A 72,089-nucleotide genomic window follows, 5' to 3' on the forward strand; every position below is an offset into this window, starting at 1 on the left:
CTCCTAGGCTTGGTTATATAAGTCTGAAACAATGTTGCATTTGATCTCTGCAATGTAACACATAAATATGAGCAAATAAGTTATGCAATGTGAAACTGCCAGCATCAGCTTTCAAACTGAGTCACATGTACAAACAAGGGCTTGGACTTTAATTTCTGTTTACACTTGTAATATAATAGAAAAAGACCTCAACCTTTAAATCATGTCACACTATCTACTACACCTTATTGCGAAGCAGATGGGAGCAGATAGATAAGAACAGACAGCTTGGCTTAATGGCAAATTTACTAAGATATGATGACTGTCAGATTGAACAATGAAGGACAAAGCTACATCCTAAGTAATTAACTTAAAGAGCATTGTTCGTCTCACTGGCATTTCATTGATAAAGGTTGTCGTACGGTGGACGTGCGACCTCTCTCAGTTACCGTCGGTTTCCAAAGTTTAGGTATTTGCTTGGATTGAGTTTAATTACGTTCTGAACTTTGTCAGTCCTCAGATACAAGGAATCCTCTCTCATATTACAGAGAGTGTGAGAAAGGGGATACTGGACCATAGTCATCAATAAATCATTAAAGTGTACTGTGAGTTAATTCTGAGACTGAGCCCTTGTTGTTAAAAAATAAAGAGACTGGAGTTTTGGTTTTATTGTTCACTGTGTATCCAAGTAATATTAGGTTTCAGCTAAAGAAACTTTTTGAATTCCATTTCAACTTTTCTGTTTGGAAACTTCAACTTCAGAATGATCAGAATGTTTGTCTAAGTAACAGTGTTTTAATTAAGGACAAGACATGAACGTCTGCCGTTAGCTTTCAGAGAAGATTGATTTATGGTTTTACAGTGGTTGTGGTCAACATCTTATGATGGTGTTGAGAAACTTTCAGGGGACTCGAGGTTTGTAAATTGCATAGACAGTTTATACCTTCAAGGAAGATTCTCTAAAAGGCATGTGAGCACATACTGTATAAATAGAAAATGCCCTTACCAGGATGTGAATGTAAGATAATGTTGACATTTGTGTACATAAATTACCTACCTCAGGCATTAAACCAATTTTCAAGAGCAACAGCAAATATGTAAAGGAACAGACAGGATATTCAGCTTAATTATATTACTGATTCGTTATGACACAGCCATGAGTGAGTCTTGTTGTGTTTCTGAGGCATGCTGCTCCAGGTCTTTGTGTGACTGTGAGTCCTCTGTCTTCACTAAGCATTTGAGAAGTGAATATAAAACGTGAAATGCCATGTTCTGTGCTGAGCAAAGAACATATGAGCCACCAAAAGGGCGGTTTGAGGTTTATATGAAATAAAAAGAGGTTTGTGGTAAAGCCTGACGTATTGTTAGGTCAAGATAAACGGTAGGGAAGAAAGAAGGAGGATGGAAAAGACAAAAGGATCGTGACGGTCATATCGGTTACCGAACAGACGACTGAAGAAGGAAAGAGGAGGTCATAGAGGTAACAAAGAAGAGATAATGAGAGTGAAGAGAGTCACCTGGGAAGATGGATGAGGTCGGTCTCGACAGGAGACACATCAGGCAAAGCAGATTGTGAAAAAGTTAACAATTATTTTCTTACCTGGTTGTCTCTGTAAGGTAAAGATGTAGCTATGAAATAATCCTTTACAGTGTCTTTCAAATCAAATGTAATTTATTAAAGTGACCATTAATAGACCACTTTGGAGCAGACGTCACAATTACGTCACTTGCAGCTGCGCGCGCATACTGGTTGCAAAAAAATAGCGGTAGCAATTGAAGGAAAATGTGCAAAATCCACAGAATAAGAGAAAAATGTTTTGTTGTGCCTCTGGATGTTGGAATCGGAATGCAAAAAATATAGTCTTCATTTTTAAAGAAAACCATCGTTGAAAACGTCCTTTGAAGATAAACGGAGACGTTTCACAGACTGGACTGATGACACCTGCAAGGATTAGTCTACTTTTAAAGCAGGAATTTGATGTAAACAGTAAGTCTACATAATTCACACATGCAGTTCAGAGGACATACATACATAGCAGTTACACGGCATGAAATAATTATAATTAAAATAATTTAAACCTATAATATTTTACATAGATAACTTTTAAACATAATAATTTTTATTTCACAATTCTACTTTTTTTTTTTTCTTGCATTTGCGTGTTTATTACTCCCAGTTCGGACTTTATAACTCACAATTTTGAGTTTATTTCACAATTCTGAGGGGGGAAAAGTCAGAATTGCGGGATAAATTGCAATTCAGAAAAGACAGAATAACGAGTATATCTCACAATTCTGTTTTTCTTTGTAAGAAATGTCAGATGTAAACTCAGATTTGCGAGAAATAAAAGTCAGAATTGTGAGATAACTCGAAATTAACTTTTTTTTATTCTTTTATTTCGTGGCTTCCATAGACTTCTACTGCTCAACTGTCATTTTCTGCAACCAGCTAGGCTCCGCCCACAAAAAACGTCATCGATGTTTGCAAACACCAAATTGGTCTATAGTATTATTCATGACAATATTATCATGCATACTGCCATATGCTGAATAGAAAAATCAATGCATATGTCACTTGAACTTATACCAGATGAAAATTTGCCTAAATACCATTACAATGTACAAAAGAAAATGAAAATTATATGCGAACCGACTATTTGTGAAATGCTCAAACTTTTGCAGAAGTCAGTGTCTACCACCACAGCAATATTAAAGTAGACGCTGTCAAAAAATGACATTGTGTTATCAGCAAAATTTTGGCAATGAAGGGAAAATTGATAAGGAGTGATCATTTCAAGTGACATTTAGGTAGAAGAGTGTGTGTGTGTGTGTCTTGTTGGGCTATTTTGAGTTTCATTTTATGGACAATTGGTATTTTGTAGCAAGAAGAGATTTCGCTCTCTATTTTCTCTGGATGGTAAATACCATCGAGCATGACTGAATAGAAAGAGCACAATAGGTATTCAAGGCTGAAATGCAGGTTGTTGTTTATTTATCCATTTATTTATTTATTTATTTTATTTCTTGGTTTTCCTGGAAATGCCCAGGAGCAATAATAGCTGCCATGAAGAGGTTATTCTTTGTAGATTTTTTTTTTTCTCCCCAAAATGCTTTGAAAGCACTTAAGAGAGTTCTGGATGCTATAAGTGCCCGTGCAGAGTTGAAACGAGGACATTCAATATTTCACCGCTTTATCACCTTCTGTAGAGGCCAGGTGTGAAGAGACTGCTCATGACAATTAGTCCCACTAAACAGGCTATTACCACCTGGTCGGCTCATTAACATGTTTAATTGAACTTTGTAGTGTGTGTGTGTGTGTGTGTGTGTGTGTGTGTGTGCGTGTACATGTGTGTGTGTGATCCTGAGGATTACACAGTGCAATACTCTTCAGGTCATATAGGTCAAGGTCAAGTCCACAAGACAGTGGAATCTGTAAATCGGCTTTCTTAGATGAATGGTTACAACTTAAAATTTTTAATTGTTTTTTTTAATTATTCTAATTTACTTCTAAAGTTTTAAAATGTTTAATTTAACATTTAATTGAACTACTTTGCTCAGACCTTTACTCTTCTATAATAAAGTTTTAAACCTACTTATCACTTGTCTACTTTTGAAACAGTTTGAAGTTTTATTTTTTCCAAACTGAAGAGTTACCCATAAATCTAAAAGCACTATTAAAGGCCTTTTTGGAGGACGCTGATTGTATGTAAGTGCTACTCAGAGTATAGATATATATAGACAGCCTGAACTCAAGCTGAAAATCCCCTTCACACACTACTTGCTTGGGAGAGAGTTTCCATCCATCATTGACATTTGAAATTCAATCATCTGTTATAGGCAAGCATGTCTCTTCCTCTATGTGCATTGGGTTATACGAGTGTAAAATGATTCAGACACTTAAGTTGGCTAGATTTATTTAGATTATTTTGACTTTTTTATTAATAAATCAAAATCTCTTATTTGGCAGTTCACTCAAAGAGATATTGAAAATCCTGACTGGCATTTACATGTATTTCCAGTTCATTTGTAACAGTAAATTGAAAGTCAAGTTGAGCACATTTGCATTGTGGCATACAGTAGTGCATGTGGTGTGAATTTTGGCAAATGTCATCTATATTCCATATTAAACTATATTCTATATTCCATGTTATTTTAAATATATACATTCCCATTTATGGAGACCATTATAGCTAATATTTGTGGTTTATCAAGGAGCAGGGTGGGCCACACGATGACAGCGTCACATGACTGCATCAGACAAGGTCAACCTGTCACACTGTATTACGCACATACATCCTCTTCTTCGCCTCAGGCCTCTGTCGCTACTTGTCAAAGCATTTAAGTGCTGTCACTGGCATACAGTGATTTGTAAGACGCGCATTAGGGTAGACCAGGGGCGTTTCCTCCGAGGAGGCAAGGGAGGCAGTGCCTTCTCAAAAAAAAAAAAAAAAACTGGACGAGAAAAAAAAAATAATAATATTACAAAAATAAAACAATGCATATATTAGAAAATGTGATATTAAAAAGTGTAAAATTCTCGTTTTTCTTAAGTAACACTGTCCAACAGTGACACCAGCAGGTAAAGTTACAGCGGGAGTCTGCGTCTCTCGTGCCTCCCCTGATCCCATTGACTTATAACAGACCCCCTAAAGAGTGTGATGGGTTTGGTGGGGGATAACTGTGAATGAATGGGGGAAGTCACGGAAGAGGAGACAATGCCTCCATCGTGCTATGATTGGACATGATCGGTTATGATTGGATATGACTGGTTAGTGCGATAAATTCTTGTGCTTGTTCACAAATCGGTCTGAATTAACAACATTATGGTGTTATTGGGAAGAGTAATTAAAGTAAACAACTCAGCCACTTAGATTAAAATCAAACTTCTTCGTGTCTGTGACCAGTGTTTAATTAGCATGATGACTGATGATCTGAAAATAAGTTAATAAAAAAGAGCAGGTGAACATCAGTTCACAAATAAAATATATTATTTTAATTATTTCTGCTTTTAGTTATTATTTTGGAATAGATGGAAAACTAAATTTATGAGATTTATACCTGATTTTCAATAAATGGAACAACAATTGTTAATGTAAAACAAAATAGAATTTGAATAGAATGGGTCTCTTCATATATATATATATATATATATATATATATATATATATATATATATATATGTGTGTGTGTGTGTGTGCACACCACTAGACCTGCTTTCCCTCCAGTATAAGCACTGATGTCACCATTATACTATGCCCCCCACAATCACTAGAAAATCATTTGACAATATTCCAAAATGAAAGGAATATTCTCAAAATTAGGTGTTCAAATGTATTATCATTATCAAAATAAACTGTATTAAGGTCTGAAAATCCTGTAATGAAATGTCTTTTTACAGTTATCAGGCATGCAGTCAACTTGCGTGTTTGACTTTATTAGAGTGCGCTGCCCTCTAGTGTTCAATTGTATGTACAATATGGAAATGATTTACCTTGCGATTCTGCTTTCAATGCAAAGACTTTAAATGAGGTCCATTTTGTTATTGCTTTAAATGAGGTCCATTTTGTTATTGCTGACACGCACCAATGCTGATAGGATTGTTTATGATGTTTATATCATCAAAAATACCATGATGTGGAATTTGATTTAGGAGATAGGATACTGTTTGAGAAGACTCCAAATGATGCCAGTTTTGTATTGACATAGTCTACAAAACTTTCCTTTTTTAAAAATGATCCTTTTTTTTGTATTTTATTGCAATCATTATGAGCACAAGTTGTAATTGCTACCTAACATGTTCATTGTGTCTGCTTAACTTAAATAAGCACATAATATATTATTGCTGTATATTGCTGCCACAAGGACATTACTTTGACTCACTCATCTCTGAATGATAACAGAATACTTACTAAATTGTAACACTGAAACAAGCATTCTCTGTAAAGCTGCTTTGAAATAAAGCGCCTATTGTGAAAAGCGCTATACAAATCAACTTGAATAATATTAAAAATAATGTAGATGTTTCATTAATTAGCCATTCTTATTTAATTGTTAATTTTGCAAACATTTTAAACCATTAAAATATTAATGTGGTTATGCCCCAAGTTGAGCAAAATGAGCAAAACGCTCCTAATTTTTCTATGAAATAGATGGGCAACCTTGACAGCAGATGACCTTTTAGTCATTATTGCCGTAACGACCCTACCGAGGACATTTGCTATTAGCTCTGGATCATCAACCTTTGGAAATGCATAATTTCACAGCTTCAGAAAAGTTTAAAGTCCCCTAATGACACTGTTAGATTGCAATATAGAGGCTGAAGCAGCAGGAGGACAGTAAGTATAAATGACATCCTGTCATCCTCAGATGTGATTTTTAGTATTTTTTTTTTTTTTACTCACCATACTGTATGAACGCAGAGCTACTGATTGATGTGTATACTACTTGTTACAGAGACCTTCAGGTCCTTTACAGTCTTGAAACAACCAACAAAACAAAAACACTATGAAAGAAAAAATGAGACAGAATGTATTATGTCTTAAAAAATATTTTTTATACATTTTTGTATACAGAACATTTCAAAGAGTCAGCAAGGGGAACATAATATACATTTGACAGACCATACATGTCTATTGTTTAAAAAAAAAAGTTTCTGAGAAGACAAATTTTCTTTTTCATCTTTTTTTTTTTTTTAACTTTTAATATGATACCTCTTGCTGGGCACCGGTTATTGACAAACCTCAGCAATTAAATACCTTAGGGATTAAAACTTAAAACCTGAAATTTATTTTCAAATTTGAGCAAACTTCACAACTGTACAAATATCACGCTAACCATATAACTTCAATAACAACATTTCTTTTCATGTCAATTCATGTCAGCAATGGAACAAGAAAGTGTGTATTTAATTAAAGCTGAAGTGTGACATTTTTGAAGTTAAATACTTCAATATGGCTAAACCCATGGCATGAATTTGGGATTGGAATACTCTATATGTCTGTCCAAAACAATGGCAGAAGGGGGCAGTGTGATTCTGCAATTCTGTTTGGTGATGCTAGTGGCACAGAAATTACACACTTATTCACAATTATTTCAAGGTGCACTCTTTTCCTTTCTTCAAAATATACACAAAATGAATGCATAGCACTATAAAAATATATGTTTAAAATCATATACACTCACATGAAGTTAAGATAAATCATATCAGAGGCCTAAAACTGTTTTATTCTACATGAAGAGAGTCCTTTCTTGGGGGCCACCATGCTGAGATCACATGACCTGCAAAATACTACTCAGTTTATCTTATTAACTCCCTGATTTGGACATTTTCACTTGCAGAATAAATCATGGCTGGCTATGAAAAGCACATTTGACTATGATGGCATTGATAACTAAAAAACTAATACACTAGGTGAGAGTATAAAGTCCGAGACCACTGTCATGTTCCCAGCGGAATTTCTTTTTTTCCTCAAAAAAATACTGAGTGCACCTTTAAAGTAAATCTAGGATTGCACGTAACAGTGACATATCCTACCATTCAAGATTTGACTTGAGGAATAAAGACAGATGATTCTGCATGAGAGACTAATGGTGGTTTCAAATCAGAGCACATAAACCCATCACAGTCACACCTCAGTCTCTGGTGGTGTTACCAACCACAGCTTCCACAAGTTTTTCACGGTCACTAACCGTACATTCGAATTTCTGACCACTTGCTGGCAAGTCTGAATAAGGTATTTTCCAAGTTTGTTGCTCACAAAGAACTTTCCAAGGAATCAGAAATCTCAGCAGGTCCTATATGTTGGCCCTGAGGCATCCCAAAGGTTGTTTCAATGAACTGTGGGTAGCCATGGCTGTGATTTTGACTAGGAAACATGGAGTTAGACCTTGCTGTTGGGCAAATAACTTGATGGAGCTCTGGTCTGTCATGCTGGCCGTACTCTGGAACTGCAGGCATGTCTGTATTAAGAGGGAGAGCTGGAATTGGCAGGAAGTTCTCAATGTCATCGTCAGCAGTAAGATAGTCCATGTCAAGAACATCTGGAGCGGTGTGCATGGACATCTGCACAAATTCATACTGGAGAAAACCTTGGATCCCAGGAGAGTAGATATTCTGCAGCCAATCTGAGGTATCCCAGTAATAGCCTGTTAGAAAACCAAGATAGTTTAACACATTTATCGGAGATGAAAAATTTCTTCAAATCATAATAATGTAGGTATTGGTAAACAGATTAAAACAGATCACTATACTGTAAATATTCATGCACGACTACTACCATTAAAAAGTTTGGGGTCGGTTGGATTTTTTAATGATTTTGAAAGAAGTCTCTTCTGCTCACCAAGGCTGCATTTATTTGATCAAATATAAACAGTAATATTGTGTATTATTATTACAATTTAAAATCACTGTTTTCTGTTTCAGTGTATTTTAAAATGTGATGGCAAAGCTGAATTTTCAGCAGCCATTGTGTCAAACGATCCTTCACGAGTCTAATTTGGTGCTTAAGAAACATTTCTTGTTATCATCATTGTTGAAAAAAGTTATATTTCTTAATATTTTTTCAGGATTCTGTGATGAATAGAAAGTTTATTTGAAATAGAAATCTTTTGTAACATTATGACACGTTTGATTAATTTAAGGCATCCTTGATGAATAAACCTTTCTGACCCCAATCTTTTGAATGGTAGTGTATATCATCAAATCATGCACAGTCTCACAGCTGCATGCAGCTCCACAACAGACACATTTCAGTAAAATGCATGTATCTTCAGAATATGGCATGCTTTGATAGTTCTGATGCTCATTAATCTTAGACAGTGAGAAAGATCTGAGCACACTGGTTTAAAAGAGCTTGTTATAACTTCTCCGAGTTAAAGAAGATTAAACATCAAAGTACCCCTGAGATCGATGTCAGTCTGTTAGAGCAGAACTTGTTATAGGCAAGTCACAAGAACCTATCAAATTCACACAGTTGTTCAGTGTAACCAAGCTTGCTAAAGCAATGGAGCATGCACGAAGGGTTTGATAAACAACAACAAAACACTTCATTCTCAAAGTACCAAAGCTCACGAGAATGTTTTCTTGACATGTCAAAGAAAAAGAAAAGGACATTTTTACATTTTAAGAGTTTGAATTATACAAACAGCAAAACTGATCTCTTAAAATGTCCATGCAATGAAGTTGGTCAGTGCTTAACAGTGAGTAAATCAATAATCTGAAGTGAGTTAGACAAACAGAAAGAATGATGATAAATATGAAACCACCAACATGATGTGAGATATAACATATACTATATATCTACCTTTTTCTCACCATGTCAATCTATGTTTTGACAGGGTGTATCACTTTGGAGGCTTGTAAAAGTAAAGAATAAAACATCAGTCATTAAATCTTATTTTACAATTCTTTACTTACATAAAACTACAAAAGACCATGTGCACTAAACATAGAAGGCATGTTGATATAGCCAAAATCTGATTCTGATGATGGTGTTCGGTAACTACGTGTTCTGTAAAGTCACTAAAAATGATGACAAAAACAGTTAGAATATTATATCACCAAATTAATATTACACTGCTGTTCAAAACTTTGTGGGTCGGTAATATTTGTAAAGAAGTCTTTTATAATCACAAGACTGCATTTATGTGATCAAAAAACAGTAATATTGTGAAATATTATTACAATTTAATCTAACTGTTTTCTATTGTAATATATATTAAAATATAATTTATTCCTTTGATGCAAAGCTGAATTTTCAGCAGCCATGACTCCAGATATCTGTGTTTTTTCAGGATTATTTGATGAATAGAAAGATCAAAAGAACAGCATTTATTTTAAATAGAAATATTTTGTAAATTATAAATGTTTTTACTGTCACTTTTGATCAATTTAATAAAACAATTAATTTATTTTCTAAAAAAAAAAAAAATTTGACCCCAAAACTTTGAACGATAGTATAAACTAAACACATTCTACTCCAAAGGGAAATAGGAATTGATGACTAATACTCTAATTCTAATAAATCAATGACTGTGTTGCATGCACAACACTTACACTGCAGTCTGTTCAGAATCTGTGCTCAGATTTAATCCATATGGGGGCTGAATTCATTAGACACAGCAAAGATGCAAAGATGTTGCAAGTTAATACACCGGTGCACAATATAAAAAATAGACTGTCTATGCAAAAATACCTATTTTTGTCAGATTTGAAAAAAGTCTAAAGTATACAGTTTCAAACTTGAAATTTTTGGATTGTGCAACTTACTGTTGTCATCCATGGCATCTGATTGGAGGGAACACGTGGACCGCTGCCCTCTATTGTCATGACAAAAGGAAACACTGTCGTCCTCAACTGCTAAACAGGAAGTCAAGTCTAGGACTTTTTCTGGAAGAATGAATACAAAGAAAAAAAAAGTAAAGAGCAATTCTGCAAAGGCCGTAAGAAACTGCTAAACTATTCATGAATTAATCTAAAGAAAAATACAGCTACAGTGTGTTTAAAGGTGCACTCGGTAATGAGTTTTACACCTAAAACAAATCTTAAATAATAAATAAAAATAAATGCTGATAATCTACATGGAGGCCACATGTGATCACATGACCAGCTAAATAAATAGTACTTGCTTTTTACTAAGGGCATCCTTTAAGTCGGCATAAATGGTAGTTGCTATAGACTTTTCTTCCCTACGACGCATATCTGAATGAAACGGCTTCTTGGACAAGAAAAAAAGAAGGGCGGGACTTGATTTTGTCCATCAGGAATTTATTGGATCAATGGATCATGTGGTTAGCTCTTGCTGTGAATGACAGGTTGTCCAGCCCTCGCACCAGTAAATATGTCAACATAGGGGAGATGTTTTGATCAAAGATTACAAGGGCACATTCATTTTAAAAAATACCCCAATATTACTAAAACATTTTTTTAGATTTAATGACTTTAAAGGCCTCCAACTGAGGCTTCAGATTGCACTAACCATCATACTCCTCATCCCAATCCGATTGCTGTATGGAATCCTTTTCCGAGTGTGAATGGGATGCTTTGTGATGTGGTAGGTTAGGGGCAACACTGCACACAGCCACAGTCTTCCTCAGACCAAAGAGCGAATCTGGCATAAAGCTACTGAGCTCAGGCACGGAGCCTCGGTTGTTTCGACATTCTCCGGGAATGCTGGGTGTGTAGGAGATAGGTCGCACTGGGACCTGCGGCGGGGTGTCCGGGCAGGATTCTTTTCGAGCTTGGCTGTATACATTGGACCTCTGAATGTAAGAATCAACATCTTTGTACATATCAAAGTCTTTATTTCTCTTGCCAGCTTTGCGGGTTCCTTTCCACACTATTAAGACAAGCAACATCAAAACAAAGATGGCCGTTAGGAAGGCCAGGATTGCGACCAGTGCTCCAATCCAAGAGTTCCAGGATGAAGATATCAGTTGGTTCCTCACTTCTGTGTCTATCTCACACAGTCTCCCGCTGAATCCCACCAAGCAAGAACAGTTAAAAGATCCATGTGTGTTGACACAACGGCCATCATTGAAGCAAGGCCTGTCCACACACTCGTCAACATCGATCATGCACCTAAAAAACAAAATGCTCTGTCAAACATTCTTAAGGAAAGTCCTACAATATGTTCAAGAGGTTGATAATAACAACAGACCTTTCTCCTTTGAATCCCGACTCACACTCACAAATGGGTCCATCAAGACTGTCTATACACTGTCCACCATTTTGGCATGGATTCTCCTTGCAGTAAGGACCTATCTGACACCTGTGGTCATACAGAGAGTTTTGGGCATACAGTAGTTTTGTCCCACTGACAGATTTTTATAGTCAACATTTCACTTGTACAGTACATTGAAAGTGCAGTACCTTTGTCCTGAGTACTGGCCCCTGCATTTACAGTAGTAGTCCAGGTTATTCTGGATACAGGTTCCTCCATACAAGCAGGGGTTGGAGTCACAAGGACTGATCTTGACCTCACAGTGAGTCCCAGAGAATGACGTACTGCATTTACAGACATAACCTGGGAGAAAATCAATGACTCAGCAATGCCATAAACTAGTTATACATATAATATGGAGGTCAGTTACGGATTTATCATCTACAGTGGGGTTAGAAACCATATATCATCAGATTAAAAAATAAAATGTAAGAAATATCTAAAAAAATAAAAAACATAGTTACATTGTAAAATATAAAGTCACAATTGCGACTACACTACCATTCAAAAGTTTGGAGTCAGTAAGATTTTTGAATGTTTTTTGCTCACCAAGTCAAAATTTGGTCCAAAAAAAAAAAGTTAAAACATTAATATTGTGAAATATTATTACAATTGAAATAAATGGTTTACTATTTTAATATATTTTAAAATGTTATTTATTCCTGTGATGACGGATAAAAATCTTTTGTAACATTGTAAATGTCTTTAGTGTATTTTTGCTCAATTTAAGCATCCTTCCTGAATAAAAGTAAATCTTACTGACCCCAAACACTCACAATGTGACTTAATATCTCACAATGAGACTTAAAAAAGAGTCACATTGTGAAAAGGAATATAAAGTCACATTGATCTTTTCATTAATCTACAGTATGTGGGGTTCAGTCTACCTCCACTCTGCCTCATTACGCAGCTCCCTCCGTTGAGGCAGGGATTACTGGAGCAGTCTGGAAATGGGAAGAAGACACAGCCAGGAGACACTCCCACCATGTCCTCAATGGCAACCCCTAATGGATCATTTGAGTCCAAGGACAGCCTCTGTCCATTAAACAGCACAGAGTCCATGCAGCCCTGTAGGCTGTTTGATACAGGCAGATTGCGCCTGAGTCTGGAAATGAGACGTTGAGCGTGTCCACCCAGGACCACCTGTTCGCCCAGGTTGAGGCAGTGGAGGGGACCAGGCGCGATGCCTGAAGCAGAATGGAGCTGATCCAGAACCAACCTGGCATGGTTACCCTTCACTTCAAGCTCTGCCATGTGCCACTGTCCATCATTTACCAAGACACTGTGCACAGAAACTGTAGCGAGACCCCAGCCGCAGTCAAACAGGAACTGCAGTCTGCCTCCAACTATCTGGGGAACACATACAGTCAGTATTAAGAAAATTATGTTGGTTAAGTTGGTAAGTTGGTTTGCTAGTCTTCACTGGTTTAAAATTGTTTAGCTAGTCTTTCAGCCTGGCCAGTGTGCAAAATCGCTCTAAAACCATCATTAACCCTGTAAAGCCTGACATGAAATAATAGTCATAATTTCTACTTTAAACTAATCTAGATTTAGTTCCTATTGGCTTCCACTGAACCTTTTTACATACATGGAAGTCAATGGGAACCAAAACGTTTTAGTGACCAACATTCTTTAATATATATACTTTTGTGTTTATCAGAAGTAATAAATGTGTATATAACAACATGGAACAACATAAGGGTGAGAAAATAATAATAGAATTTAAATTTTTGGGTGAACTAGACTTAGGTTGGTTTAAGTTGTTTTATTAACATTTTACAGTAAGGTTTCATTAGTTAACAACATTAGACAAAGTTCAAAAGTTGTATCTGTTAACATTAATTAATGCACTAAATATTTTTAATTAATAAATGCTTTTAAAAGTATATTGCTCATTGTTGGCTAATGCATTAACTAATGTTAACAAATAAGAACTTATTGTTAAGTGTTACCCTTTTTTTAAACTTCTCTAGGGACAACTGGTTCGATTAGGGTTTATGTATACATTTATGTAATTGTTTTCAAATTAAGCATATGAAAACAAGCAGTGATTTAATACTCTTTTATACCTCTAGAATGATGTGGCCTGTTCCTCCGGCAAGCATTACTGTTCCTTCTCTTGAGAGAGTTTTTAACTTGAGCGTGAACTTCACTTCTCTTGTGCTTTCACGCAAGTGATATTTAATATAGCTGCTCTCACTAAATGTCATTGAAGATCCTCCTTACAACATAGAGAAAAAGAGAAAATAAAGTTAGTAGCACATTAATTAAAATAAATACAAATGACATTTAAGTTTGGATCATGGTTGCTTGTGTCCATTTTACAAACCTCTGGAATAATAAATGTCTTACTAAATCATTTTAAGCTATGGAAAATTATAGAAAATGTCATGCACAGAATACCCATACTAAAATGTTTCAACTACAATATAATTCTGCCCTACAAAGGCAAAACTACAGCAAAAGTTTTCACACTTGGCTTTCTTTGAATCTGAGCATAGTTGTGAGGTTAATGTACAGTTACTGAGTTTTGCATTTGGTTGCATTATTACCTAGTTCTGGCATAAAACTCTTGAATGCACAGGCTGATAGGTCTTGAATTCATTTGGTAGCGATCACGTCATTATCTACATAGCACAGCTGATTGGTTGCTGTTGCATCAGCAGCCAATGAACTGCAGCTCTACCTGTATAGATCTGCTACGGGGGTTACTGTAATTCACGTGTTACATGTGCAGCAGCAGCATGTCTTACATGCTCACAACAATGTCTGTGAATGTATTGGCAGTAGCAAGACTCTGTACTTGCTCTGCAGCAGCGTAGCAGATCTATTCCGCCAAGACCAGATACATTAACACTGCCATATCCATTACCATGCCAATCTCTATTACCATACCAATCTCCCAAGAGTTGTCATGACAGAACTACAGTTATTGATTCTATCATAAAAATAACAATATTACACAAATATTTTGAAGATTTTAAGAATATCCCATTTTAATATAGTATAGTTTTACAAGATAAATGGTATTTTGGCAGACATTTAAAGGATTAGTCCACTTTTAAATACACTTTTCCTGATAAATTTACTCACCCCCATGTCATCCAAGATGTTCATGTCTTTCTTTCGTCAGTCGAAAAGAAATGAAGGTTTTTGAGGAAAACATTCCAGGATTTTTCTCCTTACAGTGGATTTCAACGGCTACCAACAGATTGAAGGTCAAAATTACAGTTTCAGTGCAGCTTCAAGGGCTTTAAACAATACCAGATGAGTAATAAGGGTCTTATCTAGCGAATCGATCGGTCATTTTCGAAAAAAAAACAAAAGTTTATGCTTTATAAACAAAATATCGCCTTGAGCGTACTTTTTGCTTCCGCATTCTTCATAACGCTTACGCTGAATGTTCTACGCCTTTCCTATTCTACTTACGGAACGAACGCGGCGCCAGTTTCGTTTTTTTCCGTAAGTAGAATAGGAAAGGCGTAGAACATTCAGCGTAAGCGTTTTGAAGAATGGGAAGTACGTTCAAGGCGATATTTTGTGTTTATAAAGCATAAACGGTTGTATTTGTTTCAAAAATGACCGATCGATTCGCTAGATAAGACCCTTATAACTCATCTGGTAACGTTTAAAGCCCTTGAAGCTGCACTGAAACTGTAATTTTGACCTTCAACCTGTTGGTAGCCATTGAAATCCACTGTAAGGAGAAAAATCCTGGAATGTTTTCCTCAAAAACCTTCATTTCTTTTCGACTGACGAAATAAAGACATGAACATCTTGGATGACATGGGGGTGAGTAAATTTATCAGGAAAAGTGTATTTAAAAGTTGACTAATCCTTTAAGTTATCATTGTAATTTTTTTAATTACAAAATTCTCTCTTGACTCTAACAAAAGAAGTATAACACAAGAGGTTGTGGGAGTCAAGAGATAATTAAATCTGTTAAGACATTCTCATTAAGGATATAATGGAGGATACCCATTTCTCTGAAGAAATTCACTTCTGTTATCTTGTAGTTAATTTACTGTTAAACACCTCATAGATCACACTCAAGAGAAGCTGCCATTCTCCACATTATGAAAACATACCCTTGTGTTAAATTGCGCGTGTAAACACTGCTCCACCTAATGATTAAATCTGCAAATAGCTGAACATTAACCCTGTGTTATTGTATTTAATGAATGTGTGTTTACACTACACACTAAACGCTTGCAAATGATTATTAATTAAGTGAGCAGGAAACAATTTAATCTGCACCTGCGATCGGTCCTTAAGATGACACAGTCTTATTTGATGAGGAAATGAATTCACTGTTACCTAAGCATTTGACTTTGGCACCACCTGTGCATATGCAGCTATGTTTGTCTTTTCCAAAGCCTGGCACACACTCATAGCCCTCTGGACATGGGTTGTTTACACAGGTGGTTTCATGCTTCAGGCACTTACTGTCTGAAAAAGTTAAGAGATTAAAATTCAAATTACTTTACTGTATTGACATTATTGTTTTACATATTGTCAAATCCTCAATTTACATAATAATAATATTAATAACAAATAATAATAATAATATTGATATTGATAGAACAATAGTGAAAATAAAATAAAATAAGAAATTAAAATAACAGTTTATACCAGTCACATTGCATACCTGTGCACAGGCATTTGGCTGTTATGTTGTGTTTGGGCGTGACATAGCTGACTCGGGCAGTGCTGTATGTGGCCATGCTGGTCTGGTTAAGCAAGACTACTTGTCTACACATACTACCGGGACACTCAGAGATTGAGCACTGGCTATTCAAAACCCTCACTACTTGTAGTCCTGTCATCTCTTTGATGGCTGCTTTGGAAGAGTTGAGCTTCTGAGAGAGGGCTTCCAGCGCGCTGGCGCCTCGTCCTAGTTTCTCAAAGAACAGAAGAACATCCAAGCCGTCGTCAGTTTCCGCAGGCTGCAGACTGATCAACCGCATGGCGCCCCTGCGGACTCCGGCTACACTCCGGACAGCTTTTTGGAAGCTTTTCCAGTGGTCCTGGATAAAATCCTCTGCAGCGATGCCAGCAAAGCCCACAGAAAGAGAACTGTCCAGCATCTGCTCTGTGACTCGCAGCACATTCACTGTGACATTGGCTAAGGCTGAGAAACGGCCGTCACTGACTGAGACATTAAGCTGGTAATAACCCACGTCCAAGCCTCCACGGGCCAACAATCTGCCATCCGTGCCGATGACAAAGAACAAGTTTTGTGACTGTGGCTCCAGACTGAATGTGAGCGTGTCATATTCATCTTGATCTGTGACGTGGACCTTGCCTAGCATGCCTCCTAAATACTCATCTTCCAAGATCATGATGAAAACATCCAGAGAAAACACAGATGGAGGAAACACACTCGCCTGTACTACAAGAACACTGACAGATGTGACTGATTTCAGTGGGGGACTTCCATTGTCAGACACCTGAAATCAGATACAGACCATTTTCATTTTAAATTTGAAACTATGGTAACAGTTTACAATAACTTTTATACATAACCTATACATACATATAGTTCAATATTCCATGAAACTTTTAATATGGTCATTTTATTCAAATTTGAACATACATCAACTAATCTTTTAAGAACTGAATAATATTAAATGAAAACATGTAAAATATATACACTACCATTCAAACTACTGCTTGGGGTCAGTAAGGTTTTATAATGTTATTGAAAGAAGTCTCTTCTCACCAAGGCTGCATTTATTTGATCAAAAACACAGTAAAAATATTGTGAAATATTATTACAATCTAAAATATCTAATTTTGGTCTTACTGACCCACACTTTTCGAACGGTAGTGTAAATATAATGTAAAATGTGACATAATAATATAAATTAAATATAAATGTGTCTATAATTTATTATAAAATGACATGTTTAATGTAAGCAAATTCTGTCCCAGGCTATTTTGATCGGAAGGCAGTAAAAGTGTTTTCACTTGCCTGCTATGGCTCTTGTTCAACACAAGAGGGAACATTCAACACATGAATCTTTAAGAATGTCTGCATCATACAACACAATGAAATCTTCCACTAACAGGTGGTAGCAATAAAGGAATTATGCAGGTTTTTGATTCAATACCAAATGTATTTTTAGGTTTACATACATAATGCTCAGCCTACAAATCAGGCTATCACCTTCTGATCATGCATGGTTTGTCCAACTCTGAGCCAGTAGTATTTCAAAAACACTGTTTGGAAGTTATTCGGCCAATACCAACAACAAACGTCTAACCAATCAGCATTGGGGGGCGTATGACGGTCGAGGAGAGAGAACGAGCAAGAGGGAGATTTGAAAATAATAATAATAAAAAAAAAAAAAACAGCAGAACGAGAAATGGGACAAAATACAAAAGAGCTCAAAAGAATATCACTGGAATGAAGGTTTATGCCTGGGCAAGCGCTTTAGGACCCGCGTTTATATTAGAAAAGCTTTCCAGTGCTGGAGAGAGCTAAGGCCTGAAAACAGATGCGGAGGCTGCTTTTGTTGCGTGTCAGCTGTAATAAACACATCCACTTGCATTGCGTGTTTAACAGTGGCCAGATAGTGAGAGTTTTGCTGTTAAAGGTGCTACAGAGGATGTTTTGTTTTATACATTTTTGCAATATTACTTGAAACTGTCTTTACTAACTGATAAAAGACTATTTATTAGGTGCACTGAAAGGAATAATGTTAATATACATCATCTGTGCACGAGGTAGGGCCTTAAAAACATCAGCCAATCGTTTACGCGATTGGCCCTCTGGCTTGTCAATCACTGCCATGATGTTCCTTGTGAAAGACGTGCGCGGCTGCACGCTCCAGTAACTTTCCACACTCCACAGGCACCGCATGCAATGTTTTTGTCAGGAGACAGGAGTAACAACTGCAGATTATGAGTTACCTGCGGTGAGTCCGACATAATGAATCCACTAACACGACACAGCGAATGCCGGTGGTAAACACTCGTGTTCCAATACTCGTGCACGAGTTTTGGGAGGCATTCCCTCGAAATGAGCTGTGAAGGAGGGGGGTTGTTCTTACACATGTGCTCATTTAAAAAACTCACTAACAGTCTTTGGTTTCTCAGTCAACGAAAAGATCCTCTGTAGCACCTTTAAACTACTGCACACTGACAATCACTAGAGAATGTGGTGTTTAGCGTCATTGATAGTGCATTCGCCAGCGTCAATCAGGCGGGGGTTCGAGACTGACTCAGAGCAGGGTGGTTAGGATTGGAGTATGAGTTTTGGAGGCAGATCAATGAAGAGAGGGGTGGGTTTGTTTGGGTTGATTTCAAATATCAAAACTGTCCAACAGCATTGTTCAAATAATACTTACAGCGCCTTTAAGTACCTTTTACCTTATATTTTTTCTGATTTAGACACTTTTTTTTTGCTTTAAATTATTGGGTTGCCAAACCTGTTATGTTCCACATCTTTGTTGATCCTGGAACAATAATCCAATCAACCAATCAGATTTGAGGGACAAGTTTACAGTTTATGTCAAGTTTGGGTTTACAACAACGGTTAAGTGCTTCAACATCAGTGTTATTTAGGGCTGGGCGATTAATCGAAAAGTAATCGAAACCGAAATTCAGAACCTCTAACCGACGTAATTTTCCCGTGTCGGTTATTTCGGTTTTTTAATCCTGTTAATACTTCCCCCTTAAAAACATAACTGCGTGTGTAGCCACGTGACTCCGCCCAGTCCAGTCAGTGGCATAAAAGCAAAACACGGAGGTGAACGCCGGTTCAACACATAGTGATGGCGCGTGAGCGGTGAGCCTTGCGTCTTGACTAAACTTTGTCAGTTGTATTTGTTTTATGGTTTGGACATTCAAGCGATTAGACGATCGGATGTGTATTATTATATCGAGCTACCGCGCTCGCATAGATATATCTATGCCGCGCTCGCGCAGCTGCATGTGGCACGAACACTCATACAAACAGCTGCGCAAAACGTGAAGATCGCGCGCACACAGAGGAACGCAGAAACTTGTCGTCAGCGCTGTCCTGTGATTTATCACTAAAATAGCTTAGAAACTCAAAAGTTATAGCATCTATTTTTTTCTACTTTTGAAGGAACTATTTACAACCCACAGCTTCACAATTAATAGAGAGACGGTATGACTAATTCACACACGCAATCACTACTGGTACTGTGCTAATTTATCTTTATCTGATTTACAACGAGCAGAAACCTGTAAGAAATGTTACAAACCATAGATAAAATAACTGCTGATAGTGAGCTATGATGTCAGATCACTCTTTCAACAGGAAAAAAAATATCCCACCTTAATAGTCAATCATAGGCTATTTACTGTACAAACCTTGTCAGTGAACTATGAGGGCAAAAAAAAAAAAAAAAAATCAGAAATAAAATAATCGTTCATTAATCGTAATCGAGGTAAAATGTTCAATTAATCGAGGTTTTGATTTTAGGCCATAATCGTCCAGCCCTAGTGTTATTCACCTATCATTTCCCTCTGATTTTAGTGATAATGTATGGATAGAGTTATGTTTAGAAGTAGGGATATGGTTATGATTAAAGGTGCCCTAGATTCAAAAATTGAATTTACCTCGGCATAGTTAAATAACAAGAGTTCAGTACATGGAAAAGACATACAGTGAGTCTCAAACTCCATTGTTTCCTCCTTCTTATATAAATCTCATTTGTTTAAAAGACCTCCGAAGAACAGGCGAATCTCAACATAACAACGACTGTTACGTAACAGTCGGGGTGTACGCCCCCAATATTTGCATATGCCAGCCCATGATCCCAACATTATGAAAGGCATTAGACAAGGGCAGAACGTCTGGATGTGCACAGCTGAATCAACAGACTAGGTAAGCAAGCAAGGACAATAGCAAAAAATGGCAGATGGAGCAATAATAACTGACATGATCCATGATATCATGATATTTTTAGTGATATTTGTGAATTGTCTTTCTAAATGTTTCGTTAGCATGTTGCTAATGTACTGTTAAATGTGGTTAAATCGTTTCTTACTGTATTCACAGAGACAAGAGCCGTCACTATTTTCATTTTTTAAACACTTGCAGTCTGTATAATGCATAAACACAACTTCATTCTTTATAAATCTCTCCAACAGTGTAGCATTAGCCGTTAGCCACACAGCATAGCCTCAAACTCATTCAGAATCAATGTAAACATCAAAATAAACACTGTACTTACGCGATTAGACATGCTGCATGACGAACACTTTGTAAAGATCCATTTTGAGGGTTATATTAGCTGTTTGAACTTTTTTTATGTTGTTTAAGGCAAGCACGAGCTCTTGGGGCACGGAGCACGAGATTTAAAGGGCCACACACCATGAATCGGCTCATTTCTAATTATGCCCCAAAACAGGCAGTTAAAAAAATTAATAAAAAAAAAAATCTATGGGGTATTTTGAGCTGAAACTTCAGACACATTCAGGGGACACCTTAGACTTATATTACATCTTTTTAAAAAAAGTTCTAGTGCACCTTTAAATTTTTAGACAGGAATGTTGTTCCATGATCAACAAAATATGTTGACCCAAGAACATGCCTAACTCAGAACCGTTGCACTCTATCAGTGAGGTTTCCAGTCCTTTGGCTATTTGTGAAGGACCCACAGCAGGCATGTGTGAAGTCCATTTGGAGAAACACTGCTTTAAAAGTCCCCTGAAGGACTGCTACACAACAAACAAATGAACAAAGCAAAGCTCAGTTCTCACCTGCACTTGGAGTATGTGTTGGCCTTTTCTCAGCGGTCCAGCTGTCTTTACCACACCCTGCTGGTCTATGCTGAAGGGGATTGTCTCATCACCCTTCAGAATACTAAAGGAGTAAGGGGGCCCATTTTGGGGGAAATCATTGTCTGTCACATTGAGCTGTAACACACTGGCCCCTGAAGGCAGATTCTCCTACCGAAGAGAGAAAAATACCAGAATCATTCCAACAGGCCTGAGAGATTACACCATCACCTCTCACTGAGAGCTCAGGCATGGAGTAAGAAAAGATGTGTAGGATTTAATTTGCCCTACTCTACAGGAGAGCGTGGTCTTGCCTGGATGACGAGACTGTAGTTAGCCTGAGAGAAGACAGGGGGATTATCATTCACATCAGACACCGCAATGTTGATTACAGCGCTGTCGGACTTGGGGGGATTTCCACTGTCGGAGGCCAGCACGGTCAGCATGTAACTCGCTACCTAATTTAAACAAGAAGAAAAAGGTGGAGTCATCCTTGGCTTTTGCAAAGGAATTAGAAACACTGTTATCAAGACTTGTGAATATCATTTCAAAGCCCACCTTTCTGTAGTGAAGGGGAAGATTATTCAAAAAGCATTACCTTTTCCCTGTCCAACTGATGGGCAAGTCGAAGTTCACCACTGACTGCATCCATGAGGAAGGGACACGATTGGCTGTTGTTCTCAATGGAATAATGAATTTGGTTGTTTAAATGCCCATCAATATCATTTGCTAGTACCTAAGGAAAAGGATCATTACACTTGATGAAAATCTGTTTATCTCACATAAACTATATATGCCACATATTTCTAAATTGGTTTAGCAACACAATCAAAATACCATTTCATCATTTTAATTAGATTGATGCATACTGCTCACACAAAACATGCCGGCACTATGCCAGGGTGTCTGGAGTGGTTGTCATGCAGTTATGCGTTTGGTATTCTGAGTGATTTTTAGCATGTTACTACGTATGTGGTTACCAGGGCACTTCTAGATGGTTGCTAGTGTGTTTGGGGTGGTTAATAGGTAAATAGGCTTTGTGATTGGTAAAACAGATCATATTGTGATGTGAAAGTGAACCTGAAACTTAAAACATAACTACCTATGTACCTTAAAGGGTTAGGTCGCCCAAAGTGAAAATTCTGTCATTAATTACTCACCCTCATGTCATTCGAAACCAGTAAGACTTTCGTTCATCTTCAGAAACCAAATTAAGATCTTTTTGATGAAATCTGAGAGCTTTATGTTCCTCCATAGACAGCTGCGCAACTACCACTTTGATGCTTCAAAAAGTTCATAAAGAGATTGTAAAACTAATCCATATGAATTGAGTGGTTTAGTCCAAATTTTCTGAAGAGACTTGATCACTTTATTTGATGAACAGATTTAATTTAGGCTTTTATTCACATATAAACATTGATCAATGAACATAAACAGAAGCTCAACCGAACCTGAATGAAGAGCAAGAACAAACCTCTTGCAGAAGCTCAAACGTGCTGCGTAACACACGAGAATGAACCTCATTGGTTCTCACACATCAAGCAAACATGCTTGAGCTTCCGTTTACCACAACAGATGTGCGAGATGATGAATGTTTATATGTGAATAAAAGCCTAAATTAAATCAGTTCATCATATAAAGCGATCGAGTCTCTTCAGAAAATTTGGACTAAACCGCTCAACTCATAAGGATTTAGTTTTATTTTAGTTTTATCGCTTTATGAAATTTTTAAAGTGTCAAAGTTTCAATTGCGTAGGCTGTCTATGGAGGGACAGAAAGCTCTCAGATTTCATCAAAAAGATCTTAATTTGTGTTCCGAAGATGAACAAAAGTCCTACGTGTCTGGAATGACATGAGGGTGAGTAATTAATGAGAGAATTTTCATTTTTGGGTGAACTAACCCTTTAATGCAAACATTTGCAAAACACTTACCGTCAGCACTGTGCTCCCGAGTCTGGTGTCCTCGCTGACTACAGCCGAGTAGATCTTCTGGCTGAACACAGGGCTGTTGTCATTGATGTCAATGAGGTGAATGGTAACAGTAGCTGTGTCACTGAGCGACTGTTTCCCTCTGGCGGTGGCCTTCACTGTCAGGTAGTGCTGCGGAGACACCTCATAGTCCAGCGGCTCCATCACAAAGATGTCACCTGCAAACATAAACATTCACTAGATCCCCAAATCCACAGTGGAGTCCTCTTTGAGTCAGAGGGGAAACTGTGTGTATGTGCGTGTCACCTGTCTGTGAATCAATTCGGAAAGCTCCTTGCTCGTTGCCACTGGTGATAGAGTACGTTGTCTGGGAAGTCATTTCCCTGTCCCTGCTTGCAGCAAAGACATTCAGAAGCTTAGTCCCTACCATAACATCCTCAGGAACTGTGGAAACATAGTCCCTGCGCTCAAAAACTGGTGGATGGTCATTAGCGTCCAGCACTGTCACCACTACAGAGCTGAGAGAGGAGAGTCTATGAGGAGAGCCTTGGTCTGTAGCACGTATCCTCAGCACATGCATGGCCTTCGTCTGTTTGTCCAGGGACCTTTCTAAACTGATAATTCCTGAGGTCTCCTCAATTGAAAACATACCTCCGGCAGAGTCCTCAAACGAGTAACGTATTTTTCCATTTATCCCTGGAGATGAAGAAACAAGAAAGACTATTAAGAGTTCTGGAGGTCTCCATTAGATTTCTAACAGCTGTATTTGATTTGTGGCAGCATGGGACTCTCTGATGTGTAGGCTGGGAACAGGTTATTATTGGTGGATGAAGGCTGTCTGAGAGTAGTTTTATTTTATGCTTAGTTCTCAGTTCCCTGTAATGTTTTTTTAGTTTTCACATTTCTGTGAATCAATTTGTTTAAAGTGTTCATTTCAGCAAAAATCTTTGAATCCATTGAGTCCTTTAAGTGTTCACAGAAGTCCCCTTTCCTTCCTTTCATTTGAAGCCAGAGTTTTAGCAGAAATTGTTGAATTCTTTGTCAGTGAACAATATACTGTTAACTCTGAACAAAATACAATATACTATACTTGTGTTTAAATTTTAATATGCCAGAGCTGTGGCACAGTGGGCTGTTTAAAGGGTTAGTTCACCAAAAATGAAATTCTGTCATTAATTACCCATCTTCATAATGTTCCAAACCCGTAAGATTTTCGTTTCATCTTCGGAACACAAATTAAGATCTTTTTGATGAAATCTGAGAGCTTTCTGTCCCTCCATAGACTACGCAAATGAAATTTTGACGCTTCAAAAATCTCATAAAGAGATCGTAAAAGTAATATGAATTGAGTGGTTTAGTCCAAATCTTCTGAAGAGACACAATCGCTTTATATGATGAACAGTTTGAATTTAGGCTTTTTTTACATCAAAATGATGCTTTAAAGAGCTCAAGCATGCAGACGACAAAACAAACAGAACGTTATCGTCCACTGGTGTGAATGCTAATATACTTATTCTTATAGTTTTCTTTTTCATTATTTAGTTTGAACGGGCCTTAAAGGGTTAGTTCACCCAAAAATGAAAATTCTGTCATTTATTACTCACCCTCATGCCGTTCCACACCCGTAAGACCTTCGTTAATCTTCGGAACACAAATTAAGATATTTTAGTTGAAATCCGATGGCTCCGTGAGGCCTCCATAGGGAGCAATGACATTTCCTCTCTCAAGATCCATAAAGGTACTAAAAACATATTTAAATCAGTTCATGTGAGTACAGTGGTTCAATATTAATATTATAAAGCGACAAGAATATTTTTGGTGTGCCAAAAAAACCAAAATAACGACTTATTTAGTGATGGCCGATTTCAAAACACTGCTTCAGGAAGATTCGGAGCAAAAATGAATCAGTGCATCGAATCATGATTCAGATCGCGTGTCAAACTGCCAATGGCTGAAATCATGTGACTTTGGCGCTCCGAACAGCAGATTCGATACACTGATTAATTTGTGCTCCGAATCTTTCTGAAGCAGTGTTTTGAAATCGGCCATCACTAAATAAGTCGTTATTTTGTTTTTTTTGGCGCATCAAAAATATTCTCGTCGCTTTATAATATTAATATTGAACCACTGTACTCGCATGAACTGATTTAAATAAGTTTTTAGTACCTTTATGGATCTTGAGAGAGAAAGTGTCATTGCTCCCTACGGAGGCCTCACAAAGTCATCGGATTTCAACTAAAATATCTTAATTTGTGTTCTGAAGATTAACGAAGGTCTTACGGGTGTAGAACGGCATGAGGGTAAGTAATAAATGACAGAATTTTCATTTTTGGGTGAACTAACCCTTTATGACACTCTTCCTTGCTCCTCAAATACATAAAACATTAGCCTATTCATATAGTGTTTCTTAAGTAAAGAAAATGCTCAACTTATTCAAACAACCAGTTCAATTACCCCTGTACTGCAAACAAGCAGAGACTGTAAAAATGTGTACGACACTTCACTTCATGGAGTTATAAGGTTTTATCGACAGTTTGAGGATCCAGTTGGGTTACGATGTTTAGGACAGGGTTTTGCAAAATTTAAGGGTGACAAATATCAATGATTTATGAAAACAAATAATGAAATATGGGGATGCAAGGTTTCTGCCCAACAGCGATTACATTTTTAATTTTATTTATATAGTAATTGTCTTACAGTATTTAAGCATTAGAGTGAAATAATAACAATCATTAAAAAAAAAATTTTCTCCTCACTGCATTATTAAATTTTGCATTTACTGTAAACAAGAGAAGCAGCTTCCTGTGCTGTGATTTGTGGTCTTGTAATTAAAATTCCCCCCTACTTAATGACAAAAATGAAGTCTAAAATAAAAAGACACATTGCTGAGAAGAGTAAACATTTAAAATTTAGACCTAAATTGGGTAGGAGTGGGCAGAAGAATGCCATTATATCATTAAGTCATGAGTGGGTTGAAATGATAACAATCTGAGGAGAGTGGCAGGGTTTGCGATGAATCCCAAGTGATGCAAAAATTAGTCTGTTCCTCTAGTCTAATCTGTTTCATGACATAGTGAGGCAGGGTGCCAGAAATATGATCTAATTGCTTCTTGTTGGGTTAATTTGCAGTTTATATACAAAACATACTTGTTCATATGCTCATTAGTGCAATGAGAGCAGACCTTGTTGTTTGTGTCGCCCGGTCGTCCAGCCTAATTGCCTCTGACTAATTAACGCCTATGAAAATCCTAGGATGACAGCTGAGTGAATTGGAATTAATCACTTCACAATCTCCTCTCCAATCAGCACATACTCATAAACACATCCTGTTGATGATAATTCATGAAAGAAACACTAATTACAAGACATCCACCTGGCAGTTGTTTACTTTAGTTGTTAGTGGCCACAATAATGTTAATAATAAAGACAGACGGGCCTCCAAGTGATCAGAAGCTTCGAAGAGTAATGATGCGGCAGAGATCATTACAAAGGAGACTGGGATCTCGCCATCTTCCAGATGGACAAAAATAATGGAAATGTTACAAATTTGAAGTCAAACAAGCAACAGGCAATGTGCTTGAGATGTCAAAGAAGAAAAAGTGATCTGAACTGTACTTACAAGGCAGAAAATGTCAGATTATCTGTGCAAAATTAGAGTGTGGACTACTGCGAGAAAGTAATTGTTACCTTTGCAGGGAGCTAAGACAATTATGCACAAGGAGCGAGGATCATACAGTATTCATATGTTCCATTGCACGCTACATGCTGAGTGAAGACAAGAGTGATGAAACGCCACACAGAGCACAGACTAATAACTACTAATGCAACAACTGCTTCAATCAGGTTACACTGCTGGAAACAACTACTGTACATCTAACTACAATCTAACATTGTTTTTCATGATTGTATAAGGGAATTTGCACAAACAAGGTTACCAAATAATAGAAATGGTTGCTTATGTTGAAAAGTTGTTCATACCAATATCTGCATCGAAGGCTTCTAGTCGTGCCACGTACGTTCCAGGTTGTGTATTCTGAAAAATGCTCACATGATGTGGGTCAGATGTGAATCTGGGGGCATTGTCATTAACGTCATCAACCGTGATGACCACAGAAGCTTGGCAGAAGCGATTGCCTCCATCCACAGCATGCACAGTTAGGTTGTACACATCTGTCGTCTCTCTGTCCAGGGTTACCAGCGTTTTTATCACACCTAGAAGAAAAATACAAAATTGTAAAGTTTAATTTAAAAGTTTGGGGTCAGTACTTTTTTTTTTTTTTTTTTTTTTTAGAAATGAATACCTTAATTCAGCAAGGATAAAGGATACAGCAAGGAAAATAAAGACATTTATAATATTACAAAAGGTATACTTCAATTAAATGCTTTCTTTCTTATTCATCAAGAAATCCTGAAAATCACAGTTTACACAAAAATATTAAAGGATTAGTTCACTTTCAAATGAAAATTTCCTGATAATTTACTCACCCCCATGTCATCCAAGATGTTTGTCTTTCTTTCTTCAGTTGAAAAGAAATTATGGTTTTTGAGGAAAACATTCCAGGATTTTTCTCCATATAGTGGATTTCAACGGCTACCAACGGGTCCAAATGACAGTTTCAGTGCAGCTTCAAAGGGCTCTACATGATCCCAGCTGAGGAATAAGGGTATTATGTAGCGAAACAATTGGTCAAATTTATATAATTTTTAACCACAAATGCTTGTCTTGCACTATCTCTGAGATGCGCCACGCATTACGTAATCACGTTGGAAAGGTCATGTGTGACGTAGGTGGAAGTACCATGGTAGGGCGAAAAACTCCATCTCATATTCTCCTCCAACTTCAAAATCGTCCAACATCATTGTTTTACCTTTCTTTTCTCGATACTTCCATCTACGTCACGCTGCCAAAGTGATTACGTAATGCGTGGTGTATATAATTTTTTATTTTTCTTCAGAAAATGACCAATCGCTTCACTAGATAAGACCCTTATTCCTCAGCTAGGATCGTGTAGAGCCCTTTGAAGCTGCACTGAAACTGGAATGTTTTCCTCAAAAACCATAATTTCTTTTCGACTGAAGAAAGAAAAACAAACATCTTGGATGACATGGGGGTGAGTAAATTATCAGGAACTTTTAATTCTGAAGTGAACTAATCCTTTAAGCAGCACAGCATTGATGATAATAAGAAATGCAGAAAATATAAATATGCATATTTGAATGACTTTGAAGACTGGAGTAATGATGAAAATTCAGCTTTGCCATCCCAGAAAAAATTACATTTTAAAATCTATTAAAATAATTAAAAAATATATTTTAAATTGTAATAATATTTCACAATATCACTTATTCAAATAAATTCAGCCTTAGTAAGTATAATGAGACTTCTTTCAAAAACAAAAACAAAAACTTTTGAACAGTAGTGTTTATTTTAATACACCAATATGTACTACATGCCAGCAAGATAAAGATGGGCTCCCCCTGTTGAGTCTTGGTTCCTGCCAATGTTTCCTTTTAATCCTGCTTACATCTTAGGGAGATTTTTTTTACCGTTACTGTCATGCTTTGACTTGTTTACTTAGAGTTGGATTATTGGATTATTCCATGTAAAGCGGCTTTGGAACAATATTGCGAAAATCACTATTCACATTGAACACTGAATGCTTTAAAAAGTCAATAACGACCAGGACTGATAATCACAAGATTGTGGACTTGAACCTGGCAAAGAGTGATCAATGGGCTACTGCCATTATGTCCTTGAATAAGATACTTAACCTCTTGCTTTAGATAAAATGCAGACTAAATGACTATATATTTCCAGTTTGCTCATTTTACCTGTTTTGGTGTCAACTGTGAATGATTCAGCTCCGCTGCCACTCAGCTCGTACGTGATTTCCGCATTTGTCTGGATATCTGCATCAGTGGCTGAGACTTGAAGAATTTGTCTTCCTTCAAGTGCATCTTCAGGAACACTTTGCACATACACATCCTAAGAACAAAAGTGGATTTCAATTTAAAGTGACACTGCAGAAGTGGGTGTTATCTAAACTCTGTGAAAAATGTGCGTATTCATTAAAAGTTCTCTGCACAGTCTGAGCTCAGGGACTATTGAATATACACATACCTTTTCACAAACTGGACTGTTGTCATTTGCATCAAGGACAGTGATCTCTACGGTAGCCTTTGTCACAAAGGTTCCATCGGTGGCTGTGATGTTTAAAAGATAGAAATCTCTCTCCTCCCTGTCCAGGGTTTTGCTGACAGCGACCACCCAAACACCATCTGTGTGCTTCACATCAAACAGACCCTGCGGGTCTCCACCTGAATATATTAAACAAAGAAAAACTTTGGTCTAATCAGAAATATTTAATAAGAAGATCAGCAGTCAAATCATCATGCGTTAAGCATCATTCTAAACAGCTTGGGGAATAATTGTATTTCTAGCTGCATACAAGATACTAATCAGGCGATGTAATGAAACTGAGGACAATAACAAGATGCTCTGAATATCTCTAATCAGCGTTGGTATAATACAGAACACTCATATACATATCATAGATTATTCATAACATCCAGCAATTGAGCTTGTGACATTAGATCTGTAATTTCTTTGCGACTATCCAAAGGTTAATAAACACCTCAGAAAATTAGCATGTTGAAATGCCAATACCAGTTTCTTTAGAGGGATAGTTCACCTAAAAATGAAAATTTGGTCCATTTCCCACATAAATCTATCGTATGGATTTAGACAAAGGGTTTTCAAACTGGTCCAAGGAGCCGCAAGGGAATTGTAGCGGACCAAGAAGGAAAACATAAAAGAAAATATTTTACACTATGTATTTTTAGGGTTGTAAAAGTTTAAGGTATTTAAAAAATCTTAACATTACTTTGGAATAATAGGTATTGTGAAAAGCACTTTACAAATAAATCTGAATAAAATGAACAGAACTAAAAATGTTTCACTATTTTATTTAGTTTGCTTTTAGTATAGTCAAAATAAAAGACATTTGCTTTTATAATATGATGCATATATAGCTGCCTTTATATTTAAGCAAAGCACGTATTATCTGAAATGTAATGTACAAACTCTATAGAACTGTATTATAAGTTTTTGAGCTTGACATTCTCTGGTCACCATTTGATTTCATTGAATAGAAAAGAGCAGTCTGGACATTCTTCTTCTTAAAGGATTAGTCCACTTTTAAATACACTTTTCCTGATAAATTTACTCACCCCCATTTCATCCAAGATGTTCATGTCTTTCTTTCGTCAGTCGAACAGAAATGAAGGTTTTTGAGGAAAACGTTCCAGGATTATTCTCCTTACAGTGGATTTCAATGGCTACCAACAGATTGAAGGTCAAAATTACAGTTTCAGTGCAGCTTCAAGGGTTTTAAATGAATCGGTCATTTTCGAAAAAAATACAACCGTTTATGCTTTATAAAAAAATATCGCCTTGAACGTACTTTCCGCTTCCGCATTCTTCATAACGCTTACGCTGAATGTCCTACACCTTCCCTATTCAAGTTACGAAAAAATCCAAACTGGCGCCGCGTTCGTTCCGTAAGTAGAATAGGGAAGGCGTAGAACATTCAGCGTAAGCGTTATGAAGAATGCGGAAACGGAAAGTACGTTCAAGGCGATATATTTTTTATAAAGCATAAACGGTTGTATTTTTTTTCCGAAAATGACCGATCGATTCGCTAGATAAGACCCTTATTCCTCATCTGGTATCATTTAAAGCCCTTGAAGCTGCACTGAAACTGTAATTTTGACCTTCAATCTGTTGGTAGCCGTTGAAATCCACTGTAAGGAGAAAAATCCTGGAATGTTTTCCTCAAAAACCTTCTTTTCGACTGACGAAAGAAAGACATGAACATCTTGGATGACATGGGGGTGAGTAAATTTATCAGGAAAAGTGTATTTAAAAGTGGACTAATCCTTTAAGTACCTCTTTTTGTGTTGCAGGAACAAAAATAGCACAGGGCATGAGAGTAAAAAACAATGACAATCAAGGAGATCTCCATAATTCTATTACTCTCACTAGTTTAATTTGTTAGCATGAACAGTGTACCTGTGATAAAACAGCTGAACCTCCTGTTGACCTCCTCGCTGTCAGAATCAGCACAGTTGAGAATGGTGACAACTGTGCCTGGTGTAGACTCGTCTTCTCTCACAGTACCTTTAAAAACTGCTTCAGCAAATAATGGAGGATTGTCATTTGTGTCCAGAACTGTCACTTCTACAACAGTAGTGCCTGTCATATGTAGCCCTTGGGCTCTGTCTGTGGCCACCACTGTGATTCGATATTGGTCTGTCTTTTCTCGGTCTATCTCTGTGAGGGTGGTTATCCAGCCCGTCTCACTGTCCACTGCAAACATCTCCAGAACATCAGGGTGCTCCTGGATTTCATGCAGAGTATAAGTGACCTGACCATTCAGCCAAGAATCCAGATCAGTGGCCTTGACCTGCACTACAGAAGTCCCTTCTGGTAGGTTTTCAACAATATATGACTGATAAGGGAAGGACTCAAATTGTGGGCTGTTATCATTGACATCCTTGAGATGGATACTCACATCTATAGTTGAGACCATTTCCATGTCATCTTCAACATCTCGAACCTGCACTGCAAGCTGATACCATTTGATAGTTTCATAGTCTAGTCTTTTTGTAAGTGTTAGCTTTCCAGTACTGCTGTCAATAGCAAAGTCCTCATCTTTGTTACTCTCTGGGGTGTTCCCACCAACAAGGCTGTAGATCACAGACCGCTCACTCTGGGCTGGGAAGATATCCATCTCAGTTCCGACAGCCAGGTCTTCTGAAAGCTCCAACCACAGTGACGGCTCTGCAAACTTTGGGATTGATGTTTCAGGGGGAACTATTCTAATTGAAACAGGAATAATAGATTGCTTTGGTGGGTTTCCAGAATCTTTAGCCTTCACAAAGAAGGAATACAGGCCAGTTTCCAGTCCAATTAGACTTTCCTTTGTGATAATCGCACCACTAAGTGGATGAATTTCAAAGTGCCCTAAATTAGAGTCCGTGGTATAAATGATATCAGCATTACTTCCCTCATCTTCATCTACTGCAGATGTTTTGATCACTGTTGTACCGATGGGAGCATCTCCTGGCACAGTAACTTTATATTCTGAGAGCCTGAATTTGGGTGAATTGTCATTCACGTCAGAGAGAATTACAATAACGGTACAAAAGCCTAAGCGCCCACCGCCATCTTTAGCCATTAAACTGATGCTAATCACTTCCTCTTCTGGGTTTTCTCTGTCAAAACCATCTACTGTGTGAATCCGGCCATCATCATTGATGGTAAATTTATCCCTGGCGATATCATTTACAATGAAGAATGTCAATTGTCCATATATCCCTGGGTCGTTGTCAATGGCTTCAACTTGTCCAACCAACGTACCAACTGGAGAGTTCTCAGGGAGCTCAATAAGATACTCATTCTGGGTAAATGATGGGCTGTGGCCATTCTCACCCATCACATAGATTTTTGCCTCAGCAGTACTTCTGAAAACACCATCGGTTACTGACAAAATTAAGCTGTAGAAGTGCTCAAGAGACTGTCGACTGATGTTGGCAATCACAATTTCTCCACTTGACGCATCAATTGCAAAGATATTGTTGTCATTTCCAGACAAAATAGCATACTCCAGCTGACTGGTTCCACTGCTGTCAGCATCATATGCTTTAACACAGGTCACAAGCTGCCCTGGAGAAGAAATCCCACTTATTGTTGCATTATAAAGCTGCTGTAGAAAAACAGGTGGGTTGTCATTAAGATCAGTTACATATATGATCACCTGGACCTCAGCAGACAGCTGAAACGCTCCACCATCAATAGCTTTTACAATCAGTTCATACTGCGATTGGGTTTCATGGTCCAATAGTCCTGCAGTCCAAATGACTCCACTCTCAACATCTATTCTGAAATGATCTGAAGTGGCTCCATCCTTTTCATATAACTGATAAAACAATACTGCATTGCTTTCTGTGTCAGAGTCCATGGCTGCCACTTGTAACACAGAGATTCCAGTTACAACCGATTCAGAGATGCTGATGTTATACACTGCCACTTCGAATTTGGGTGTGTTGTCATTGACATCTTCCAATATGATATCTACAAAAACATCAGAGTTGGCCCCGGTTAGACAGTCTGTCGCCTGGACACTCAACCGATATGCGGGATGAGCCTCATAATCCAATGGCTGGATGACTTCAATGAGTCCCGAATTGAAATTAATGTAGAACTGATCGAATGGGTTCCCTTCACTGATGCTGTAGAACGTACAAGGTCCTGCAGATTGATTGGCCACGACTTGGAGTATAGAAGTACGAACTTGCACATTCTCAGGGATAACAATCTTGTAAAAAGGTCTTTCGAACACTGGTGTGGCTTTGTTCACCACTGAAATAACTACCTCAGCTTTTGAGAACAGCGGTGGGTTGCCTCCGTCTTGCGCGGTGATGTTAATGACGAACTTGCCAATGTTTTCAAGCTCTAAAGGTCTCTTAAGGGATATTTCTCCAGATGGGCTTACTTGAAAATATTTATCATGCCCTTTCAAATAGTACGTAACCTCTGCATTTCTGCCAATATCTTTGTCCACGGCGGTCACCTTCCTGAAAACTGAACCCACAGTTTTGTCGATCTGAACAACGGCGCTATAGGGCTGATCGACAAAGACAGGGGCATTATCATTCACATCCTCAACATGCACTCTCACAAGCATGTGGGCGGTGCCATTCAACCTTGACTTTTTTGTAACCTCAACAAAGATTTCAAATAAATTCTGGTCTTCGCGGTCAAATGGGATGCCTGTGGAGAAAAGCACTCCTGATGTGCGTCCTATTTCAAATTTGTTGTTAGGGTTGAGAATAGAATAAAACAAAGGCTCATTAACTCTATTTCCAACTACAGAGAGGATTGCCAGGGTCTTCTTCTCTGTTGAGTTTTCTTGTACATAGGTGGTGATAACTTCCTGAGTGAATTTCAGATTGTGACCTTTATTATCTTTAACATTGACTTTCACAGTTGCAGTGCCAGTAAAACTTCCATCAAAAACCCAGACTGTCAGTCTGTACCTGCTTCGCAACTGTGTAGCATTTTGGACAAAAATATCACCTGAAGTTGGATCAAGCAGGAATTTGTTCCCTATGTTGCCATCTACAAGTTCAAAGCGTAGTTTGGTGTTTGGCAGCATGTCCTCATCTGTAGCCTTTACTGTTGTCACTTTAACCCCTTTGTAGGTTGGAAGGAGGAGTGTTGTCTCATATGAATCCTGAGTGAATTTAGGAGCACAATCATTGACGTTAATGACCTGTATAGTCACATTGGCTGTGTTTTGAGCAAACAAACGTGGCATCCCAGTGTCATGGACCTGAACTGTGAAGTTAAACACCTTTCTCTGCTCATAATCCAGGTTACTGAGAGTCTGAATAGCTCCAGTCCCAGAATCGATAGAAAAATAGTTATGAGCGAATGGCTCCATAATCTCATAGACAAGCCTGGCGTTTGAGTGCTGATCAGCATCTGTTGCACGGACAACAAGCGGAACGTTCTGAGAGGTCAGAACCACACTTCTGACAGTGGCCGACTCACTGATGAAGCCAGTAAATTCAGGTTGAGTGAAAACAGGAGCATTGTCATTTTCATCCTTTAGATGAATGCTTACTGTGACACTGCTTGACATTTCAGCCATGTCTGAACCTTGCACAATCAGTTTATATGAAGAAAGGGTTTCAAAGTCCAGTTTTTTCCTTGTGATGATAGCACCAGAGTTTGAATTGATGTCAAACGCATTGTTCACATTTCCCTCTTTGATCTGATAGAAGATGGTTGATTGACTGTAAGCAGAGATTGAAGTTACAAAACTTCCAACAGGAACAGATTCACTGATTTCAGCCAATACTGAATTGAAGGGGAACTTCGGCTTGGTATTATCCGAGATAGTGACTGTGACCTGGACGGTTGTAACCACACTGAGAGGAGGTTCTCCTTTATCAGACGCTTTTATTAACAATTCATACTGGTCTCTGAATGCACGATCAAGTTCCCTTGCAATTGTTACAATGCCTGAAGACTCATCAATGTTGAAGGAATTTCCATGATTTCCTACACCATCAGAGAGAAAATATAAAGCTTAAAAATAGAGCAATTGTTAATGTATTTGATACAAAATGTATTATTTGTGGTACACTCTAAAAAATGCTGGGTTAAAAACAACCCAAGTTGGGTTGAAAATGGACAAACCCAGCAATTGGGTTGTTTTAACCCTGCGGTAGGGTTAAATGTTTGCCCAACCTGCTGGGTAGTTTTATTTAACTCAACTATTGTTTAAAAATTACTGTATTGCTTAATTAAAATTAACCCAAAGTATGTTGGAAATGAACATTTATTAATGTTCAATGAATAATTATTAAACAATAAATATTTATTAAATTGCTTATTAATAAATTTATATTAATAAACTATTAAACTATTAAATTTATATTAATAAAATATTAAAGCTTATTAATAAACATTCACCTTTTGTCTATTATTGTTGCCTCTAATTGCATCTGGTTTTTAATTTCCCAACTATTTTGGGTTCATTTTAAGCTAGCCATATAGCAATTTTTAAACAATAGTTGGTTTAAATAAAACTACCCAGCAGGTTGGGCAAACATTTAATCCAACCGCTGGGTTAAAACAACCCAATCGCTGGGTTTGTCCATTTTCAACCCAACTTGGGTTGTTTTTAACCCAGCATTTTTTAGAGTGTATTATTAGTGTATATTATATATAGGATGTCCATAAATAAATAAAAAATTAATAATATTTGGGTCTTTTTACATTGCCAATAAAACTTCCAATGACTTGACAGAGTTAGTAAAGATAAGCTGTACCTGAATCTATGCTGTAGAGGATTTCAGAATTTAGGCCTTTGTCTTTGTCCAGAGCGGTGACCTGTAATACCGATGAACCAATCGCAGCTGTTTCAAACACATGGGTGGTGTACTGAGAGCTGGTGAACCATGGTGCATTGTCATTACTGTCCTCCACGTTGATGATCACTCTCACAACATTACTCTTCACAGGCACACCTTGATCCCTAACCTGGAATAATGTATTAACAGCTGTTAAATGCAGTCCTAATACCTAGTGTAGTGGACACAAAAAAAAAAAAGTTTATACATGACCTTACCATTATTGTGAGGATATGTCTGCACATGGTTTCATGGTCCAGTTTTTCAGCAGTGTACAGAAAGCCTGTCCCAGGATCGAGACGAAACTTCTTCAGGCTAAGTAAGTCTGTGCTGCTCAACAGTGTGTAGGATAATTTGTTCTTCTCATCTTTATCTGTTGCATTTATTTCCAGTATCTTCATACCAGGCAGAGTTTTCTCTGGAATACTTATCTCATATTGGTTTTGGCCAAATTGGGGGCGATGTTCATTTGAGTCAAGAACTTGAATTATGACCTGTTTAACAAAGCACAATCCACACAGTAAATATGGTTCATATGTATCTGTTAAACATTATATTATATATTTAAAGTATATGATTATTTATATTAACCATAATGGGTGGAGAGATCAGTTGAGAATCAAATGGGATACAAAGGATACAAAAAAATACTTAAAAAAGTCAAAATCATATTTAGATTTACTTTTTTTTTTTCTTTTGGAAGAAGTATGTTTACTCAAGCAACAAGAACATATGGACACTCAGTATATATTATTTGACCTGAAACACAAATTTATGAAAATCTTTAATTCACACAGACCCTGAAACTACCCACAAGTAAGAAGCCCATTATAGGATGACAAACTGCACAGAGTGCAATCTCCTGGAGGGCAATGCTCTCTGCAACAGGAGAGATGGGCTGAAGGCTGAAACGGAGCTCTCTTTTAAAACATTACTCCCTCTCACATCATTCTTTGCCTCTGGGTCTGCTCACACTGATGGATGAGTCTCACACTGTGACCTGATAAGGCTGGCTGGCTTGGCTGATACATGCAGGTATCGCCCAAGGAGAGGTATGTTCACACCATGACAAAAGGACAATGGTAACTTGTACATTAGAAAGACAGCAGTGAGTTTGACTCCAGCCAAGTGTGTCCAATAATATCTCAGTATGCAGGTGCCAGGGCACATTCCAGCTACTTTTTTTTACATGAAATTTAATATTTTCTATTAAGAATAAATCTGATCTTTCTGGAATATGGAATGTCATGTGTATCAAGAGAAATGAGAGAAATTTTTACAACTATATTTCTTTCTTTTTGCTACTTTTTCAACACGTGATCAAAAAGATATCAAGCATTCAGAAATAAGCTAAATGATATGTTCACTTTGTGATGAGTTTAAACCTGGCATTCATTGTGTGTCATATAATCTTGTTCATCCTTTGCAATTTGAGCAGTGGTGAAATGAATAGGTAATACTAAGCAACGAAATAATTATCCTGTGACAATACAGAACCACGCGTACACAATCTTTGTCAAAGCAAAGATGTGCATCATTTTTCTTTTCTCTCCATCCATTATTCAACCAATCCAATTTTACAAATGCATGGGCAATTTCTTGGTAAGTGCCATTAAAGACAAAACACCTGAGTGCTGATAGATCTTGTTCCATCTGTTGCTTCAACAGTGAGGTTGTAATTTGACTGCCATTCAGCATCTAAAGCTCCAGCGATGATGATTGTGCCACTCGCTTTATCCACATCAAAGCGGCTGTCAATGTTTCCACCTGTTAGTACCAAAACAAACAGAGGCCACATATAAATGCTGTTCACTAAGGTGGAATTTTTGCATAATATAGAATTTGCATTAGCTATTAAAGTGGCAAACGTTCAAAGAAAGTAAATATTGTGCAATATATCTCCAACAGAATATAAATTCAGAACTCTTTCTGGTAGATGTGACAGGAAATAATGCTAGAGCTGTAAGAAAAATAAAAAGCAATATTTCTATTTATCAGCAGATACCTGCTGTACAGTTCAGGTCACAAGCCATCTGTAGGATGTGAAAAACTTCTTTAACATGTGTGACTCCTTGTGAAGCAAGAGTAGAGAAACAGGAAAAGAAAGGCAGATAAGGCAGACAAAAGGCACCAGGGGGAAAAACAGGGTTTTTTTTTTTAATAAGATTTGAAAGCTGATTAGAGGAAAATCAAGGTTGGGTTATTGAAGAGCATCTGAACATCTGAACTTTAAAAGCTGACGTATCAAGAATGACTAAGGATTACAATACATTGTATTTATTGGCTATTTCTTTTTCAAAAGAGCACTTCACCCAAAAAAAATACAATTTTGTCACCATTTATTCACCCTCATCTAGTTCCAACCCTTATGATGTTCTTTCTACCGAGCATAAATGGAGAAATGTACTGACAATTTTTTTCCACCATGCAATTACAATAAATGTGAACTGAGGCTTTCAAACTTCAAAAAGAACCATAAAAGTATCATAAAAGTGATACATGATGACTTGTGTGATATGTCTTCTGAAGCCATTCAAAGACATTTTGTGAGGATTAGACTGAAGTTTAAATGAAATTAAAACCCCAAAATGAATTTTGTCATCATTTGCTCACCCTCAAGTCGTTCTAAGCCAGTATACGATTTTTTAAGAATGTTGGAACCCATTGACTATCATATTATGGAGAGAGAGAAAAAAAAAAAGACATTTTTCAAAATATGTTCTTTTGTGTTAAACAGACAAAAGAAAGTCATAAAGCTTTGAAACACATTAGGGTGAGTAAATGATGACAGAAATTGCAATTTTATGTGAACTAACACTCGATTCATGATAGAAGTTCAAGTAACAATGCCCATGCATAAATCATTTGTCATCGATTCTGGAGTTTATCTCATTTTTATAGAGAAATGATTAGTTCACCCAAGCAGTGTTTTGAAATCACCCATCACTAGATATTGTTGAATAAAGTTATTTAGTTTTTTTTTTGGCACACAAAAAGTATTCTCATCGCTTCATAACATTAAGGTTGAACCACTGTAGTCACATGAACTGTTTTAAATATAACTTTAGAACCTTTCTGGGCATTTGAAAGTGTAAATTAACTTGCTTTCAATGCAGGCCTCACTGAGCCATCGGATTTCATCAAAAATATCTTAATTTGTCTTACGGGTGTGGAACAACATGAGGGTGAGTAATTAATGACAGAATTTTCATTTTTGGGTGAACTAACCCCATTAACAGACCACTGGAGTGGAAGATTATCAGTGAATAACAGCGTACATTTTAGGATGTTCTTCACTTAAAGCTACCGTATGACTTCAGTGGGCTTGAAATGTATCACATGAGTCATATGGACACTTTCATGGAAACATTATCTATGAATTTGTGTCCTTTTTGAAGCTTGGAAGCTCCCTATTCAAATTAATTGCATGAAATCCAGCATACTCTCAAAAATGTCTCCTGTTGTGATTTACTGAAGAAAGAGAGTCGTGTGGGTTTGGAATCACATGAGCGTGACTAAATGTCAGAATTTTAATTTTGTAGAAATATTCTTTTAAGGCTGATTGTAGAGCTTTATATCTTTACCTTTGATTGTAAACCATACAGGAGATTCAAGTGGCTGAGCGCTGATGACTCCCACCATATGGGCCACTGGATCATTCTCCATCACAGAGAATGAGAGCGGAATCTCCTCAAACGCCAGCGGTTGTTTAGCCAGCTTAGGCATTGGAATCCACTCAATGTGCAACCGACAGATGGATGACTTTGAAGGCTTGCCATTGTCTGATGCTTTAATCTGCAAGACAGCAGTGTGAGTGTTTTACCTTGTTTTTGACATAGACATGTCAAGACACTATTTCTATACTGTATGGGGCATACTGTATTATTTTGTTAACCGTATGTTAAAGGTGCTACAGAGCTATCTTTTCGTCAACTGAGAAACCAAAGACTGTTAGTGAGTTTTTTAAATGAGCGCATGCGTAAGAACAACCCCCTCCTTCACCGCTCATTTCGAGGAAACGCCGCCCAAAACTCGTGCATGAGTATTGGAACACGAGTGTTTACCACCGGCATTCGCTGTGTCGTGTTAGTGGATTCATTATGTCAGACTCACCGCAGGTAACTCATAATCTGCAGTTGTTACACCTGTCTCCTGACAAAAACATTGCATGCAGCGCCTGTGGAGTGTGGAAAGTTACTGGAGCGCGCAGCCGCGCATGTCTCGCACAAGGAACGTCATGGCAGTGATTGACAAGCCAGAGGGCCAATCGTTGATTGGCTGATGTTTTTAAAGGTCCCGTTTTTCGTGGTTTTCGTGGTTGAAGCTTTGATTGTGTTTATAGTGTGCAATATAACATGTGTTCATGTTTCGCGTGTAAAAAAACACAGTATTTTTCACATAATTTACTTATCTGTATACCGCTGTTTCCACTGTCATAAAAACGGGCTGATGACTTCCTTGTTCTATGAAGTCCCTCCTTCAGAAATACGTAACGAGTTCTGATTGTGCCAGCGGTTCCTGTGTTGTGATTCGACAGCTCTGAGCGCACCGTGCCCAGAAAAGTCACGCCTCTTACCATAACGTGGAGATGCACGCGCTCAGTGTTATTGTAAACATGTCTTTAATTTTACCCTATCAATTTGATCCGGAATCAGACCCGGTGATTGGACTGCGGGATGAAAATAACAGCGTTTCGACAACATGGCGACAAACACACTCTACAAACGCAACTCTTGTGTATTCCTGTGGGCGGAGGTTAGTCAAAAAACTGTTTTAGTGACGTCATTAAAGAAGGAAGTAGAGGGATGCAGTCCAAACTGGCCGTTCGATGTAGGCGACTTCTGTTAAATAAAATATCTCGCTTGGCATTGAACTTTGAGCTTTAAAATTTTACAGATTTTATTTATACTCTAACAACAACATTACACACTAACTAAAGTTTGAAACATTGGATCACGAAGAACGGGACCTTTAAGGCCCTACCTCGTGCACAGATGATGTATATTAATATTATTCCTTTCAGTGCACCTAATAAATAGTCTTATATCAGTTAGTAAAGACAGTTTCAAGTAATATTGCAAAAATGTATAAAACAAAACATCCTCTGTAGCACCTTTAATGGGTGATTTATGCCACAATATTTATTAAATTTAATTGTCCAAGTTAACAAAATATTCTATCATTTAGAAGTTGCATTCAAAATCCACTTGGATCCAAAATATATGCAGGGGGGATGTGTCTATTCATTCTGAAGCCGCAAATACAACTCTATTAAGCCAGACACCATTTGGAGTCTAGGAATTGAAATAAACGTACCGTGAGAATATGATACTCCCCTGCTGAAAAAGCTTCTTTGGAGAACACAAACCCAGTTGTGTGCTCAATGAAGAATTTTCTGTGCTCTTCACCCTCCTCGATTGTGTATGAGATATCAGAGGAGGGACTCTCATCTCTGTCATAAGCAATCACTCGATAAATTGGCTCCCATTCGACTGCCTCTGGTCGTTCCACCAGCTTGATTTTAAAGATCTTTTCCAGAAACTGGGGACTGTTGTCATTTTCATCCAGTACGTTGACTATCACACGAACCAATGTAGACTTGGATGGACTGCCATCATCCGAAACAGTGATCTGTTTAAGAAAAAAATAGATCTCATGCATGAGTGCTTGAGAAGCTACTGCCAAAGCAAACATGAGGGAGGCATAAAATGTATTAAATTAAATGTAAACTTCAATATATCTTCAACATAAACAGTTCACCCAAAAAATCATGTTCATCATGTTGTTTTAAACCCATATGGTGTCATTTTTTCAGTGAAAAACACAAAATTAGAATGTCTCAAAAGAGCATTTAATTCATGAATCAGACAAAACATAGTGTATGGACTACTTTTATGGTGCTTTTTGTGTCCTTTTTGGAGCTGGACATATGTGGTCACTATGTTCTATTGATGTGTGAAGAAAATTGTAGATTGAAGAACCTTTGTCTTCTGTGGAAGTAAATACAATGCAATGGCATGAAGCTTACTTCAAGAAGATGTTCTGCTTGCTTTTCTCTGTCCAGTTTCCGTGATGTTGTTGTCACCAACCCTGTGCATGAAATGACAAATGGTACATTTCAGTGTGTTTCTTCCTCTGAATAAGAAAACTTTCTATCAGTAATAAAAGATTCAAGCTGTTCTCCTCATACTGGGTTAGTCCTAACTAAAAAAAGAAACATTCAGGCTTGACAGATAAAACTACAATACATTTTGTATTCTCCTCAGAGAGTGTTTCCTTCATGTATTTTTTGCAAAAGAGAGAGAGAAAAGAGAGAAAGAGTCACAGTTTAGAGTGTACTATGCTCACTGTTCTTGGAAACGCTCTCTGAACGGTCACAATTCTTCTTCAGGAAAACATTCAGTTCTCAATGTACCAACTAAGATCAGTCTGTTCAATTGACTTTGGCAGCAAAATCCTTTGAAAAACTTTTTTTACTTGTACTGTTGAGACTTTAAGCTAAGCTGACTGAGTGTGGCAAGTAATTTGGTGGAGGAGAAATCAATTGGCGCGTCAAATTAATTAGCTGCATTCATTACTTGTGCTGCTCAGAGAATGTAATTAACCAGATGGTGTGAATATCAATTATGTCTATATACTGTATAAAAACTTCAGAAAATATATTTCATGTCAAAACTTATTTTATGTTCAACATATGTATTATTTACATTCATACATTTTTGAAATCCCTCACAGGTGTGGACATCACTCAAATTTTGTGTATATATTCAAATAAATGGTAAAATGTTTTAAATTGTGTTTACCATTAGTTACCATTGCTTCTTACTGTATTCACGGAGACAAGAGAGCCGTCGCTATTTTCATTTTTAAACACTTGCAGTCTGTATAATTCATAAACACAACTTCATTCTTTATAAATCTCTCCAACAGTGTGAAATGTTAGCTTTATCCACGGAGCACAGCCTCAAATTCATTCAGAATCAAATGTAAACATCCAAATAAATACTATACTCACATGATCCGACGCATGCATGCAGTATACATGACGAACATCTTGTAAAGATCCATTTGAGGGTTATATTAGCTGTGTGAACTTTGTAAATGCACTGTATTATAGTCGAGAGCTCGGGGGGCAGGGAGCGCGTGATTTAAAGGGGCCGCAGCCTGAATCGGTGCATAGTTAATGATGCCCCAAAATAGGCAGTTAATTAAATTAATTTAAAAAAATCTATGGGGTATTTTGAGCTGAAACTTCACAGACGCATTCAGGGGACACCTTAGACTTATATTACATCTTGTAAAAACTGGTTCTAGGGCACCTTTAAAATTTTGAGTTAATACCACGAAGTCAGTTGGTTTAATCAACAGAAATTCAAAATATCATGCTATCTAATCCACATTAATTACCAACATTAAGTTGATTTGACAAAAAAAAAAAAAAATGTTCTAATAACAAATCATGGAAATATTTTTTTACAGTGTATAAATATAACTTGAAAATTCTTTTTTTTTTTTTTTATACATATTTTAAATACAAATACACATGCTGGGATTTAGAAATTTTGATGAGAGACATCAATTTACCTGTCTGGGAGTTGATGGCAAAAAATCCCTGTGGATTTCCACTGGTTATTTTATATGAGAGATTATCACTTGATTCAGAGTCCAGGTCAAATGCTTGGATCTGGATGACAGAGACGTCTTTGGGAGAGTTCTCAGATACAGAAGGGTAGTACACAGGCTCTGTTGTCAGAGGAGCATTATCATTGACATCTTGAACCTTGATGTAGACCTCCACAAATGAAGAAAGTGGCACAATTCCCTGGTCTGTAGCATAGACTGTGAGCCAGTAATGATTAGTAGTCTCACGATCAAGTGTCTCTTGTGTCCTTATAATGCCTGTGACAAAGAAAAGAAGAAGGAACATGTTGCACTACATGAAGCACTTTAAATATTTAGACTGAGACAGCACCAACGGTGCTGCCATAAAATCTTGTCACATGGCACTGGGAGTTTTGCATTGCAAACTCTGAAGTCTAGATAAGGATGAGGCAGAAATTAACCATACAAAGTAGAAACGACTTACACAGTGCTAATAATGTTCTTTTAAAATGGAAAATGTAATCAACATACAGCAGAAGTGAAAAAATGGATCTATTATCTAGCAGGGAACTGAAAATTCATAACACGGACATTTGCATAAAAGATTAAATGTGTAAAGGGCAGACACTGTAAATAAAATATTGAGTGAATAAGAGGGTAAGGGGAGATGAGGTATAGCTCTTTTTGTTTGACTGTCTCTCGGCAGTGTCTGCTTTCACGCTGTGGGCTTTGTTCTAAAGGTAGCAGTGTGGATTCTACAACTCTAGTAAAATGTGATAAGCTCTTTCCTGAGGGTGAAAGTGCCCACATCGCTCTTTGTTTCGCACTCTTATTCTCTCTCTTTTTCATTTCGTCTCTCTCATGTGTCTTTAGATAGCACTATGGTACAAATAACAAAATTCAATCCTTGTTTGTTAAAGATGCATAGAGTGGACCCGAAGAGTACACTTCAGTCACACTTAAAATGAATGGATTTTATTGCATTGGAGCAAAACAAATCTGCTAACAAATAACACCACTAAAGTTTTTCTTACAACTAACTTCACTTCAATGAGCCATTTAACAAATTACTTTTAACTGGTATGAAGGTGATTTTTAGTGGACGTTTAAGTGGTTTCAAATGGGGGGTTTTGCAGTGATGTGATGAATCATTTTGGGTTCCCATAAAGCCTTTCAGTGAACAGGCCTTAAAAGAACCTTTTTTTCTCAGCATGAAGAACACTTTAATAATGTAAAGAACCTTTTCCCACTATATAGAAATTTTCGTGCAATGAAAAGGTTCCATGGATGTTAAAAGTTCCTCATGGAACCATTGATGCAAATGAAGAACCTTTATATTTTAAGAGTGTATAAATTCAGTTCCCTTCAAGTTCACACATACAAGTGTCCTTGCATGAGTAAGCACAGATATAATTAACCATAACCATCATTTTGAACAATATATCTATTGTTTTAAAATATAATATTAAATGTTTTGCTTGAAAAGCTATATTTGCTATATTTTTCTATATAAATGACACTTCTAACACAATGCAAATAAATATATGTTTAAGTGTCCAAATACTTTGTGGGGCAATCTCTAATCAGTCAGTACTAGAATTATAGAAAAATAGCAATAAGTGTTCAATAACAAATGCACTCATAATAATAAATGCACTTTGTTTTTCATGCAGATTGCACAATCAAGCCCCATCATATCTCTCCGAGGCAATCTCTACTTATAAACCAAACAGGTCCCTAAGATCCAGTAATCTTGGTCTCCTCTCTGTTCCTAGATCTAGGTTATATTGCAGAGGTGATCGAGCCTTCGTTGCTGCTGATCCTACTCTTTGGAACAATTTACCAGCTTCTATTAGAGCTGCGCCCTCTTTGCCTGTATTTAAATACCAGCTTAAAAATCATCTTCTGTCAATAGGTTTTATCTAGCCATGTAAACTGTATTGTTATGCTGTGTTTCGATGTTTTGTTGTCTCTTATTTGTTTTATTCTACCTGTATTGTACAGCACTTTGGATCAACCATTAGTTGTGTGAAAATGCTTTATAAAGAAAGAAAGAAAGAAAGAAAGAAAGAAAGAAAGAAAGAAAGAAAGAAAGAAAGATGACCATGAAAATTAATTTACAAGCCTCCATGATATGCTCATTCAAAATAGTTCTTTGTTTGTTTGTCTTGTTTTTAGATTTAGTTTGTGGATTCCTTAATACTAACTGATGACTTATTTGTTTTGAATAAATAAACCCAAAGAACTAGACTAATTTTGGCACAGAACAGAAGTTTTTTCCTTAAAAAATAATACAAATTAACTTACCGCTCTGTTCATCAATGGTAAACACCCCGAGGCCTGAACCACCTCGTAAGGAGTAGCGAACTTCTCCATCCCTGCCGCTGTCCTCATCATGAGCTGTAACTTTCATAACAGAGGTGCCAACTGGGGCGTCTTCACTCACAGCACCCCAGTCCACAAAAAATGGGAAAGAGGGGCGGTACATGTTCTCATTAACATCCACAATCTCTACTTGAATGAAGCAGGTTGAGGATAAAGGGTTCGGCTTGCCTCTGTCTTTGGCCTTTGCTGTCAGATTATATACTTGTTTTGTTTCAAAATCAAGAGTCTGAGAGACGTACAAAGCTCCAGTCATTTTATCCAGCTGAAAGCTTCCATCTTCCCCATCTGTTAGACTGTATCTCACCTGTCCAGACAAGCCAAGGTCAGGATCGTGAGTTTCAAGCCAGAGCACCAAGGTGCCCACTGGAATGTCTTCTCTCACTCTGATATGGTATTGTTGGGGAATAAATGTAGGGGCATTGTCATTCACATCCTTCAAATTAATATGTAACAGTGCTGTTGATACCATTTTAGGCTCATCAACTGCTGCATCAAAAGCAGCCACCCTCAAAACAAACGAAGGAATGGCCTCTCTGTCTAACAGACCAATAACAGTTACAATCCCTGTTTCTTCGTGTATGACAAATTTGTCTGTTTCAGTAAGAAACGAGTACCTAACCATTCCGTTTACCCCTAAATCTTTATCCTTTGCTTCAAGCTGTATGATTTCTGTTGCCATAGTAGTGTCCTCACTTATATCCACCGAATACTCACGCTGAAGGAACTTAGGACTGTTGTCATTGGCATCCAAAATTTTAACATCTAAAATGTGAGATGAGGATTTCTGCGGTAAGCCAAGGTCATAAACGGTGATGTTGAGAGTGTAGCTGTCTGTTGTTTCTCTATCAAGTGGCTGGAAAACTTTAAGCCACCCTGTGTCAGATTCTATCGTGAAGCAGCTATCAAAATCTCCCTCTGCGATCACAAAAAGCAATTTCCCATTGAAGCCAGAGTCAGAATCGGTAGCTCTGAGGAGTGCTACGCTTGTCCCCACAGGAAGGTCCTCTTTAACTTCTATTACAGTTGGAGTGGACTCTATAAACCGTGGAGCGTGGCGGTTAACTGAATGGATGTCTGCGAATTCATCCTCTGCTTCTTTCTGACTGTGTAGTTTAGAGTCAAAAAGCAGCAGCCCCGCTACAGTTCTCAGAACGCCAGTCTGTGCACATTTGGAGTGGACGTGTTTAAAAGCACTAACAACTGTTAGATTTAAGAACATAGGAGTACTTGATATTTCTCCATCGCTGGCAGTTATTTGCAGGTGGTGGAAAGATTTTTTCGCCGCATCGCCATCCCTCAGCGACTTTTTAAGTGTCAGCACCCCAGAGCTGGAATCCAGTTCAAAAAGATTCATGTTATTACCAGAGTCAATTCTGTATTGCACTATGCCGAGATCATCAGCATCAATGGCAGACACCACTATTATTTGCTCACCAACTCCTAGAGATCTTGGCACGGTAACATCGCAATCGATATTCTCAAATTGAGGCTTATTATCATTGAGGTTAGTGAGAGTGATTGAAACAACAGCCTCTGCCTCGCGGCGGAAAGGGGAGCCCCAGTCTGAGGCCCGAATCCTTAGGGAGAATTTACTTGGCATTATCTCATAATCCAGATCCTCTGCGGTGCTTATGACACCGGTGAAATAATCCACTACAAACGGCTGTTTGTTCACATTGACAATACTGTAGGTGACATAGCCATTTTCCCCATCATCTTTATCAGCAGCGCTGACTGTTAAGACGCTGGTCCCTATAGGCACATGTTCAGCGATACTGGCTTCAAAATTAGACTTTTGAAAGGTTGGGGCATTGTTGTTCACGTCACTTATACTGACCACAACCTTGGTCACTGCTTGCCTGTCACTGGTAACAACATCAAATTCATAATGACTGACACTTTCTGCTTTTATAGGTGCCGTGGTGGTAATAAGGCCTGTGTTTGGATTAATAACAAACGGATTTTCATGTTGTTGCATTTTAAATTCTAACATGTATTTAATCTTAGAATGTTTCTGTACAGTTTTGACCATAATAACAGGAGTGTGAGGTGGAGCAAACTCACTGAGAGTTACTCTATAGATGCTCTTCTCAAATGTAGGAGTCTCTGTGTATTCGCCGGGCGATCTCACCCTCACAACTATGGCTGAGGAAAACTTTGGAGGATTTCCCTTATCTTTGGCCTGTAATGTTAGATTGTACCCAAAACTATAACCCTCCCATTCCACTTCTTTGATGGCCTTGATCATGTATTCTTTACTCCGAGGGTTTGTTCTGAATGTCTTGAACTGCTGGAGCGGATCTCCAGCTACGATGCTCAAAGAGGCAATCTCGCCGTTCTGCCCTTCATCACCGTCCTCTACAGTCACATACGCATAAGTGGGATCCTTGGTTGCGTTCCATGGAGTTAAGGGGACAGCTGTGATAACAGGTGCATGTTCATTGGACTGCAGTATGTGCACCTTTAGCTTTGCTGTGCTACTGCTGCCGCCACTCCCATAGAGTTTAAGACCTCTGTCCACAGCCAACACATCAATCTCATAAAGAGCCACCTCAGAGTAATCCAGCTTGCCTGTCAGAGTTATAACCCCACTAGTAGGATGAATGGAGAACATGTCAGTCCTCTCTTTGAAGCTGAAATAGTACTCTCCATTGGTGCCTGTGTCAGCGTCTGTGGCAGAAACTCTGCCTATGCTTGTTCTGATGGGTGAGTTTTCAGGTACAAAAAAACTATATGCAGTCGGTGAGAAAAGAGGTCTGAGATCATTCGTGTCCAGGACTTGTACTTTAACTTGAGTTTGTGCCTCAGCACCAGTATGTCTTTCAATAGCATTTACAGACAGTATATAGTGGTCTTTCACTTCCCTATTGAGAGTGGCAGAATTCCCTCCTTTGGTCCTTATGCGCAGGAAACAGAAATTACCCAAAACATACTTCTCAGCTTTGAATAAATTATCATGGTCCCCGGATTCTATTATGTACCAAATGTCCCAGGACTGGTTCGCCATAAAAATACCCATTTTTATGGGGCATTCGACAAAGGTTTTTGCTGCTGAATTTTCAAATATCATTACATTGTACATTGGATGAGTAAACTGAAAAGGCAATGCATCTTCCATTTGCTGGGCACTTAAGCAACTCCACATAAACAGCATTACAAGACGATTAGTCCAGGATTTACCCATTGTGACACAGGTCATTACAGAGCCAACTGAAAAAAAGAACAAAGCAACAGGTGGAGGAAAGTACTGTAAATATGACAATAAATATCATAATAATGCATCAATTCAACCCCCATGTGAAATTATTTAACCCTATAATATAAAGAATACTGTATCATATTTTTGCTATGTGAATTATCAACATAATCAAAACTTTGCTGAAAAATCTGTTGTTCACACTTTTCTACGTCTTCTGTCATCTGATTGATAGTTTATACATTTTCAGCAAGTAAATGGCATTTTAGTATAATTCTAAAAATTTCCACCTTCAGGTCGTGGTAGGGGGAGAGTGGGGTAAGATGAGCCAGCGGGTAAGTTGACCCACCCCCTGTATCTTGGCAACCGTACCATTTTATTGTCATGTGACCATATATTTTAGAACCACCCCTCATTTCTGCCAGACTGTGAAAATGAGAAGCACATGGGAGGAAAGGAAGTGGCTTATTTACTTTAAAAACTGTTTTTGGCATGTCAAAGTAAAATTTTAACATAACAGATATAATGGCTGTTTCATCAAAGCAAATTTGTCCAGGAATAAAAATATTTATGATGCATATTGGTGATATAGCAACGTATAAAACCATGCAAGTTATTTAGCTAAATATTATTCTGAATTGGTAAGCCAGCTAGCTTTTCCTAAAATGGCAGCTATGGGGCAAAGTGAGCCAAATGCTGTGGGGTAAATTGAGCCAGTGTTTTAACTTACCCCACCATAATGCACTGAATTTAAGTTAAATCTGAAGTATAAACTGGTGTAATTTCAATGTAATATTACGCAACTGGTTTAGTTTATCTTTATTTTTGAGTTTATTTGATAGGAACAGTGTACAAGTACACCAAACCCTTCTCTAATACGAACCAGAGGATGTTTAATCATTTATATCTTTCCACCTGTAGTCTCTAATGGCCTAACATGTTCGACATTGCAGAAAAACTACCATGTCAAGAACCTTTTGACTAAAATGTTTATTAGTTTCAGTAACATTTATTCATTCTTATTTAGTTTTTATTTAATTTTACTCAACAAACTCTCTGTTTAGTCTGTTTATGGGAAAGTTACATCTTTGGTGTTCAACATATTGTTTCAGAAATGCAAACAATTTAACATACTGAAATTTCAACTTCATTTGGTTGGTTTTATGTTGTTTAAGTTAGCTTTAAAAAAATAAATATTTGTAAAATATTTTAACAAAGAATATTTGTAAAAGGAAATTTGATTAGTTTTTAAAATAGGTACATTATCTCAGAATCGGTCAGATGGTCAGTTACACCCACCTACTGACTTGGATCAACTTACCCCTAACCTGGGGTAAACTGAGCCAGAGGAACACTTTTTTCATAAGAAGCTATATTTTTAATAAACGTTTTAGTCAAAAGGTTCTTGACACGGTAGTTTTTCTCCGGATGGCACAGTTTGAGGTGTCTTGGCAAAAGGGGAGGTTGAAACTTTGTTTATCAGTTTGAAGTGCCTTAACAGGTAGCAGTCCTGTCGTGTGAGGAAGATCCATTTAGATCTACTCTGATGGATAGATCTGTTTAGATCCACTCTGACGGACAACAACAACAACAACAACAACAAAAAACTCCCTAAGACTTCCTAGCTCATCCATCCAGATAGCAAAATTCTCTGTTTTACTGTTATTTCTATTCCTTATGTTCTATTTCTATTATTATTCTTTATGTAAAGCACTTTGAATTACCACTGTGTATGAAATGTGCTAAACATATAAAATTGCCTTGCCTTGCCTTTTAGAACCCTTTGTCATAGATGTATTCTGATCGTTTAAAATGATAGGAAACATCCTGAAATTACTTTAAATACTTTCATTTTACTTATGCCTCATTTTCCCTTATCCTGAGTAAAAAAAAAAAAAAAGGCTCATCCCCCACTCTCCCCAACACGTGTTTGTGAAATCGCGTAGGCCTACAGTACTGCAAAGCATGTAGGCTACTGATTTCGACGAAAAACTTACTTTTTAACCATTGACGAAGTACAATTTTACTACTAACATTTTCATGCCAACTCTAGCACTTAAACTTGGACGTCCTAACTACGTCAAACTCTGCTATTTTGATTTTCCAGCTTCTCACCGGCTCCTCAGCTCACGCGGACTCATGGGATAGCAAAATATCCAGGTCGCACGCCTCACAATCTCAGCGCGTGCAGTACGTCATTCAGGTAATTGTTTACATACTATTTCTAGAAATATGCTACTTATAGGACGTCCTTAGGCGTACTGCTTTTCTATTGTTGTCTATGGGAGTAGGCTATATATTTTCTTAACAGAAAGCTAATCTAGGAGTCAGATAATAAAATAAATATATATATATAGGCTATATATATATATATATATATATATATATATATATATATATATATATATATATATATATTATTATATTTTTTTTATTTTTATTTTTTTTGTATTTATTTGTTTGTTTGGTAGTGTAATAAGAAATATAATGCCGGTCATCGCAGAATAAACACCTTGTGAATGCTGACAAAAAATAGTCTATCAGCTAATTATTTAATGAATTAAATAATTATCTGGATAAACTGGTATTAAACTGGTAGGTTATTGATTACATTTTATTTAAAAGTTAATGTGGCTGATTTGATCGTGTAAAAGACTTTATAAAGTTTTTGATTATTTCAACTGCAAGCACACTGACAGTTCCGACTGAAAGACTCTCAAGTTTCTCCTTACAAAGTCATTGTTGATGTAGGAAATGCGAATCTATAAAGATTCGATCATCTACAGATATTTATCGCGAGAGCAGATTAAGTTATATTACACTAGCCTATTTTTCTAGTAAGAAAGAAGCAAATGTGAATAAATGTACCTTTATTATTATTTGATAATAAAAGTGCATGGCTTTAGCTGTTACTTACCATCGCTGCAAAAGAATATTCGTGCAAATTAAGAATCAATCCACACATATCTCAGGTATTTCCCAAATAAATCGCCGTTTAAACTCCACACGAGCCAGAGAGCGGTGTCGGTGTTTCAGTGCCTCACACTGATGCTGGATCATACTGCTCCTCCGAGGACAAGTCCGTCTCGATCAGTGCGTGATGTCATCAGTGTCAGAGTAAGTTGAATGGTCTACTACAGAAGGGTTTGTTCGTGATCTGTATTTACAGAAATCTGTGTTAGAATAATATGTAAGTAAAACATCAAAAAGATTGTGTTATTAGTTATTAGTGTTAGTTAGTCATTTTGGACTGCATGGTATTTTCATCCTAATACTGAAGATGGGATGATGATTTGTTTGTCTGTTTAATATTTATAAAAAATTGTATCTGTTTATCCTCTGAACTTCTGTGGTTGTGATTGTCAGAGGAGTCTTATCTTACACCTGTCTCATTGCTTTTTGGGTTTATGACGCTTGTAGTTTTAGCAAACCTTTTTTGTCTCACTCAATTTCACTTTTCCTTCATATTTCCTCTTTTATGCTTGATGGAGTGTTACAGTTTTTACATGACAAACACATCTGATTTATTTTACGTACAAATATGCTGAAATACAGTGCTTTAAATCAATGCTGGTAAAATTAAGCCATGTGAATGTGTTTATTGAACAGTTCTTGTTTGTTTTGGGAAATAGATTGTAGTTTAATGGCATTAAGGAGCATTCAAAGTGTGTGTGTGTAGTGGTTCTCAAAGGAAATAAAATGGGGGGAAAGCTGTTTGCACTTTCCTAATAACTCGCACATCATCTCTTCCATCAAATCCATCCTATGGGAATCAGTCTGTGTTGAGAGTTATTTATAATACTGAAAATGCTTCGATATGCATCAGAATATTACTCAATAAAGTCCTGTTATTGTGCATTAAATGTAGCTTGCCAAATGCATAGTATCATGGTAGATCTGTTTATAAATCTAGCAGTAATAAAGCTTAAACGTGCATGCCTGTAAGAACAGCTCAAATTTGTCGGACATTGTATTCACAAAATTGTTTATGTTTTTAAGATCCATTCAATAAATCACTGCCAGATTTACTCCTTAATGAAAATCAACAGAATGCAAACACTGTAGCTGGCATAGTTTCAATTTTGACTGTATTGGCACTTGCTTTGCAACAAGATGATACACACAGTGTGGAAGCTGTAAGCGTTGCATTGATCGTTCATGAGTGGGAGGATATATATTGAATAAGCCTGTGAGCAAAACACTTTCGCGTTTCCATCTCGATCTAACATGTTATTTGCATTCATCTCTGGTGAGAGACTACAGAGAAGCACTCTGCTGTTTTGAGACAATATGTGCTATTGAGCGCCTCTGTGTAATCTATATCCTCTCATGATGCCAGCGATGATATGCCCCTGTACAGTTAGACACAAAAGGAAAGATAAACACATAACACAGAGCCAAGAGTGAACCTATATTGCATCATTGTCTTTATTTCTCTAGCAGGATTACTCTAACGATGCAAAGAAAAAGGATGGTTGCACAAGAACACCAGTAATAAACATAGAAAACAGTCTGTGCAACATAAGAAACTCATAGAGTCATAAGACAATTAAGAAGTACAGCTGTATTGCCAAATCTAATTCAGAGTAAAAAAAAAAATAAATCCTTCAGTCTATTTTTCATATGCTGCTGCAATGGTAATTTAAACCATTTTGTTTATCCTTTGTACATGCAGGCAGATCATCTTTATGCAGAAATGACAGAATTGAAAAACAGGTGTATAATTTGTAGATAAACTGTCCATACAAAACACAGTGAGCCATTTATTAAATCCAAAAACTGCAATACTTACACCATCTTTCAAACTTTACACCAAGAATACAATACAGAATGCATTACTGTTTAGCCAGTGAAAGTGTGAATCTTGGACAGTGAAAATAGCACTGTTGCCATCTTATGTGTGACAGTCCAAGACGAACAGATGAACAGCTCTGACTTCTCTCCCTTAGCTCTGGTCACAGAACCTGGAAACCTAATGTTTAAACAATAACATTTTAAAGCTATAGAATGGGTATAAAGTGTATATATACTAGTACTGAGGTTGGACCCCCTTTTGCCTTAAGAAAGGTGCCCTAGAATTAAAAATTGAATTTATCTTGGCATAGTTAAATAACAAGAGTTCAGTACATGGAAATTACATACAGTGAGTCTCAAACACCGTTGTTTCCTCCTTCTTACATAAATCTCATTTGTTTAAAAGACCTCCGACGAACAGGCGAATCTCAACATAACACCGACTGTTATGTAACAGTCAGGGATCATTAATATGTACGACCCCCAATATTTGCATATGCCAGCCCATGTTCAAGCATTAGACAAGGGCAGCCAGTATTAACGTCTGGATCTGTGCACAGCTGAATCATCAGACTAGGTAAGCAAGCAAGAACAACAGCGAAAAATGGCAGATGGAGCGAATAATAACTGACATGATCCATGATATCATGATACTTTTAGTGATATTTGTAAATTGTCTTTCTAAATGTTTCGTTAGCATGTTGCTAATGTACTGTTAAATGTGGTTAAAGTTACCATCGTTTATTACTGTATTCACGGAGACAAGACTGTCGTTATTTTCATTTTTTAAACACTTGCAGTCTGTATAATTCATAAACACAACTTCATTCTTTATAAATCTCTCCAACAGTGTGTAATGTTAGCTTTAGCCATGGAGCACCATCAAACTCATTCAGAATCAAATGTAAACATCCAAATAAATACTATACTTACGCGATTAGACATGTTGCATGACGAACACTTTGTAAAGATCCATTTTGAGGGTTATATTAGCTGTGTGAACTTTGTTTATGGTGTTTAAGGCAAGCGCAAGCTCCGTGGACGGGGAGCGTGAGCATTTAAAGGGGCCGCAGCCTAAATCGGCTCATATTTAATGATGCCCCAAAATAGGCAGTTTAATAAAAATGTAATAAAAAGTTAATAAAAAAAAATCTATGGTTTATTTTGAGCTGAAACTTCACAGACACATTCAGTGGACACCTTAGACTTATATTACATCTTTTAAAAAGACGTTCTACGGCACCTTTAAGAACTGCCTTAATTCTTCATGGCATAGATTCAACAAGTTGCTGGAAACATTCCTTTGGAAACATTTTGGTCTATATTGACATGATAGCATCACGCAGTTGCTACAGTTTTGTCAGCTATACATCCATGATGCAAATCTCCCGTTCCATCACATCCCAAAGCTGCTTTATTGAATTGAGATCTGGTGACTGTGGAGGCCATTTGAGGATAGTGAACTAATTTTCATGTTCAAGAAACCAGTTTGAGATGATTTGAGCTTTGTGAAATGGCACGTTATCCTGCTGGAAGTAGCCATCAGAAGGTGCCTAGCGAACAGGGAATAGTCTCATATAACTTTGGCTAACGCTCTGGCAAGGTTCTCTCAAAGTTATCTGGTCTTTAATAATGTTCTTAAAAGTTTAGCACAAAAATGTTAAATTATACATTGTTTGTAGAAGGTTTTTCATAGTGTCCTCATAATGTTGGGAGAAAATGTTCTTAGAACAACATTCTTGGAACATCCTTTAAAAATTCCTATTTTCAAACAAATAAGGTTGTGTGTGCTGTTTGCCGGGTTCTGGCTCCTCCTAAATTGTCTGTGCCCTCACCAGGAACAAGTTTCTGGAGAGAAGAGCAGAAGGCAAGTGGAGGCGCCAAAATAGGAGGAAACCACAGACAGATCCGACAGAGTGCGGTGAAAAAACAGGAGTGAGCCCAAGCTTCCAGTCCCCTAATATTAAGTAAGGTTATGCTCCTTCGCATTGCCCCTGTCTACTGTTGGAAATTGTTAGACGTGGGTCATGGACTTAGCATGGATGTAGATTTTCTGATAGCTCTGCTCAGACATGGCTCAGACTAGGTTGAGATTCCAATTCAGCCGGGGCCTTCTCAGGGTTTTCCAGGCTTGTGGATTTTAGAAATTTGTTACGATGTATGTTTTAAAGGGTTTGGTAAAATAGCATTTTGCAGTTTATCATTTCAAACATTTCAGTTAGACATTATCTATATTAGTGTGTGATATTTTAAAGGTGCCCTCGAATGAAAAATGAATGAAATGAAAATTTATCTTGCCATTGTTAAATAACAAGAGTTCAGTACATGGAAATGACATACAGTGAGTCTCAAACTCCATTGTTTTCCTCCTTTTTATATAAATCTCAAAGACCTCAGAAGAACAGGCGAATCTCAACATAACACCGACTGTTACGTAACAGTCGGGGTGTACGCCCCAATATTTGCATATGCCAGCCCACGTTTCCAACATTATAAAAGGCATTAGACAAGGGCAGCCAGTATTAACGTCTGGATCTGTGCACAACCAAATCATCAGACTAGGTAAGCAAGCAAGAACAATAGTGAAAAATGGCAGATGGAGCAATAATAACTGACGTGATCCATGATAACATGATATTTTTAGTGATATTTGTAAACTGTCTTTCTAAATGTTTCGTTAGCATGTTGCTAATGTACTGTTAAATGTGGTTAAAGTTACCATCGGTTATTACTGTATTCACGGAGACAAGAGAGCCGTCGCTATTTTCATTTTTTAAACACTTGCAGTCTGTATAATTCATAAACACAACTTCATTCTTTATAAATCTCTCCAACAGAGTAGTATTAGCCGTTAGCCACGGAGCACTATCAAACTCATTCAAAATCAGAAGTAAACAATATAACAGTATAAAATACTCACATAATCCGACGCATGCATGACGAACACTTTGTAAAGATCCATTTTGAGGGTTATATTAGCTGTGTAAACTTTGTTAAGGCACTGTTCAAGGCAAGGCGCAAGCTCTATGGGCGTGGACCACGAGATTTAAAGGTCCCGTTTTTCGTGTTTTTTTTAAGCTTTGATTGTGTTTATAGTGTGCAATATAACATGTGTTCATGTTTCGCGTGTAAAAAAACACAGTATTTTTCACATAATTTACTTATCTGTATACTGCTGTTTCCACTGTCATAAAAACGGGCTGATGACTTCCTTGTTCTATGAAGTCCCTCCTTCAGAAATACGTAACGAGTTCTGATTGTGCCAGCGGTTCCTGTGTTGTGATTCGACAGCAGCTTTAGCGAACCTTGCCCGGAAAGGTCACGCCTCTTACCATAACGTGGAGATGCACGCGCTCAGTGTTATTGTAAACATGTCTTTAATTTTACCCTATCAATTTGAGCTGGAATCAGACCCGGTGATTGGACTGCGGGATGAAAATAACAGCGTTTCGACGACATGGCCACAAACACACTCTACAAATGCAACTCTTGTGTATTCCTGTGGGTGGAGGTTAGTCAAAAAACTGTTTTAGTGACGTTATTAAAGAAGGAAGTAGAGGGATGTAGTCCAAACTGGCCGTTCGATGTAGGCGACTTCTGTTAAATAAAATATCTCGCTTGGCATTGAACTTTGAGCTTTAAAATTTTATAGATTTTATTTATACTCTAACAACAACATTACACACTAACTAAAGTTTGAAACATGGGATCACGAAGAACGGGACCTTTAAAGGGGCCGCAGCATAAAATCGCCGCGTTTATAATGATGCCCCAAAATAGGCAGTTAAAAAAATTAATTAAAAAAAATCTATGGGGTATTTTGATCTGAAACTTCACAGACACATTCAGGGGACACCTTAGACTTATATTACATCTTTTAAAAACATAATCTAGGGCACCTTTAAGATTTAAACCCTATTGAGCTAAGATATAAAATCATAGTATGATTGCATACAGAAGCAGAACATAAAAAAAATTGTGGTAATTAAAAAAGGACTCCATGATTGACTGAATCATGACTCAACACATTCAATAGGAAAATAAAGCCTGTGAGATGAGTTCAATAGATTACACTTATCTTTAATAGAATAGAATAAATGAAAGACACTTTGGCGTTGACAGAAATCATTTTTGTTATTGGTTTTTTTATAGGTTTAAATTTAGTGGATGTCGATTTAGACAGCATGAATCATCCTCAGACTAGTCACACTCAGGGATTAATTAGTAAAAATGTTCATATCGCTAATGAAAGCATCATACACTGCCACTTATTTCAGCATACTTTCAAGCCACCACCCAGTGTGTATAGTACAGTCTAGACCGTTTGAATTCTGAGCTTTAATATAAAATGGCATTGAGTATAGCTGTTGGGCTTTCTAGTATTTGATTTATTGTGAACTCTTGGGAGGTTGGTTGGACTCTGTGCCTGGTATGTGTGGCACACCTGAACTGCACAGATTAGAGAAGATTTATCTGGGGGCTTTAAAAAGAACCAGTTTGCCATTGATTTGTGGTCAATCTATCATTTAATCTGGCTGACTGCAGCTGCCATTGCTGCTGCCTCTTAGGTGAGGAAGGTGTCTCTCTTCTACCCACCCAGGAACAGAACATTTTATATGGCTTTAGGCATCCTCCTAAATGATTCACCCTTCTAAACATCTTGTCTGTTTACAGAATGTCAGTCAAAGTAATGTGTTTACAACAAATGTACCTGGAATAATATTTCTGGGATTTTGTCCAGAGTTGGGCAAAACTCAGAATTAGAATTGGCAATCCCAATTCAATCAATTCAATCCCTTTCACATTTTCAAATTCACACTTGAATCAGACACTTGGAATTTGGCATTTGGCATCCATCCATCCCTTAATATGGACATTTTGGATATCATGGACACAATTTATTTCATTCTGAATTTCTTGTATGCACTACTTTTCTCATTTGTTCAACTAATATAGTGCAGTAAAATAAAGCAATTAATGCATAAAACACTGAGTCGGATGCATGATCAGAAAATTAATGTACATTATGACCATGACTCTGATGAGACATTAACCTCACACAGCATGATTTATGAGTCGTACAGTAAGTACCAAATTCAGAGGTGTCATTGTATTACAGAAAATAAGCTTTTCAAGCTTGATTACAAAAGATGTATTTGTGTTGTGGTAATTTATCAAAACTGATTTACAGTGAAGTCAGCTTTTAAGTGTAGATTAATAAGCTGCTAAATATGAAACAGATTGAGGTGACAAGGTAAAGCTGGCGTTGTAAATTAAATCTGTTTACATAAAAGGACAAACAGATCCAGTGAGTCAAAAATACAATAGGACGGTGAGTTTATTAAAGTCCATATTTCAATCCATAAGCACCTTCAAAGTGTTTTGACCAACAGCATCCCCTTCCCCCTCCTCCCCATCAGGAAAGTTGCATTCTCATTAACTCTCTATGTGATAAACTTAGAATATTCAAAAATAGGTAACCATCAGCCTAAAGCATCAAGCCTGAAGCATGTACTCCATCAAACATGTCAAGACAAATTTGTCCTTGAACAGGTCTATTAGTCATGCACAATTTAACATGCATCGGTGGGGATCTGTTAAGTAATCACATCACAAGACATTCCCCTCTACAGCCAGCTCTTCACTCACAGCTGTCACGCCAACTGAAAGATGTTCTAGTGCACACAGTCCTTGCTAATCACTCGCTACAAATCACTCATCTTATTGAATTGTAGATGAATCACTGCACTTGGACAACATTTATAGAAAGGAGACACTTTGCAATTCTTGCGTCTAGAAAATACAATGTAAAAAGGAATGTTAGATCAAGTAAAAATGTACTTTATTAATCATTAAGCATTTACTAATAATTTAAGTAGTTTTTTGGTTCAGTGGTTTTCTGAATCATTCCCATGCATTGGGGCATGAATGATTAATATGGTTGCATATGGTTTATGTTGATGTTGATTTTGTCACTTTTAGTGATGCCGGAGAGTTTGTTACTAATTATCAGTCTGTGAGAGTCTCTTTGTGCTATTTTTATGAGTTTCTTTTGTCTCAGTGTTTATGTGATGAGCATTTGTGTGATATTGTCATTATTTTAAGACAACAAGCTCTTTGCTTTGTATATTTCTCATCAAAAACATGTGGCGAATAATCTTGGAACAGTTTGCACAGAAATATTTCAAGACAGTTCTTCGAACTTTAGATTTTAAGTACTACTAACGTGGCAGCATTTTAAAGGGTTAGTTCACCCAAAAATGAAAATTATGTAATTATTTCTCACCTGTATTTCTCACCAATTCGTTCCACACCTGTAAGACCTTCATTCATCTTCGGAACACAGATTAAGATATTTTTTAATAAAATCCGATGGCCTGCATTGCCAACAAGATCATTTCCTTTTTCAATGCCCAGAAAGGTACTAAAACATATTTAAAACAGTTTATGAGTACAGTGGTTCAACCTTAAAGGGTTAGTTCACCCAAAAATGAAAATGATGTCATTAATGACTCACCCTCATGTCGTTCCAAACCCGTAAGACCTCCGTTCATCTTCGGAACACAGTTTAAGATATTTTAGATTTAGTCCGAGAGCTTTCTGTCCTTCCATTGAAAATGTTTGTATGGTATACTGTCCAAGTCCAGAAAGGTAATAAAAACATCATCAAAGTAGTCCATGTGACATCAGTGGGTTAGTCAGAAGTTTTTGAAGCATCGAAAATACATTTTGGTCCAAAAATAACAAAAACTACGACTTTATTCACATTGTGTTCTCTTCCGGAATCCTTTCCAATTTAATTGATTCTATTGAATTGATTCCATTGAATTGATTCCATTGAATCCTTTCATCTGTCTGCGTTGGTAATGCACTTTTACGTCATTGTTTTTGGCGATTAGGACATCCGCGACATTTTGAAGCATTAAAAATACATTTTGGTCCAAAAATAACAAAAACTACGACTTTATTCACATTGTGTTCTCTTCCGGAATCCTTTCCAATTTAATTGATTCTATTGAATTGATTCCATTGAATTGATTCCATTGAATCCTTTCATCTGTCGGCGTTGGTAATGCACTTTTACGTCATTGTTTTTGGCGATTAGGACATCCGCGACATGCACACTTATGCACCATTTAAAAAAAATATAGCAATACCAAAATACAAACAATGTAGAATAGCTTGAATACAGCGTGCGTCTCCCTCAGACTGTAAACGAAGCTTGGACGCACCGGACAACATGTCAGCGTCTTACGTCAGCAGCGTCACTGCGGAGTCGTGAACCCGGATTGACAACAGACCCGGAAAGTGACTTTATTCAACAGTATCTAGTGATGGGTGATTTCAAAACACTGCTTTATGAAGCTTCAGAGCTTTATGAATCTTCTGTTTTGAATCAGTGGTTCGGAGCACGTATCAAACTGCCAAAGTCACGTGAACTATTGAAATTTCGAAACTCTTATGATGTAACGAAGCCTCGTTTACTGAAATCATGTGATTTTGGAGCTTTGAACCACTGATTCGAAACAAAAGATTCATAAAGCTTCAAAGCTTCATGAAGCAGTGTTTTGAAATCGCCCTTCACTAGATATTGTTGAATAAAGTCGTTATTTTGTTTTGGGCGCACAAAAAGTATTCTTGTCGCTTTATAATATTAAGGTTGAACTACAGTAGTCACATGAACTGTTTTAAATATGTTTTTAAAAGGTCTTACGGGCGAGGAATGACAAAAGGGTGAGTAATTAATGACTGAATTTTTATTTTTGGGTGAACTAACCCTTTTATTCCACTTGAGACATGTACTGTACATAAAATAATTAAAGGTGCCCTAGAATTAAAAATTGAATTTATCTTGGCATAGTTGAATAACAAGAGTTCAGTACATGGAAATGACGTACAGTGAGTCTCAAACACCGTTGTTTCCTCCTTCTTATATAAATCTAATTTGTTTAAAAGACCTCCGACGAACAGGCGAATCTCAACGTAACACCGACTGTTACGTAACAGTCGGGATCATTAATATGTACGCCCTCAATATTTGCATATGCCAGTCCATGATCGAGGCATTACACAAGGGCAGCCAGTATTAACGTCTGGATCTGTGCACAGCTGAATCATCAGACTAGGTAAGCAAGCAAGGACAACAGCGAAAAATGGCAGATGGAGCAATAATAACTGACATAATCCATGATTACAGTACATTATATTTTTAGTGATATTTGTAAATTGTCTTTATAAATGTTTAGTTAGCATGTTGCTAATGTACTGTTAAATGTGGGTAAAGTTACCATCGTTTCTTACTGTATTCACGGAGACAAGAGCCGTCGTTATTTTCATTATTAAACACTTGCAGTCTGTATAATTCATAAACACAACTTCATTCTTTATAAATCTCTCCAACAGTGTGTAATGTTAGCTTTAGCCATGGAGCAAAACCTCAAACTCATTCAGAATCAAATGTAAACATCCAAATAAATACAATACTCACATAATCCGACGCATGCATGCAGTATGCATGACGAACACTTTGTAAAGATCCATTTTGAGGGTTATATTAGCTGTTTGAACTTTGTTTATGCTGTTAAAGGCAAGCACGAGCTCCGTGGGCGGGGAGCGTGACCATTTAAAGGGGCCGCAGCCTGAATCGGTGCATAGTTAATGATGCCCCAAAATAGGCAGTTAAAAAAATTAATTAAAAAAAATCTATGGGGTATTTTGAGCTGAAACTTCACAGACACATTCAGGGGACACCTTAGACTTATATTACATCTTGTAAAAAACATTCGATGGCACCTTTAAGCAAATTAAACAAAAAAAGCTTATTTCATTTTGTAGTGTAGATATGTGTACTTTGAATTGTATGCTTGTGCTTTATCAAACTTTTGGAAACTTTTTGTCATCTATCCCTGTGAAATTCAACAGCTTATTCATGAATTATACACCACAGGTAAGGAAAAGTACTTTTGTTGTCTCTTAAAAAAGCAATAATTGGAAAGCTTTGCATAGCCTTTGTGCTTCTGTTAAGGAATACCAATATCGTTCAGTGCATTTGGAGTCCCTGAAACTCTCGATTCAGCTGCAGACATCTGGACTCCAGTGGTGAATGCCCCAGCTGCTATGCCAAATGGAGACTCAATCACACGGGCACTGGGGCTTAACCTGAGGTTTTCTCTATTTCCACAGCCTTGCCCTCTCTGCCATCTATACGACCCGACTCCTGCCGAAAGCTATTCATCACCCTGTCACCTGCTACAGTCTGACCCGCTGCCCAACTGAGCCACTCCTAATGGACCATCATATTCGCCTGACTTCGTTCCATTTAGCATGGAGCACAACTCTGCAAGGGCTCAGTCAGAGATGATATGCCGCATGAAGATGGATTTGTGAGCTCAGCCATGCCTCCCCTCAGTTGTATCAGCTCAGCACTAAGATGACAGTAAACATATACATGATTTGAGTGGAATGTGAGCAAAATTGAATGAAGCAGGTTATTTTTTTATTCTGTTATGGTGAAAGAAATGCAAGCTTAGTAATAATCAATATGATTTATAGGCAAACCTGCAAAACATAAACCAATACATTTAGGGTCTGAAGGAGTGTGGACTGTAGATACATGTTGTCAGGTTTAGATTAGCATTTTCAACTAAATCAATTCGTTTTGTTGATTTCGACATATTTTCATGCTGCTTTTTATGCTGCTTTGCACTGCAGTGGATATTATGGCTATCTGGGATACTTGATTCTGATTGATCAATCACAGCATTCAGCAGTTAAATATTTTTGGATAGTGAACTTATATTTTATTGTTTTTCTTGACAACCAATCTCATAAACTAGTTCAGTGTATCTTGTATAACTTTGCTGTCTCTTTCCTCTCACATATTCAGATGGAGTTGTTCAAATCAAATATTTCATGTTCATTTATTTAAGTAGCCATAATAAGCAGCATGTAAAGTACCAGTTTGTGTCATAGTCCTGATCAACCTGTCTGGGTTTATTTTGCAATAAAAACTTTATATTACCCCTTAAATCACCCATATCAAGTTTATTGTCTGTTTAATCCCTTTCTTTCCTGGACATGATAGCAAGTATTTGGCTTGTAAAGACCTGTGCTTAACATCATGTCTTATATATTCTGCACTGTGGCTTCATTTTCTACCACACAGGAGAGGAATAAAAATGATAGCAGCGCTTATACTACACAACACAATGCTGATGATGTGCACAAACTACAAGACATTTAGTCAAGAGGGATAAACAGTGGAAAAACATGAGAAATTCACATTAATACAAGATTTTTCCATTTATATCACTGCAAAAAATGCTGTTCTTACTTAGAATTTTTGTCTTGTTTCCAGTCCAAATATCTAAAAATTCTTAGATCAAGAAGCATTTTCTTGACAAGTAAAAATTATTTTCTTGTTTTCAGAAAAAATAAGTCAAAATTGAGTGAATTTTTCCTTAAAACAAGCAAAATAATCTGCCAATGGGGTAAGCAAAATAATCTTAATCCACAAGATTATACATCTTATTTTTGGTTTGAAATAAGATTATTTTGCTTGTTTTAAGGAAAAACTCACTCTATTTTGACTTATTTTTCCTGAAAACAAGAAAATAATTTTTACTTGTCAAGAAAATGCTTCTTGATTTAAGAACTTTAAGATATTTTGACTAGAAACAAGACAAAAACTCTAAGTAAGAACAGCATTTTTTGCAGTGTACCATCTGCACTGTGATTGGCTGGATTTGTTCCACCTTGTTGTTGTATTGCACAAACTACAAGATCACGTGGCTATAATATCTAAAAGGTTTGAAAATGTGGCAGTGTCTGTGACTGCTCGAGACAGGCTCAGATCATGTTGCTGATGTCTGGCATATAGGAAAATTGACATCTTTCCCCTTATTCAAATATTGTTGAAATTATGTAAGCATATTGTGTGGTTGTGCTTGGAGTCACTTGTTGTATTTGTGATAACATGCCAAATTGTGCAGACATAATTTTTAGCCAGGCTGTCATACAAAGAAATTATGAACACATGCGAAAACAACGTTGTAGTCAATGTATGCTTTATATTACTGTGAGCTTTTTGTTTTTCTGTGCATTTTTTTATGGTAAAATAAAATCTGTAGCTGTTGTTTACCTTTTTTGCCAAATAATTTTGTCAGATAAATACCATAATCAAGTTTAATGATTTGTTCCTCCTTTATATTATAAATATATTTTTTTAAAAATATTACATATTCTTCTCATATTTTGTTTTAATTAAACCTGTATTGTCATTAAAAACAAATATCAACTCTGGACATCTTTTTGGCCACTACTGTATTTATGTTGACAGAGCAAAAGGAAGAGTTGTTGTAGTAGAGTGTTAATACCATGCGTCATTTTATGCTGGACAAATGAGGGTAGGTTCATCGCTGGATTTTCACAAAAGATGAACATGACGGCACATGCTAGTCGATGAGCTGAATCAACTCCACAGCAGCTATTTAAATTTATACACTAACCGTTCAGAAACGTCCAGTTTCATTCTAAAAGTTGTAACTTCTTTCTGAGTCACTCCATCAGTGTCCGACTCTGGTTTGAACAATGGAATTATAATTTACAATAATAGTAATATAATATAATAATATGTGAACACCGTTACTGACAATCATCATTTTGGCTGCGTGAGATTCTCCAGCTTTGTTGTTGTTGAGCAACAGAAGCGTGAGATATTAAAGCTCCACCCTCTTCTGGAAAGGGGGCGGGGAGCAGCAGCTCATTTACATTTAAAGGGACACGCACAAAAATGGCGTGTTTTTGCTCACACCCAAATAGGGGCAAATTTGACAAGCTATAATAAATGATCTGTGGGGTATTTTGAGCTGAAACTTCACAGACACATTCTGGAGACACCAGAGACATATTACATCTTGAAAAGGGGCATTATTGGTCTGCTTTAAAGCAAAATCACACTCACAATTGTGCTTTTTTTTTTTTTTTACAAATATCAGCAGGGCTGTGATTACCTGACTTGACTCTATTTTGTGTTTGGGGAATGATTATTAGGGTAGTGGTTTCATTTGCGGCTGACAGATTGATCCAAATATAATAGTGGCAAGGAGAAAGTACAGAAAGACAAACAAATGTAATTATTGGAATATTGTTAATAAAATACTGTTAGATTCGTTATCAGATTGTGGTATTCAGTGACCACCAGTATTGCTAGAAGAACATGGCCTTACAGAGTGGGTTAGTTTCTCCTACAGTTTTTCGACTCTCTCCGAGGACAAGTTCTGTCAGCTGTGTCTTTTATCTTTTCTCTCTTTTAGGACTTGTTCTTCTCGAGATATAGAGCATTTTCATGTATTTTTAATCAGAAGAGACTGATGTAATGTTTCCACATGGTAGTCTGGTACGTTGACAATTTAATAAATTCTGGGTGATGTTTTAGCTGTTGTTGTTTTTCATAGACTGTGAAAGTGACTCATCTTTTCACACCAAGTGTCAGGGACTCTTGTTAGGCAGTTTAAATTAACAAATGACATTAACTTATAAAGCACTGAGTCTTATGAAGGATTTTGTACAAATAAGTTAAGAGACTAGTAGAAATATGACTTTGACATTATCTGATGTATTTTTGAAATATATATATATATATATATATATATATATATATATATATATATATATATATATATATATATATATACAAACCCGATTCCAAAAAAGTTTGGACACTGTACAAATTGTGAATAAAAATAGAATGCAATGATGTGGAAGTTTCAAATTTCAATATTTTATTCAGAATACAACCTAGATGACATATCAAATGTTTAAACTGAGAAAATGTATCATTTTAAGGGAAAAATAAGTTGATTTTAAATTTCATGGCATCAACACATCTCAAAAAAGTTGGGACAAGGCCATGTTTACCACTGTGTGGCATCCCCTCTTCTTTTTATATTTTTATAGTCTGCAAACATCTGGGGACTGGGGAGACAAGTTGCTCAAGTTTAGGAATAGGAATGTATTCCCATTCTTGTCTAATACAGGCTTCTAGTTGCTCAACTGTCTTCGGTCTTCTTTGTCACATCTTCCTCTTTATGATGTGCCAAATGTTTTCTATGGGTGAAAGATCTGGACTGCAGGCTGGCCATTTCAGTACCCGGATCCTTCTTCTACGCAGCCATGATGTTGTAATTGATACAGTATGTGGTCTGGCATTGTCATGTTGGAAAATGCAAGGTTTTCCCTGAAAGAGACGACGTCTGGATGGGAGCATATGTTGTTCTAGAACTTGGATATACCTTTCAGCATTGATGGTGCCTTTCCAGATGTGTAAGCTGCCCATGCTACACGCACTCATGCAACCCCATACCATCAGAGATGCAGGCTTCTGAACTGAGCGCTGATAACAACTTGGGTTGTCCTTGTCCTCTTTAGACAAGGACAACCCAAGAACTTCAAATTTTGATTCGTCTGACCATAGAACAGTTTTCCACTTTGCCACAGTCCATTTTAAATGAGCTTTGGCCCAGAGAAAACGTCTGCGCTTCTGGATCATGTTTAGATAAGGCTTCTTTTTTGACCTATAGAGTTTTAGTCGGCAACGGCAAATGACATGGTGGATTGTGTTCACCGACAATGTTTTCTGGAAGTATTCCTGAGCCCATGTTGTGATTTCCATTACAGTAGCATTCCTGTATGTGATGCAGTGCCGTCTAAGCGCCCGGAGATCACGGGCATCCAGTATGGTTTTCCGGCCTTGTCCCTTACGCACAGAGATTGTTCCAGATTCTCTGAATCTTTGGATGATATTATGCACTGTAGATGATGATAACTTCAAACTCTTTGCAATTTTTCTCTGAGAAACTCCTTTCTGATATTGCTCCACTATTTTTTGCCACAGCATTGGGGAATTGGTGATCCTCTGCCCATCTTGACTTCTGAGAGACACTGCCACTCTGAGAGGCTCTTTTTATACCCAATCATGTGGCTAATTGACCTAATAAGTTGCAAATTGGTCCTCCAGCTGTTCCTTATATGTATATTTAACTTTTCCAGCCTCTTATTGCTACCTGTCCCAACTTTTTTGGAATGTGTAGCTCTCATGAAATCCAAAATGAGGCAATATTAGGCATGACATTTCAAAATGTCTCACTTTCAACATTTGATATGTTATCTATATTCTATTGTCAATAAAATGTAAGTTTATGAGATTTGTAAATTGTTGCATTCCTTTTTTATTCACAACTTGTACAGTGTCCCAACTTTTTTGGAATCGGGTTTGTATATATATATATATTCTGAGTACACCAGTGACAATCATTCATCAGCCTTCAAATAATTCAGTGATATAATTATCGCATATTTTAATATGTAATCATACTCATTAAAAAATGTTGCACCATGGATATATCATGGCTAAATCTGTTTATTTTTCATATGAGTTACTTCACATTGCTAATTTGATTGTGTAAAAAGCCAACATTTCTCAATTCATCCTTGACACGAAACACAATATATTATGATAAAATGACCAATGACCTTTCACCGATGACAGGTATATGCAAAAGATTTTGTCAGTCCAGCGGAAGCGATTTTGCATGACCATATAACCATGGAGGCCTTTCATCTGAGGTGAAGGAGCAGAATAAATAATGTTGAACACACACCATCTGTCTCTCATGAACGTGCTACACTCCTTCCAAACTATAAATTTAATAAAGAAAAGTTTCCAAGAACTTACATTTACTGTACGCATCTGCCATTATATATAATATATGCTAGTATTTTTTTGCCCACAGACAGTGACTCACCAATGATTCATTCAATTCATTGCATGCTCCATTTCCACTACGCATTGTATTTTTTCAAAAGGTGATTTTATGCACTTTTTGTGTATGTTATTTCTTTCCATCATCTGCAGAGGAAGCTCTAAGGTGGCAGAAAAAAATTGTAGCCCTGATTAGAAGCCGTTTTGAAAAGAAGCCTCTAATTGAACTCTGAGGCATAACTGCACAAATGCAAAATGAACAAATAACTAATCATCAGAATTCAGCTATATTTCCTAATGATGCATCAAGATGTTGATTTGAGAGTTCTAAAGGCAGGGGAAGGGAACTGTCTTCACACCATCTGTTAGGGAGTCGTTGTTATTTTTTTTAGTGTGTGTGATCATCATTGCAAAGAGCTGCTTGATAGCCGCATGATATTTTTATTTGTTTATGAATCACTGGTCACCTGGTATTAACGTGATAATCTATTCTAGAGGAATTAACCATGCATTAATCACTTCCTCTTGGGATGGACAATGACACTGGTCATGATGTTCGGGATCTGTGAACGATCATAAAGGCTGATTTATACTTTTGCGTCGGACCTGAGCCGTAGTAGGCTATGCGTCTGTTTTCATTTATACTTCTGCGTCATTGGCAAGTAGTGTCCACGGTCATGTTGAGAATCAAGGCAAAAGCAGAAGAAGAAGCAGCTTGTCATGTACATTGTCAGAGCTTACAAATAGAAGCAGCAAATAGGTAACGACTTTTGCTGCAGTATGACTGCATGTGTCCCCTGAAACAGAGCATTTTTTCATTCCTATGGAAGTTGAAAACGCTTGCTCTTCTCCGATTGCTTCGCGCCAGTTTTTAACCTGAGGGAGGGGTTCTAGCAGACCAATTACAGCGCTTGAGGTCCGCGTAGAATTGACGCGTTGTTACATTTTTGAATAGGTGCAGGTCAGGCTACGTCATAGGCTACGCGTGCTACACACAGCCTACACTGTAGCTACGCCGTACCCCCGACGCAGAAGTATAAATCAGCCTTAATTTGTGTATAATCCTGAGTTTATCCTGATGGAAATATTTTTGTGGACCATAAACTATTTATTTGGAATTCTAACCCCATAGGATTTGACGGGACTAACATCTTCTTGTTGATTACAGAAGAACAGTTAGTCTGTACTGTAGGAGTGTGTATTTTTTTGCAGAAGGTTGAGTGCATCACATGTGACCAGGGCTTGATATCAACTTTTTTGCTCACCAGCCACTGTGGCTAGTGGTTTTCCAAAGTTACTAGCCACTCAGCATTTTCACTGGCCACAATTTTGATGTTGGTAAATTACATTTTACATTATTAAAGTTGACTTTGTTATGCTTAAATTACTTTTGACTTTATTTTGAGTCATTTTACTTGATTTAGAAGATTTAAAACCCTTTAAAAACTTTTAAATGCAGATTGACCACCCAAATCAAGACTACATTGTATATCAGCTGGTATGTACAAGTGGGCAAGAGGTGGACAATATGAGCATGGGCTAATATGAGAAATTGTGTAAGTTATTTGTGTAGGCTATATAAAAGAACAAAGAAGCAAATTACAAAAACAATAGTAAATTAAAAATAATCTTTTTTCAGATACACTAGGTTTATTTAACATATAGCCTACATTTATTTAACATCTTTTGTTGTCTGATTAACATTAATGACAGACAGGTAGGCCTACTTAATTGGGCTGCTGAATGCATGGACGTAACTGACGCATATTCAGTTATTACCCACCTGTATACGTCCACTTAAGCCATAACCGACTGTATTCACGTTAGATACTACACACGATGGACATTTAGACATCTGTGTGCACGTGTATTTGACAATAGAGGGTATGCATCGACATCACTTTCCCGCCGAAAACGCGCTCCCTCAGCTGGACTGAGTGGCAAAAGAACGTGCTGCGTGACTGGATTTAACAGGGGAAACTGCGAAAACGCGAGTAAAACTAACGAATTACACTAAAGGTTGGAATTAAATGTGTTCCTTACAACTTGTCAAATAAACCTAATCCATGGATATTGACATGCAGCCTGGAGTTGTTTTATATATTTTATATAACGACAATATCGGTAGGTTTAAATCCGCGTAATCACTTATATCAATGTTATATCGTCATATTGTTCAGCCCTAAAACATATATAGTTTTATAGTATAGTTTTTGTCAGTGTTGTTTATTTAAAAACACCCAATTATGCAGAATGAGTTATCCATTTGCTTTTTTCCCTGTTGCTTTCTGCAGTTTTTAAATATATACCTCAGGGTTTGTGTCAAAGCTATTTGTACAGTCAGTCACAAAGCTCTTTCACGTTTTGGATGTGTTTTGTGTGTTTTTCGCAACATTCAGCGCCGCGCTGCGCCGCGACACGTCTTTCAAATTCGAACGCATTGTTTTATATTTTTTTCTGAGTCGTAGCTGGGCGCCGCAGACAGGCGCCGAATGTCGCCGCCGGTGTGCGTATAGCCTACTCATAGTTCTAAAATAATGCGTTCGAATTTTAAAGACATGGCGAGGCGCTGAGCTTCGCGTCCGGTGTGCGAGCCCCTTCAGTCTTTTGCCACTCAGTGGCCGTGAACGTAGTCGTAACGGTCGACAGTGACGTCACGTGCATACCCTCTATTCAGTCGGTGCGAGGAGAACTGTTCGCGCGCGCGACAGAGAGCGAGAGCGCTTCTGTTCACTAACTGCACGTAAATAACGAACTGTGTGATTGGATTGTAATTTTGTGCTACGACGATCATTTGGCTGTAAACTGAAATTATATTCAACCCGCGAAAAAGTGGCTAGTGGGAGTGGCTGTTTTACCCGCCACAGCTGAAATCTACCCGCAGTTGGCGGGTGTTAATGTCAAGCCCTGCATGTGACATATCTTTTAATTATTTTTTAATATAATTTTAATTTTTATAATAACCTTATTTAAATATACTTAA

At 37.2% G+C, this 72,089-nt stretch overlaps 1 protein-coding gene across 3 annotated transcripts; it reads right to left on the reverse strand.

The window, feature by feature from the left end:
- Positions 1-6,522: 6,522 nt before the first annotated feature.
- On the reverse strand, positions 6,523-51,666 carry fat1b (FAT atypical cadherin 1b). 3 transcript variants are annotated; one of them, XM_048176664.1, is made up of 28 exons: positions 51,549-51,666; positions 46,278-49,565; positions 43,953-44,267; positions 42,397-42,458; positions 41,685-41,999; positions 39,953-40,163; positions 37,996-38,135; positions 36,587-36,862; positions 36,288-36,498; positions 31,456-35,514; positions 29,506-29,702; positions 29,217-29,370; positions 27,363-27,596; positions 23,691-24,080; positions 23,388-23,602; positions 22,054-22,191; positions 21,770-21,913; positions 21,438-21,626; positions 16,348-17,149; positions 16,017-16,148; positions 13,769-13,920; positions 12,587-13,049; positions 11,849-12,002; positions 11,637-11,747; positions 10,956-11,557; positions 10,247-10,366; positions 9,282-9,333; positions 7,992-8,124 (listed from the first exon to the last, which is right to left on the reverse strand). In XM_048176664.1, the coding sequence occupies exons 2-27, from the start codon at positions 49,552-49,554 to the stop codon at positions 9,302-9,304; spliced, it is 13,095 nt and encodes a 4,364-aa protein (XP_048032621.1). In that variant the 5' UTR covers positions 49,555-49,565; positions 51,549-51,666; the 3' UTR covers positions 7,992-8,124; positions 9,282-9,301. The 3 variants fall into 3 exon arrangements, with proteins under 3 accessions (XP_048032619.1, XP_048032621.1, XP_048032620.1); XM_048176663.1 differs by lacking the exon at positions 9,282-9,333 and adding an exon at positions 10,034-10,080 and having other exon boundaries at positions 7,997-8,124; XM_048176662.1 differs by lacking the exon at positions 9,282-9,333 and having other exon boundaries at positions 6,523-8,124.
- Positions 51,667-72,089: the final 20,423 nt, after the last annotated feature.

The sequence above is a fragment of the Megalobrama amblycephala genome, linkage group LG23, assembly GCF_018812025.1.
Source record: "Megalobrama amblycephala isolate DHTTF-2021 linkage group LG23, ASM1881202v1, whole genome shotgun sequence".
Classification (NCBI taxonomy): Eukaryota; Metazoa; Chordata; class Actinopteri; order Cypriniformes; family Xenocyprididae; genus Megalobrama; species Megalobrama amblycephala.

Bases quoted from the DNA above. Each gene is read 5' to 3' on its own strand.
- fat1b (XM_048176662.1), bottom strand. From the start codon at position 49,554: ATGACCTGTGTCACAATGGGTAAATCCTGGACTAATCGTCTTGTAATG. The intron at 42,459-43,952 runs GTAAATTGATGT...TTTCATGCACAG, and splicing joins TGCCATCAACTCCCAGACAG to GGTTGGTGACAACAACATCA. The intron at 16,149-16,347 runs GTATGCAATGTG...TAACTTTTTCAG, and splicing joins AGCCAAATGCCTGTGCACAG to ACAGTAAGTGCCTGAAGCAT.